At 42.4% G+C, this 71,470-nt stretch overlaps 4 protein-coding genes across 8 annotated transcripts in view; 1 reads left to right on the forward strand and 3 right to left on the reverse strand.

The window, feature by feature from the left end:
- Positions 1 to 8,516: 8,516 nt before the first annotated feature.
- On the reverse strand, positions 8,517 to 15,706 carry igf3 (insulin-like growth factor 3). The gene is made up of 4 exons (XM_039799312.1): positions 15,525 to 15,706; positions 14,575 to 14,719; positions 10,172 to 10,371; positions 8,517 to 8,791 (listed from the first exon to the last, which is right to left on the reverse strand). Exons 1-4 carry the CDS (start codon positions 15,567 to 15,569, stop codon positions 8,570 to 8,572), a joined length of 612 nt encoding a protein of 203 aa, XP_039655246.1. The 5' UTR covers positions 15,570 to 15,706; the 3' UTR covers positions 8,517 to 8,569.
- A 10,860-nt stretch (positions 15,707 to 26,566) lies between these two features.
- si:dkeyp-110g5.4 (uncharacterized protein LOC561637 homolog) lies at positions 26,567 to 33,762 on the reverse strand. Of its 3 annotated transcripts, none has more exons than XM_039799297.1 (4): positions 33,282 to 33,536; positions 29,668 to 30,209; positions 28,160 to 28,300; positions 26,567 to 27,370 (listed from the first exon to the last, which is right to left on the reverse strand). In XM_039799297.1, exons 2-4 carry the CDS (start codon positions 30,193 to 30,195, stop codon positions 26,837 to 26,839), a joined length of 1,203 nt encoding a protein of 400 aa, XP_039655231.1. In that variant the 5' UTR covers positions 30,196 to 30,209; positions 33,282 to 33,536; the 3' UTR covers positions 26,567 to 26,836. The 3 variants fall into 3 exon arrangements, with proteins under 3 accessions (XP_039655231.1, XP_039655232.1, XP_039655230.1); XM_039799298.1 differs by lacking the exon at positions 33,282 to 33,536 and adding an exon at positions 32,938 to 33,249; XM_039799296.1 differs by lacking the exon at positions 33,282 to 33,536 and adding an exon at positions 33,656 to 33,762 and having other exon boundaries at positions 26,568 to 27,370.
- A 3,368-nt stretch (positions 33,763 to 37,130) lies between these two features.
- On the reverse strand, positions 37,131 to 52,963 carry lrif1 (ligand dependent nuclear receptor interacting factor 1). The gene is made up of 3 exons (XM_039801622.1): positions 52,500 to 52,963; positions 43,943 to 46,931; positions 37,131 to 38,178 (listed from the first exon to the last, which is right to left on the reverse strand). Exons 1-3 carry the CDS (start codon positions 52,538 to 52,540, stop codon positions 37,309 to 37,311), a joined length of 3,900 nt encoding a protein of 1,299 aa, XP_039657556.1. The 5' UTR covers positions 52,541 to 52,963; the 3' UTR covers positions 37,131 to 37,308.
- A 2,844-nt stretch (positions 52,964 to 55,807) lies between these two features.
- dennd2da (DENN/MADD domain containing 2Da) overlaps positions 55,808 to 71,470 on the forward strand; it is a 56,327-nt gene continuing 40,664 nt past the window's right edge. The window contains exons 1-4 of one of the 3 annotated variants that reach the window (XM_039801015.1): positions 55,808 to 56,032; positions 68,143 to 68,209; positions 68,363 to 68,449; positions 70,984 to 71,049. In XM_039801015.1, coding sequence (XP_039656949.1) covers positions 56,003 to 56,032; positions 68,143 to 68,209; positions 68,363 to 68,449; positions 70,984 to 71,049 — 250 coding nt within the window. In that variant the 5' untranslated portion in view covers positions 55,808 to 56,002. The remainder of the gene's footprint in view (positions 56,033 to 68,142; positions 68,210 to 68,362; positions 68,450 to 70,983; positions 71,050 to 71,470) is intronic. The other 2 variants (XM_039801013.1, XM_039801014.1) reach the window with 2 other exon arrangements.

Consider the following 71,470-nt stretch of genomic DNA (forward strand, 5'->3'; position numbering starts at 1 on the left):
GGGTGTGTTGAACACCCTGTTGTGTGCGCAAAGGCTCTGCCTTTTTATTACCGCGGGATTACATACATATCTCTGCTGATTGGGTATCACCTGTGATACAGCCAATAAACGAGAGACACACCCACCAAACAACAGAAAACACAACTCCAAGCTCGTTGCACACCGTTTCACACCGTTCCGAACATGCCCTTGGACTACATTTAAAATAATAAAACTTAAATTTTTACTTCCACAGTGACTCTGCCACTCATTTTGATTGTCGTGTTATTTTCTCCGGTTTCACAGAAGGGAACGTAACAGTGTGTATGTTTGTTCAACAAAGTGTTTAAAGAGGTATATTTGTATATACAGTAAGACCTTCTGGAAACAATTGAAACAGAAAACCTCCAAAACTGCTGACATACTGTAAATTAACAGTTTCTGACTGAGGACTCTGCAGAAGAAAGTTGCATTACTCCTTCATCGCAGATTTCTTAAAGAATTTATGTAAATAATCTGTACAAACTGTTACCAGTCTAACACTTACCTGTTTGGGCCGACATAAACAGTCTACTCATGGCCATGAGAATTAAACGAGAGTGGGGGCTTTTTTAGAATGGCTCCGCATGGGAATGGATGGGAGTGAATAACACAATCTGGCCGTGACGCAAGCAGCTACAAGGAGAAAGCTCTCCCCTACTGCCTTATCACGCCGGTGGTGAACAGCTGTTACTATGTTGTGAAGTCAAAAGGCCAGAAACACCTTTCTGGCTGAGAAGAGACTTGTCAGGTTTGAACCGGATTATACCCAGAGGTGGAAGTTAGATTCAGTGAAGTGAATAGAAGAGTCTTTATTGTCATTGTCCATGTACAACAAAATCAAATACAGTACTTTCAGTGCCAAACATCAGCAAAAGTGCAAAGCAGGTGAATAAAAAAAATATAAGAGCCTCTAAAAGTCACTATCAAAGAAAGTAAAAACACAAACAGGCATATCACACAAACAAGACATTCACTGCACAATTTATCCTTTCAAGTAGCGTTATGTGCAGTTATGGCTTTTGTATAAAAACTGTTTCGGAGTCTGTTCTTGTTTTAATTGTCCTGAAACCTCTGTGGTAGTTCAAACAGAGAGTGTCCGGGATGAGATGGATTAGTTTGTGAAGTCAGGGGGTTTGGCTTGCAGCAAAAGATATTCTGCAGTCCTTTCTACCTATTTAATTTGTTATGAAGAAACACTATGATTTGTTTAGTCATCCTATAATTCAAATTATTAGAAATGCTGTATTCTTTTCTGAATTATCAATGGACGTCTACCTTTCTCTCCACGTTTAGCTCCTGAGCTGATGTTGGGCGTATTTTTTTAACTTTGGACAGAGCTAGGCAAGTTGTTGTGAGACTGTTTTCCCACTCCTTCCGGTCTTTATGCCAAGCAAGGCTAAGCACGCTCTGGTCTCTAGTTTTTTATAAGCTGCTGAACCGGAAAACTGAGCTTTCATGAAGACAAAAGTGGATACAGACGTAAGCAATCAGCAGGAAGAACGGGAAGACACTAAGCTAACGTTAGGCCCAACGTTACGTGTGCAGCAAGCATTTTGTTACCAAGTCAAATATCCAAATGTCAGTTTTAGGCTAACTGTAAGTTAAGCCAAAGCATTTTGACAGGATGCAACTTGTGTTATTGTGGAATGTGGATAAATCAGAAAGCTACAGTATTATGTTTGAAAATGCCTTAGCTTGCTAACACATAGCTAACATAAGCTAACTAACAGCTAACTTGTCCTCTCTGGTAGACAAAGGGTACTAAAATAATTGTCTGAGATGTTTAAATCTGATGTTTTTAGTAAGCTACAGACACTTTGTTAGCGTTTCAGCCCTTAGTTGCACGTTGTGGCGCCGATTGTTTTCCCTGTGGTGGGCGTGGCTTTCAGCGTATGACGCAGTGTGCGCCATTTCTTTAGAAAGTGACGGCATATATGCGTTTTTTTTTTCATATCTATGACTTTGAGAGCATTTATTTATTTATTTTAAATGTCACCTGCTCTGCATTCTGTCTTGTGAATAAAAGGTATTTGGAAGCACTCACTATCTGGGGCCTTTTATGGTACGGGCTGAAGTATCGGCTGTGCCCAGCAACCCAAGCCGTGTCTCCTAAAATCCATCCAATATCCTGTCCTAAACCACAGCTCTGGGCAGGCTTTAGGTCTGTTACATTCCAGCTAGAATATGATATAACTGCTCAAACAACAACACAAAGTAGCCTACCTCTGAACTCAGGCAACCTGACATTTTTCTGCCCAGAATGAGGTGCAACATAAGTACTGACACAGCATCTCTCCTCGAAAGTAGTGAACTTTCAATTTGAGATTTGGGTGCAAAGATGCTGACTGTAGGCAGTCTCTGGCCGTGGTGACACTTGTCTTTTCAATGTGTCTTTTGTGATCCAATACGCCAGATCGGAACTCAGCAGTATCCACATACAGTATGCGTCCACCCTTGACATTTCAATGCGACCTGCCTGTAGTGATAGAGATCGGAAATATTCCTGCACAATATGTGCATCCAAAATGCTACTTAATGACAATTTTGTTTATTTTATAATGGTGGGAGGGCACAACGCCCAGCTTAATAAAGTCAGGACACTGTGTTTTGGCTCTGTGCAAAGGTTAAAAAAAAAAACTACCTACCAAAACCAAGATGTAAAAAGGACACCGTGTTCGTGCTCCAGGGGGTTAAAGTTTTGGACTGGTTTATGGACTCTCTAAAGAATTTGTCAGTTGCGGCCAGGCAACTCCCGGCCAAGAAATAGAGCTCAAAAGTGACCGTTGAACTGCTCTGGTTCGTGAAGTGTTTTTCCCTGTTAAATATCCCCATTGACGATTCACTAAATGCTAATATATAGGGCCCTATCTCGCACCCGGCGCAGCGCAAAGCCTGGCGCAAGTGTCTTTGCTAGCTTGCGACCGACACAGTTGTCAATTTCCCGTCCAGCGCCCACGTCGTTTAAATAGCAAATGCACCTGCGCCCATCTGTGTGCCCATGGGCGGGAGGTGTGTTCAGGCAGCGGGAAGCGATCGCGCCATTGAGCAACAAAAACCTAGTCTAAAGTCAATAACGCAGCATTTTCTGCTTCACCTCGTGGAGTTTTCGAGGCATAGTGCTCGTGCCATATATAATCTGCTTGTGCGCTTTCACTTTCACTTTATTCTAACGGGAGAAGTGAATGTGAACGCAGATTATGAGCGATTCTTTCGCCCCATAGTCACCAAAGTAAATATTGGACCCATTTGCATTGCTTGAAATGCACTCTTTATGCATCTTTAATGTCGAGGATCTTTGACCATACTTATGCTGTGTGTCCATTGTTAGAGTCATTTCCCCGCTTGCCAAGCAATGCATTCTGGTAGCGTCCTGGGGATTTTGGAGAAGCGTGGCGTCGAGTCGCCCGCTCTTCATTTGCATAAAGTTGAATTCAGCCAACTTTACGCAAATGAGGAGTGGCCGGCTCAGCTCGTCGCCTCTCAAAATCTGACAAAAAGCTCTTAAACTGACCTTTGTCTATCTGTAACCAAACAGATTCAGCCACTGCTTAGCCTATTTCTCGCATGAAATCTTTTCAGAAACACGTTTCAGTGAATTATTGTAGTAAAATATGAGATCGTCTTCCAAACAAGCCGCCATTATGGTCGATTTTGAAATTCGGCAGCAGCCAGCCCCACGTGACGTGTTCGTCCGATCAGCTGCAGGTTGTAGGACGGTGTCGAATGTTTTCTTTGCTGGTCAGTGGTCAGTGAAGAGAAACTGGTGGCAAGCTCACTAGCGTGCAATGCTGGGAAGTGGGGCGATCCCATCAGTGAAAACAACGCGTATATGGACACCCACCATTAGGCCTTTTTTAGACGGAAACGATCTGAAGAGAAAGCGCAAAAGTGGCGTTGCGTTCTCACTTTTTATTCCGCGTGCATATGATGATGCAAAAGTGTGTGAAATTCGATGTAGTATGCACACCAGGCGGCTAGGTGGTATTGTGAAGCACCGCCACACAACACCACCAAGTCCGCGCGCCTGCGTAGAACCTTCCTTCTACTTCTCTCCCTAGTAGTGCCAAACCAAAACATGGCGAAGCGAGCAACAAAAGCTTTAAAGTTTTGTCTGGATAGATGAGGAGGTGGAGTTATTGCTCGAAACAACCTTAGATTACAAAGCCACAAAGGCACAACAGAGCATGGACTGGGAGTCCTGCCAGTCAAAATATACATATGGACCGAATTTCTGCAGCAGTATCCTGTACCTGGACCGATGTCATATCCACACGAGAAAGATGCTATCTGTAAAAGTCAGATATCATCAAAGCTGAAAGCCATCCAGACCAAGTATAAGCAGGCTGTGGATACCCAACAGCCAAGTGGCCATAGTAATCACTTTATATTTTGATTTATGTAACGAAATATGGGGTGGGTCGCCAGCCACCACAACAATAGAGGCTGGTGTTTTAGCCAGCGTGAGCAGATCGGAGCAGACTTTTGCGTTTTTTCCCTTTAGACGGGAACGCGACGGTGGAGCGTTTTTAAGATTTCCACTCTGGAGGGTGGTTTCACTTTTTTGCGTTTTCAAACCCCAAAAACGCCATCGCTGTCTAAACGAAAGGCACATCTGATAAAATATTTTGTCGTTTTCACCTGCGTCGAGCGTCGTGTAAACAGGGCCTTAGTCACCTTCTCCTCGTTGAAGCTCATGAGGGCAAGCCAGCCACGCCGCCTGCTACACACACACACACACACTCTCTCTCTCTCTCTCTCTCTCTGCAGGGAGAAACACAGAAGGGAAGGGGAGAAAGAGAGAGAGAAACAACACACAGGAAAACCAAAACATCATGAAACACAAAGAAAACACAAGGGTGGTTAAACATCCAGCACCTGGGTACACAGACTGGGCGGAGCATTATCTATGTAAGATCATTGTTGTAAATATTTTTCCGAAGGGGCGGAGCGATGGGGCTCCATCCGCGAATGTTTTCTCAAAAGCCCCGAATCGTTTAGGGTTTTAAATTAACTTCAACTTTGCGTCATTTCCACAAAGTCTCTCTGACTGGACTGGCTGATAATCTAAACCCTTCCAGAACCACACAGTTGAGCTCTATAGTAGTTGTGCCAAGAGAAATCTCAATCATTCCCAATCTTGCGGAGACGAAGAGCGTAGGTATATGTAAGGAGATAACATAGGCACAGGCTAATTATTGCTAACTAAAATGCTAGTTAACATTAGTAATTCAACTTAAACGGCTAATGTAAGTCGAAACTGCCTGCGAGCTTCTCCTGTACCATACGGGTCATTTCTCTACTATGTGATAGTAAGTTGCGTGGTGATGGCGCAGTGGATATGACACATGCCTTTGGTGTGGGAGTCCTGGGTTTGATTCCCACTGCAATACATCAACCAAAGTGTCCCTGAGCAAGACACTTAAAGGTGCTCTAAGTGATGTTGGGTGACGTTACTTCTGGTTGAGGTTCAAAGTATTTTCAAACAAAACGAAGACTAGCTCGCTCCTCCCTCCTCCTCATCCTGTTCCCTCCCTTCTTTTCTTCAGCGCACTAACCCCCCCAACCCCCACCACAAATCTTTCTTGTCCGTTATTGGCTGATCACTGGAACACGGTTTGTGTATGTTTGCATGGTCCAGGTTGGACCACTTTGTTTTTGTTGGCGTTAGTGGAGCCTGGGCTGTCTACAGAGACCGCGTTTTTTTACAGTGTGTTTAGGGGACAGGCAGCTAGCAGATAGTGAGGAGATGTTTGCTGTATGTGACAAAGATTTTGTAGCCTAAAAAACACGGGACATCGCTTAGAGTACCCTTAACCCATAGTTGCTCCAGAGGCGTGTGACCTCTGACATATGTAGCAATTGTAAGTCGCTTTGGATAAAAGCGTCAGCTAAATGACATGTAATGTAATGTAATGGTTATGACACAATCGTTAGCCTATTTTTACAAAAACGTCTGCTATGGAGCCATAATTTGAGCTACAAGGCAATGGAGCCTTTTACACATTATTGTGTTTCTTTAGAAATACACAATGGACAAATTATAGTCTTTAAACGCTTCAGATGTAAAGTTATTCGCTGTCAAAGTGACGTCAAAATGAATGGCAGTGAATGGAACGGCGGGTGATGACTTGTTAGCATCAAAATGGCACCACAGGAGCTACGCGTTGCGGGGAGAGGCTTACCCCCTTTGGTTTGTATACAAAGTTCACAGCATTGACTAGAAATAGGTCAAAGGTGACTGGACCGGCAAATCAATGCAGCAAAAGCTCTGTTACTGGGAAACTAAGCACACTCATTCTGGTTTTTCTCCTCTTCCTGTGAACTCTACTCCAGCAGATTGTAACTCTAAAAATAGATTTCAAGATTAGTAACGCTGGTAAAAATAGCAACATCAGGCAAAATTTGCCTCTCTTTAGGTGTCAGGGGTTAAAATCCTCAACATTTGTTGTGTTCTGGTTTTAGAATGATGAAGACAGATGGTGAATGATTTAGAAGCAGAATAAGATAAGTCGGCTCTGCAGCATGATTCTTTACCTTGGCAACCCTCATGTTTTTCCCAAATGATGTACAGATTTTTAGGCAATCTTTTATCAAAAGGCTTGAAATAGAGCATATAGGTTCTATAAAAAAAAATCTCTCTTGCTCTGGGCTGAGCCCCGAATGTTTACAATGTCTGGTCCAGCTTTTGACGAAGGTCCAGAGAGGCCAAAATGCTAGTTTCATCTAGGGTTTTATGATATTGACAAAATGTGATATTGCGATATCATTATTAATTTCAGGAAAATTAAAATGAGTCGGCTGTTTACGCACCAAATCTGAATGTCAAAACAATGTGTGTTATTTAGTTCTAAAATCTTACGAAGCATCACCAGAGGAAGAATGGTCGTGGTTAAACCTCAAATGATTGTCTCCATTTTTAAGTTTTCTACCTTTTGAATTAAGTCATAACATAAACATCACAAAGAATTACTGTTTTAATATTTATTAAAGACTTTTGTTGTCATAGTGAAATAAATAATGAATGCAGTTAGAAAGTCTTTTACACAATATACAAAATAATAAAACACCATACTTGATAATCTCAGACAGACACAAAATAAAAATCAGTTCAACTGACAAGTTAAATGACGCACACTTCTTTGTTACATGCTAATGTCGGGACCCAAAACACACGGCAGCACTTTCAAAACTCTCTCAAAACTTTGCAGTTTTGTCACATTAAACATCGTCTAGGGCTGCAAGCATCGATCATTTTTATTGTCAATCTATCTTCGTTTCTCGATGAATCGATTAGTTGTTTGGTCTATGTGACGCAATGACGCCGGTATTACCGGTATGTGCATGTAAACGTAGTCGTTAGCTCCATTCGCACGTGACTAGTATTACCTGGTGACCTCTAGTCATTTGTAATAATTACGGAAGTTGGCTGGGATCTCAATCCCGTGCGAATCGGCCACGTCTGAAATTTTGGCGGGGGTGGTATATCATTTTTTTCAAGTTTTATGTTTCCTGTGAGCCTTTTTATCCCTCTCGCGAAGAAGGATATGGGAGCGCAAGGGGCTGCAGACTTCACCTTTCGTGGCCAACATAGTCTGGACAACTGCTCGAGCGAAGACCTCCGTCCCCGACTCGACGCGCTCCCTGCAGCTTCGTCCGAGGGCTGACGGTGATGCTTGTGTGATAAACTCTACCGGGCCTGGCCCAAAAAAGATACGGAACCCAGACCCAAGTGCTGCGCGGCGGCCTCGCCCTGGCTGTCCTCCGCGCGCCTCCGGGTATACCCAACTGTCGTGGTACAGATAAGTCACTAAATTCGAGTAAAAGCAGGCTTCGCTTATCCCGTGCGAATGCGCCACGCGAAACTCAGATGTTGGGGGGGTACTTTCGAAATTACACACGAGGTCCCCGGATGATACTAATCCCGTGCAAAATAGGGCTCTGGTCTGCTATGTCTGTCATTGGTCAAGTAAAAATTCCACCGTAAATGACATGCCATATTCCGCCAAACACAGGGGTCGTGTGATAATATTAGTCCCGTTTGAATCGGCATCTCTGTGATTCGGGACTGTATTTAGCTGCATTGGAAATTCTAAATGAAAGTTTTGACAGAGCCTTGACATCATATGTTGGGAATCATGTCAATAAATTAGAGTAAAATACAGACCTGTGCTTATCCCGTGCGAATTCGCCGCGCGAAAAAACACAGACGTGAGGGGGGAATTTCTAAATCACATGAGGTCCCCTAGTAATACTAGTCCTGTGCGGATAGGGCTATAAGCATAAGAAAAGAGTGTATGATACACACATTGACACTTTGCTCCAGAAAGACAGATGAAAGAAATGCTTCAGTGAGAGATTCCATCGAGTCAAAGGCTAACGTAGCAGCAGCAGCTAGCCCAGAGTCGGTGTCAGGATTTCAGTTGTCTTCAGTTGCTTTTGTTTCTTTCCAAATCTGTTTGGCGATCCCTACTTAGTAGAGAATCCAAAGTTCACAGTCTGCATCAGTCTCAGGTTTTTTTTTTTTGTTTTTTTTTAATGAGGTCAAAGGTCATGATTCATGTGTCATCATTGTTTGAAGGGAACTCCCGGAGGTTAACGGTGGCATGTTGGTTGGGTTCCGTGATTTAATCCTCTTGCGTGACGGTGAAACTTTGCTTTGCTGTCGGAGGGAAGGCTCAGTCTTCTTTCTGTAAGCGTCCCTCTTTGGACTGTCGGGGGCCCCCATGTGCTCAGAAAGTCTTTTCTGAAACAGTGCTTGGAACTGCTGAGCCTGCAACACAAAGTTAAAATACGGAGTTGATTGGCGAACAGGCTCGGTTTAGATTGACCAACTGCATAGTGGTGTATTTTTGGTATTGCTACAGGCATTGAAGTCACAATTCTCACATTTGGATTTGTTTCCACCTTGTGTTTGTTTGTAAGTTGTTTGTATGTCTGTAAGGATATTAGTGGAATGACTTTCTAACACCAATGTGTCAATTAATATTATTATTAGGGATGGGTTAAAAGAATCGATTCTCCAATTAAAATCGATCTTTGTTTGAGTGATCTGATATCGACTTATAAAATACATAATATATGCCTTTTCACCATGGATGTATAATTAAAAAAGTACTTTAAACAAAGTTTTTGTGGCGTTTAATTCTTAATGTAAACATTATCCTGGTGCGTTATCATAATGTGTCATAATGTGACCAAAGTTCTTTACAGGTTTACAGGTTTACAGGTTTACAGGTTTACGTGATGACATAGCTGACTCTCCAGTCTTTGCTGAGGACCATAAGGTGCGTTTTACAGTCCTGGTGACAAGCTAGTGAACTTTGGGTTAAAAGGTAACTACTGTTTTTTTCAATCTTTGACATTGGTCCAGTATTAAGCGAGATCGCTGCAGCCGGCAGCGGCGAAACAAGCTACAATGTAAGTAACAGGGCAATTGTCCAGCTTGTATTTACCTTCACTAAAGTGCTTGTTTTGCCGCTGACAGACTCAGATTAATATTCTAAGTGTCTGACTTCATTATGGAAAGGACCCCTTCAGAGATAGACCTTTAAAACCTCTTTGAGACCTTTCTCTTTAACCAGAAACATCTCTGAAGTCGCTAGCGCTAAAACCCACCAAACTCCATTTAAAAAAGTAATAATTTCAGCGTGTATAGAGCCAACCTATTTTCACATGTAAATCGGTAAACTACGGTATGTGTTTATTTCAACCAAAACTAGAGATGTGATTGTTGGAAAAGTGGAAAGACGACCCAAAACGGCTTTGAATGAAGTGTATTTTTTACGATAAAAATTACTGTTTATTTACATGGAGTCTGGTAGGTTTAGCAAACACAATTTCGCGGATGTTTTTATGTTTAAAAAAAGGATCTTACTCTTTAACAGAAAGGTCGACCTCCTTAGAAGTCCTTTCCATAATGATGTCAGACACTTAGAATATTAATCTGAGCCTGTCAGTGGCAAAACAAGCACTTTTTTTTTAAGGTAAATACAAGCTGGACAATTGCCCTATTAACTTACATTGTAGCTTATTTCGCCGCTGCCAACTGCAGCGATCTTGCTTAATACTGGACCAATGTCAAAGATTGTTGTTCCCATCAGTCACTTAGACACAAAATCATAGGGTCCAGGTTGAAAAACTGAGGTCATACCGTGTCTAGCTGTGCTGTGGTCTGAGGTGCTGTGGTGGGGGTGGTTGTTGTTGTTGGGTAAGCTGTGGTTTGCTGCTGGCTCTTTGGTTTGGCACAGTACATCTCCAGATGCTGAAGTTCACAACCAGACGGCCGACAGCACTGGTCCACTATCCCTTTCCCTCTGGGCCGAGAACCGTAACCAGACCACGAACCTTTACCTGCAGAGAGAGAAATGTCTAACGTTAGATTCTTTGTCTTTCTTTTAAAGGGCAACTTAGGTTTTCTTCAACCTGGACCCTATTTTCCCACCGTTTTTGTGTCTAAGTGACCGATGGGCACAACAATCTTTTTAATTGGTCCAATATTAAAGGTCCCATGGCATGAAAATTTCACTTTATGAGGTTTTTTAACATTAATATGCGTTTCTCCAGCCTGCCTATGGTCCCCCAGTGGCTAGAAATGGTGACAGGTGTAAACCGAGCCCTGGGTATCCTGCTCTGCCTTTGAGAAAATGAAAGCTCAGATGGGCCAATCAGGAATCTTCTCCTTATAAGGTCATAAGGAGCAAGGTTACCTCCCCTTTCTCTGCTTTGCCCGCCCAGAGAATTTGGCCCACCCATGAGAGAGAGAGACATCATGGCTTTCAAACGAGCAAAGTGGACGTTGGTCAAGGCCACACCCCCCCCCCCCCCCCCCCCTCTCCTCTCCTCCTCAATAGCTACAGACACAGAAATGGCACATCCTAAGGAAAGCTCATTGTGGGACTGGCTCTAGTGGCTGTAATTCTGCACCAAGGCTGAATTTCGGGAAAGAGACTTCAGACAGTATTAAGGGACCACTAAGGTCTCTATTAAAGAGACTTCAGATACAGTATTAGGGGACCACTAAGGTCTATATAAAACAGACTTCAGATACAGTATTAGGGGACCACTAAGGTCTATATAAAACAGACTATTTTCATGCAGAACACTATCCTACGCAAAGTTTATATTGTGAAATTTCCGTTTTGCTGAGTGAGATTGAACTTCTAAATGATTTCTGTTTGAAAAGCTCTCTGCTCTGCTGTTTCTCCCTGACTGCACCTTTCTTTGTTATTAGTGTGAGAGCTGCTGTGCTCAGATAACAAGTGTTTTAACAATAACGCTATCACACACTGAGGCACAGTGTTCTGCTTAGTACATTGTCATTTTGGTGAGTTGCCATCACCCTGATAATGAGGAGAAAGTGGCCTTGGTCAGACAGAACAGGGTAAAGTTAATAATGTGAAAGGGCCTGTGTGCAGTGGAGAGAATATATTCTAATACAGGCTGTTTCTTATGAAACATTTGTACATATCGCTACGAAAAGTAATGCACTGTATGTATTGATTGCTGCATGCACAACATTAGGCAGTTAATGTGGTGTGTATGCTGTATAACAGTGCAAAGCGCGGCACAGGGAGGAGGTCGAGGTGCGCAATTATGAAACCCACTGCAGTTCTAGGCAAGACCCGCCCTACGAAGCAACCCGATTGGTTTTACTTTTAGCTAACTCTTTCTACCGTTTTATCATTACTTTTAGCTAACTCTTTCTACTGTTTTATCATTACTTTTAACTAACTCTTTCTACAGTTTAATATTTACTTTTAGCTAACTCTTTCTACCATTAAATTTTTACTTTTAGCCAACTCTTTCAGCAGTTTAGTCATTATTACTTATTTCTACGAATTATTCATTGGAATTCACAACCGGGGAGAGAATATATCAGCTGTAACACCTGAACATTACATGTTGCAGATATTTTTTTTTGAGCATCTTTAGGCCTTTCTTTGTATAGGACAGCTGTAGATGTGAAAGGAGTGAGAGAGGGGGAATGACATGCAGCAAAGGGCCGCAGGTCGCAGTCGAACCCGCAGCCGCTGTGTCGAGTAGAAAACCTCTACACATGGGTGCGTGCTCCACCAGGTGACCCACCCAGGCACCCAACATGTTGCCGTTATGTAAGAGTACTAGTTAGCAAGTTTAAACAGGTAATGAAAATGCAATGAATTGTAGGAATAAACCGCACAAAGTAATGACTGAAATACTTAGCTTAAAATAATGCTTAAAAGGTAGAAATAGTTAGCTTAAAGTAATGATTAAAAGGTAGAAATAGTTAGCTTAAAATAATGATTAAACAGTATAAATAGTTAGCTTAAAGTAATGAATCATTCCAGGATGGGAGAGAAACGTGCTCTGGTTTATTGGCATTTCTTTAAACCAATCACAATCTTGCTAAGCGCCAGAGAGAGCAATGGTGCCTCTGCAAAATAGCCTCGGGAAGGAACTTGTTTTGGTGGAACATGTGTACGTTCAAAAGTTGTTTTAGTCGTGCAACAGAAAAATCAGATTGGACAGATAGTCTAGATAGCTGTCTGGATTTACCCTGCAGAGATCTGAGGAGCAGTTAACCATAGTCCTCACAAATCCACAGGAGTTTAGATCGCCAACACAAAGAAAGAGAAAGGTGACGGACATCCGGCGAAATTTACGGCGGCAACGGAGCAATTTCAGAAGTGGAACGTCATACATATAGACTAACTTAAAGCAATGATTAAATGGCTGAAACTACAGTAGTACTTGCTGACCAAACCAACCTAAATACTGACAGTTTAATCATGATATGCATTTGGAACATAATTTGGGAGTTGATGAAGGGGTATGTAAGTTCATCTGACAGCGCAAAAAGGTTGGTAATAACTGATCTACAGGAGCGCTGTTGTGGCTAGGCTTCATGTAAATAAATGAGCAGGATGAGTTTAGTTGTTGTGGAGCTGATAACTTGCTCAGTGTTACTGACCATGACCATATCTGTGTTATACACCTCTGCCAGTGTAAGTGTTAACACGCAGGGTAGAATAACCTTGATAGCATTTGGTCGTATCGTACCTTTATTAATATCTAAAGTAGAAAAACAATAATCAATCTGCATGTCATAACCAGATAGAATCTACCAATTTATGCTTTCATTTAAAGCTACGTTTATTCCCTGCATCTGTCTGCATTTTGTCCATGCAATGGGAGGAGGTAAGGATAAAATAAAGTTGGTTTGAAACAGGGGTCTCCAACCTTTGTTCATCTAAGGGCTACTTTAAAAAAACGAAAGTGGCCAAGAGCTACTTGCATCACATCGCTTACATTTATTCACATAACACACATAAGCCTGTAAATGAAGCTACTGTTTGTACACGTATGAAATTGCAATACCCAAAGCTTATGAAAAATCTTCACTTCACGTCAAGGTTCATGACTATTTTACACTTCTTTTAGTCCACATAGTTAGCGACATCATTGAAAATATTCCCATCAGGGTCCAAGAAAACATTACCACTTTACACTTCTATGGCCCACGAAGTTAGCTACCTCACGTAATATCGTGGTCATTTTGTTTCTCAGTTTTTCAACCTATTGGCGAGCTACTGCAAACATCCTCACAAGCTACCGGTAGCTCGCAAGCTACTTGTTGGAGACCCCTGGTTTGAAGTGTGTATGACCAAACCTGAAAAAAATATCAACAAATATCTGATCTGGTCATTTTGTATGCAGTTTTAAGATGGTGCCAAGGTGTCCAATTATCTGTTTATACCTTAAGAATGTATTTTCACATTCTCAGTTTCCAGAGAGTTAAATCTGAAAAGGGTAAATACATTTTTTCAACCTGAACCCTATCTTCCCAAGTGACTGATGGGAACAATCTTTAAAATTGTTCCAGTATTAAGCAAGACTCCTGCAGTCAGCAGCGAGGAAACAAGCTACAATGTAAGTTATTGGGCATTTGTGCCGATGAAACACCTTCAGTTTACATCCACAAAAAGTGCAACTTTTGCTACTGACAGACTCAGATTACATCTCCAAAATCGCTATCGCCAAACCCACCAGACTCTATTTAAATAAACTGCAATTTTATCATCGTAAAACACACTCCATTCAAAGTCAAGACAGAAAACAAAATAAAACTCAAAAGCAGTCTTGTCTGTCTTTCCACTGTTCCATCAATCACCACTCTGGTTTGATTAAGATAAACTCTTAATTCACCCGTATACATGTGAAAATATGCTGGCTCTATAGACACTAAAAGTTATGTTTATGTTAATAGACTCTAGGGGTTTTGCGATGGTGATTTCGGGGCTGTTTCATGTCAAACAAAAAGGATCTTACCCTTTAACTAAAAGGTCTATCTCTGTAGGGATCCTTTCCGTAATGTTGTCAGACACTTAGAATAATAATCTGAGCCTGTCAGCAGCAAAAAACAGAACTTCTAGTGGACGGAAATTGGAGATAAACATTTGCCCCATAGGGTTACATTGCGGTCCGGTTTACGGCTGCCGGTTACAGCGTTCTCGTTCAATACTGGACCAATTTCAATCATATCCAAAGAAAAGGAGAAGGTGAGTATAGACTTACCTAAATAGATTCCACGATCCCCACACACAAATATGAGATCACTGAGGAGATCAGTCCCACAGCGGAGTCTGGCTGCCTCTGAGGACAGCGGCCAGCCTGCCAGACACATGGTGGAGTAGAACATACACATCCGAACACACAACACCTGAAGACCAGAGGAGGAACTTTTAATACACAACTCAAACACAAAGTGGTTGATGGTTGCACACATTTACATTCTGACGGAAGGTTAACACGGCAAAAAGATTAAGACAGCTCGGACTGACAGTGTTTTCCCTAGGTTTGTGGAAGGCATAGGCGCATTCATAGGCGTAATTTACATAAAGACATTTGCACCATAAATTGATGCAGGAAAGCAAATTCTTGCGTTGACGTTCAACATTTCAATTTTGCTCAAAAGTGTTTTATAAAGCATAAATTATAAATTTTCAAATTCTGTGTTACATCTTCTAAGCCGACTTCATTCCAACTTATCACTGCTAGTTTTACACTTATGTTTGGAATTCATGGTCAATAAGCCTCATTAATATTAAAATATGCCTAATTTTTAGTTAAAAAAAACAGAAATTATCAATTACTTTGGCTAATAATTAAGATCAGAGGAACGTATGTTGATGCATAATTACAGCCTGTTTCATGTATGGAACCATTCATGTTTTTGTTAGGCAATTTGGTTGAAATAAACCCATATTTTTTATATAGATCTTCGAATTTGACCCGAGGACCACACAAGCGTTAAGTGTTGATGCTCACATTGATTTTAAATTCATTCGGCTTAGGTGCTGCCCAAAACGGCTCGGTGCTGCACCTAAGCGTTAGAATGTAAAAACCCTGACTGACTGAAACGAAAAGGAGCTCGCCCCAACTCTAGAAAGACTTGTAAAAGAGATTCTGAATCCCAACGGGAACATTCCTGGTAGAATAAAGGTTAAATAAAAGAATACAATTACCTTCAGTGTGTGTGGCGTGGCAGAAGGGCAGCAAGAGGAGTGCATCTTGTCTGTGTGGAGTGGACCGACTCCAGGAGAACTTGAGTTTTATAGTCTGGCAGCAGGAGGGCAGGACCACAGCGCTGAGGTTTCCTCCCCGCACTGCTCCTCCGCACATTGTTTCACACTCCAATCTCATCTGGAACTCATATCAGATGATTTAACACGCTGTCTCTGGGGACAAACTTGTTCCGCTGTGTTCCAACTATGTATGTGACAGGATATTCATCATCGTCACAAACACGATATCCATTTTTATATCATCACGCCTGGACTCGAGGGCGTAGGTTTTGTTCAAACATTGGTGGGGAAACATTATAACCTGGTGGTCTGGTGGGGTGTCGGGGGGGATCCAACACTTCATTTCCATCATTAATTAATAAATTTTTCAACAATTTGTGCCTTTTCTGCATCAATTTATGCTGGAATTTATGAATTATTCTCCTGTATTGTTCAATACATTGTAGTATTGAACGGTTATTTTTCACCTCTTTTGGGGAAGTCTTCCATATTTGTTGAGGCGGACAAATCTACCTCTTGTAATTATTGGGGGGCGGGGGGTGGGACATAGCCCCTGCATACCCCCCAAAATCTACACCTATCGAAATCTACGCCTATGCCTGGACTACTGTAACTCTCTTTTTACCTGTCCCCACTTAGTCTCGCATTGCCAGACCTACCTCCACAGTGCTGCTGAGGAAGGTCTGGCTAGTCCACACAGCATTCTGGGATGGGACAAAAACCTGCTCTGATTTATTGGCATTTCTTTAAACTAATCGCAATGGTCATGGGTGATGCTAAGCTCCGGTCAGAGCCACGGTGCCGCTGCAAAATAGCCTCAGGAAGGAACTTGTTTTGGTGGAACATGTGTACGTTCCAAAGTTGTTTTAGTCGTGCAACAGAAAACTCAGATTGGACAGATAGTCTAGCTAGCTGTCTGGATTTACCCTAAAGAGATCAGAGGAGTAGGTAACCATAGTCCTCGTAAATCCATGAAGTTTAAAATGCCAACACAAAGAAGAGGAAAGTAACGGGACATCCGAAAAGAGTGACATCCGGCGGTATTTCCAGCAGAACGAGAGCAATCCCGGAAGTGGAACGTCGTGGATATAAATTAGACTGGTCCTCCACTCAGTCTCACAGTTGCAATTTATCCAGAACTCAGCAGCCAGATTATGAACTAAATCTCAGACGTTCTGTCATATCAATCCAATTAACGCCTCATTGCACTGGTGACCCATTAGGATAAGAATACATTTTAAATTTGTATTAATTACACACAAGGCCATCCATGGTCTGGCTCCAGATTATTTCAAAGAACGTTAACCCCTTACAGCCCAGCCAGGCCGCTACGATCAGCTGATCAAAACATTTTAGCTGTTCCACCAACCAAACTGAAAAATATTGACGACGTGCGTTTTCAGCTTTTGGAACAGCCTTTCCCCTCAGTGTGACATCGGCTGACTCCACACACTTTCAAAGGCAGGGTTGGTAACTATTTCAATATATGCTCTTTTTATATATTGTATATTGAAATGGTCTTTAAACACTGCCAGCAATAAATAACTTCTGGGCTCTAAAAAAGGAGCCAAAAAGATCCGTCGTCTGTAGCTGCTGTAATCCTGTAAAAACGCCCACCAATCACTGCCTCGCGCTCCGCTTGGAAAGAACCAATGAAATGCCTCCTTGCCCCACTGTGCGTACTCTATCAGAGTTCCTGCAAGACTACCGGAGAATGGAGGCAGAAAACTCAGCAAACGTTGCTGCAACCGCCCATCCTGCTAAAAAGGCAAAGAAATGAGACTGAAGCTGGAAAAGCGGCGACTAAAAAAAGGCTGCACATAAAACTAGAGGACAAACTTGATATATACTATATTGGCGTTTATAGTGGCCTAGAAATCATGAGCAAAGCAAGTAAGGTGACGAAGTATAAAAGCGCCAGAATTCCACATAAAGGGAGAGGTTGGGGTTGGGGGTGGGGGTAGGGGTAGGGGTAGGGTTGGGGGTTGGGGTTGTGGTGGAGGGGTCAAACAAACACAGGTTCATGTCCCGTTTGAAAATAAATGTAAACGAAGAATTCTTTTTATTTTTATTTATTTATTCGTAAAATACACTTCATTCAAAGTATAACCTGAATATTATGTGCATGTACGAGTTAGTGAAGTGTGTACGGCGGCCCTGAGAGCGCGACACGCACCGCAGCTGACGGAAACACGCAAATAGACACAACAAAAGCAAATGAAGAGAACATCTTCGTAGATTGGATAAGAAATGTGCAGCATGTAAAAAAATTAATAAAAATAAACACTGCACAGAGAGAAAACACAACAGATGCAGATAAAATATTGCACGTCACACAGAACCAGGGGTGGAATGTAACTAAGTACATTTACTCCAGTACTGTACTTAAGTACAAATGTTGAGGTACTTTTCATGCCACTTTCTACTTCTACTCCGCTAAATTTCAGAGAGAAATATTGTACTTTTTACTCCACTGCATTCATCTGACAGCTTTAGTTACTAGTTACTTTACACATTAAGCACACAAAACACATGGTTTATAAAGGATATAAAACATCATATGTATAGATAGTAAACAAATTAAATAAAACTGAAATAAAAATCCTTTAATATTAGTCTAAATAATTAATTTCTGTTTTTTAACTCAAGGATTAGGTTGGTGTTAGTGGCGTTTATAAGTGGTAGTGAAAAGAAAGTGTAAAACGGCAAAAAGCGCCAAAAGCATCGGAAAAAAAGGTCAGAAATAGGGCCCTATCTTGCACCCAGCGCTGGTCTTACAGGGAGGTGTGTTCAGGTGCATTCTGGGCGTATTGCTATCTTGAGGCAGCGGGAAGTGATCGCGCCATTGACCAACAAAAACCTGGTCTAAAGTCAGTAACGCAGCATTTCATTGTTATTTTAACGCCTGCTTCCCCTCGTGGAGTTTTGAGGGCATAGTGCTCGTATATGATCTCCCCGCGCACTTTCACTTCACGCGCGAGTAGATCTGTTTCTTCTCATGAAAAATCTCTCCTTCCTGCTCAGCAAATCCGCCATCATAACAGCAATGCTTCAAGGTCCAAACGCGCCCGGCTTTTAAAGGGAATGGGAGATGGCACTCTGGGCTAGATTTATCAAGCCGTTTGCGCCCTGTTTCCAGGCGCTAATTGGTCGCAAAGACGGACGTAACCGATGCGGGCTATTTACAAACACGGCGCACTTGGGTAAAATGGCAGATTGTCTGCCACATGAACGAGAAGAGACAAGTTGCGCTTTCAATATGCGTTCGTGGGAGGGTCGTGGGAAAGTGGGAGTCCCACCCAAAAAGGTGGGAGGATAAGCGCAAAGTGCACCTAATTATATATTCCGTGGTATTTACAAAGACTGTCAGTAAGAGGGCGCCTCTATTCTGCGGGGGAAATTCTCAGCCTCTTAAAAGCAGGTCTAAACCAGCCGCAGTCGAGTTTCCTCGTAGACCTTTATGCCGCTGGTGAAATGGCAACAGTAATTTGAGCAAGACAAAGACATAGGCGAGGCTGAAAATATTTTTAACACAAGAATCACACTTTGTCAGTGAACACAACATCATTTAGCGTTACAGATCAAGCAGCCATGCAATATTAGAGTTACTGGAAGAAATCAAAGATGAAATTGAATCTCCCACTCAGCGTTCACATCCCATTCCAGCAGTTGTTAACCCTTGTGTTGTCCTTCGGGTCCCAGTGACCCGAAGGACAACACAAGGATTATGTACTTCCGTTTACTTTGTTGAGAATTGCTCTCTAAACAAGGGTTAATACAGCACCTTAGTTCTTGTTTGTACAGCATTTTGGTCAGCTTAAACTGTGTTTAAATGTGTTCTAGAAATAAACTTTACTTACTTACTTTACAAGAAACAGGGTTTAGAGAGCAATTCTCAACAAAGTAAAGGGAAGTACATAATCCTTGTGTGGTCCTTCGGGTCACTGGGACCCGAAGGACCACACAAGGGTTAAACTCCTCCCTACATTACAGATAATGGCATCAGGATCATTTCAAACAGTCATAGCATCAGCAGTGGGAATATCGCAGTCTGCACTCAGCCATATCATAGCACAAGTACCGCTTTGCTACAGCGCAATCTACGGTATAGTGGGCGGAGAAAGACGCTGATTGCTTGATGGGTGTCAGGGTTGATAAATACTACGCAAAATGTGGAAGCGTAGCGTGCACTATTACCGAACTCGCATAAACAGACGCAGCGCAAACTGCGCTAGTGTTCGTAAATTAGGCCCTCTGATTGGTTGATTGCATGTTACGCCCCAAAACACACCTCTGATTAATGAAGACACTAAGTACAACCCTTTTGAACCATGCGCCAAGCGCACGGACCCTTTTTTTCCGCCATCAAACTAGCAAAAGTGGATTCGTACACGCCCTAAACGCACCTGCGCTAGGCGCTTTTCTCCGTGCGCTTAGATCGTTAAAATACAGCCTGTAGAGTTGATTTTCAGTTTTGACCTGGGAGGTCAGTGCATGGTCCAATGGACGACAACACAAGGGTTAATATATGCATATTACTGGCTTATAACACACTCTCACATACAAGGTTCAACACTAAGGATCGCCCGATGGCTCGGGCAAATAAATGCACGTCGGGGAAAGTACATTTAACGGGCGAACGGAGATGCTTGTTGAATGATACTTTTTCTGATCATCGTATTATGGATTACGTTATCGTTCTCCTGTTTTGCCGCCGTCGGAGAATGATTCGATTCGAAGGTGCCGTTGGCCAATTAAAAAGTGAGTGCGGGGCTTGTGACGCGTGACTGACGGCTGGCTTGTTAGAAGATGATGATGATGATGATGATGATGATGGCTGCATACGAGCTGAAGAGAAAGATTATTTCAATCGTCACGGAAGGAGTTTTTGACTAAATGTGATATTGCGACATTGAGCGTGAATATTGCAATAGATACTCATTCCGATGTTCTTTAACCTATCTGAAAACACATCAAAATGGATTAATAGAATATCAAAACAGCAGGTTTTCGTACAACACAAGGGTTTATTTAAACACACGCTTCGCAGTTCGCACTCTCTGTCTCTCTCTCTCTCTCTCTCTCTCTCTCTCGCTCTGTCCTCACGCTTCTCGTTTCTTTCGCTGTCTCTATGCACATTTCACAAAATATCCGGAATATTGCATATTACATTTTCGATATTGATATTGCACAACGTGATACTACAAAAGCGACATTGAGTCGATATATCGTGCACCCCTAGTAGAGGATGCCGATGGAAGTGTGATGTTTTGTGAAGTTTTCCGGCAGTTCAAGCCAAAGGCAGACACATCTGGATCATTTTTTCAAAAGGGACAGCATCCTTCCGAAAGCAAATGCTGGAGGGCCACGATAAAAACAAGAGGGCTGACTGACAACCCCTCCTCCGGTGCCTTGCCGGCTCTCTTTTCCGAAAATGTAACGCTGAGGCAAGTCAGGTAATCGCTAAACTGGTAAGCACAGCGTATCACGTGTCAAAGACGGCACAACCGTTGACGACTCACGCTACAGCCATCGATGGGACACGTATTTTATATTTCTTCAGTGTGAGTTGTATTTATGTGTTTATGTGTGTGAAACAAATGACCATAAACGACCAAAAAGTCACAGCTTTGTACTCGCACTTCTTTATTGAAAAACACAAATACTTGCAGCAACGGAAACATCTCCTATGAGACTTTATGTGAAAACGTCAGTAACAAACAGTTGGTCTAAAAGTGTCTATGTTAAATGTGATATAGGTTTGAAACTAAATAATATTTCAGAGGAACACGCACATTTTGAGCAGAATCGAAGCATTCTGGGACACAAACTCAATCGAACGCTTGGATAAATTAGAGAGACGGGAGCCCAACATCCGGCGGCCAGACTTCAGAAATCAAAAGTCCTTTCTTTAACAAAGAGGTGTCCCAAAACAAAAAAGGACAAATTGAGGGAAAGTCCCATTCATCTACATACAATGTCCACATAATGAGAAGCATTTTAAATCAATTAGTTAGTAATAATAATAAGTAATAAATTAGTCAACTATTGAATTAATCGGCAACTATTTTAATAAACAATTCATTGGTTAGTCTTTTTTTTGTCCGATTTCAGCTTCTTAAATATGAATATTTGTACAGCATTTTGGTCAGCTTAAACTGTGTTTAAATGTGTTCTAGAAATAAACTTTACTTACTTACTTTACAAGAAACAGGGTTTAGAGAGCAAAACTGCGCTAGTGTTAGTAAATTAGGCCCTCTGATTGGTTGATTGCATGTTACGCCCCAAAACACACCTCTGATTAATGAAGACACTAAGTACAACCCTTTTGAACCATGCGCCCGGCGCACGGACCCGTTTTTTTCCGCCATCAAACTAGCAAAAGTAGATTCGTACACGCCCTAAACGCACCTGCGCCAGGCGCTTTACTCCGTGCGCTTAGATCGTTAAAATACAGCCTGTAGAGTTGATTTTCAGTTTTGACCTGGGAGGTCAGTGCATGGTCCAACACAAGGGTTAATATATGCATATTACTGGCTTATAACACACTCTCACATGCAAGGTTCAACACTAAGGATCGCCCGATGGCTCGGGGCAAGTAAATGCCACGTCGGGGAAAGTACATTTAACCGCCGACGGAGAATGCTTGTTGAATGATACTTTTTCTGATCATCGTATTATGGATTACGTTATCGTTCTCCTGTTTTGCCGCCGTCGGAGAATGATTCGATTCGAAGGTGCCGTTGGCCAATTAAAAAGTGAGTGCGGGGCTTGTGACGCGTGACTGACGGCTGGCTTGTTAGAAGATGATGATGATGATGATGATGATGATGATGATGATGATGGCTGCATACGAGCTGAAGAGAAAGATTATTTCAATCGTCATGGAAGGAGTTTTTGACTAAATGTGATATTGCGAAATTGAGCGTGAATATTGCAATAGATACTCATTCCGATGTTCTTTAACCTATATGAAAACACATAAAAATGGATTAATAGAATATCAAAACAGCAGGTTTTCGTACAACACAAGGGTTTATTTAAACACACGCTTCGCAGTTCGCACTCTCTGTCTCTCTCTCTCTCTCTCTCTCTCTCTCTCGCTCTGTCCTCACGCTTCTCGTTTCTTTCGCTGTCTCTATGCACATTTCACAAAATATCCGGAATATTGCATATTACATTTTCGATATTGATATTGCACAACGTGATACTACAAAAGCGACATTGAGTCGATATATCGCGCACCCCTAGTAGAGGATGCCGATGGAAGTGTGATGTTTTGTGAAGTTTTTTTTCCGCCAGTTCAAGCCAAAGGCAGACACATCTGGATCATTTTTTCAAAAGGGACAGCATCCTTCCGAAAGCAAATGCTGGAGGGCCACGATTAAAACAATAGGGCTGACTGACAACCCCTCCCGGGTGCCTTGCCGCGCTGCCTTTTCCGAAAATGTAACGCTTGAGGCAAGTCAGGTAATCGCTAAACTGGTAAGCACAGCGTATCACGTTCAAAGACGGCACAACCCGTTGACGACTCACGCTACAGCCATCGATGGGACACGTATTTTATATTTCTTCAGTGTGAGTTGTATTTATGTGTTTATGTGTGTGAAACAAATGACCATAAACGACCAAAAGTCACAGCTGTACTTTCGCAGACTTTATTGAAAAACACAAATACTTGCAGCAACGGAAACATCTCCTATGAGACTTTATGTGAAAACGTCAGTAACAAACAGTTGGTCTAAAAGTGTCTATGTTAAATGTGATATAGGTTTGAAACTAAATAATATTTCAGAGGAACACGCACATTTTGAGCAGAATCGAAGCATTCTGGGACACAAACTCAATCGAACGCTTGGATAAATTAGAGAGACGGGAGCCCAACATCCGGCGGCCAGACTTCAGAAATCAAAAGTCCTTTCTTTAACAAAGAGGTGTCCCAAAACAAAAAAGGACAAATTGAGGGAAAGTCCCATTCATCTACATACAATGTCCACATAATGAGAAGCATTTTAAATCAATTAGTTAGTAATAATAATAAGTAATAAATTAGTCAACTATTGAATTAATCGGCAACTATTTTAATAAACAATTCATTGGTTAGTCTTTTTTTTGTCCGATTTCAGCTTCTTAAATATGAATATTGTTCTAGTTTCTTCTCTCCTCTGGGACAGTAAACTGAATATATTTGAGGTGTGGACAAAACGAGACATTTGAGGACGTCCTCTTGGGCTTTTTGGGAAACACTGATCCACATTATTCACCATTTTCTGACATTTTAAAGACCAAACATGTAACGTAACCGATTAATCAAGAACATAATCGACAGATTTAACGACAATGAAACTGTGTTTACGTGTGTGTGTGTGTACGTATGCAATCCTATGTATGTATGCTTGTATATATGTACTTTTTATATACACACACAAACGTATATCTGTACTCCGTAGTCAAATGTTTGTTAATCTTGTTCTTTTGTGTTGTCCTTTTTAGCTGTAACGTTATGTCTATTTCGGTTGTACTCTGACAGCAACAAAAATCCGAAGTTAAATACCCTGTGTGCGTTTACACTTAGTTGGCCATTAAAACGGATTCTTCTGATTATAAAATCATAAAAGCCCTCTTCTAACAGTAAGACCACAATAAGGGAAAGGCCAGGGGTCAGGAAACCATTCGCCTCCCAAGCAAATGTCAGAGAAATGCAACTACTAGTTTTCAAAAGAGTTTGTTGTCTAGTACGTTCACATGTAGACTAGTATTCTGGTTTTAACCCTTGTGTTGTCTTCCCGTCAACCATGGAAAAAAAACTCTCTTGTTGTCCCTATCTCAATGTTTCCGTCACTTTAGATTTACATTTTAGGGTTTTGTTTCGGTCACTTTTTTCCGCTTCTCCCCCAAATGTTTTTGTCACTTTTTCAATGTTTTGGGTGCTTAATTTTGACGTTTTCAGTGCTTTATCGACGTCTCATATTTTCTGATATTAAAAAAAAACTTTGAAAACAAATTTTACCCGAGGACAACATGAGGGTTAAGACTTTCCAGAAATTGTAATTATATTCTGGATGTATTGTAGTCCGGTTATCACCAGACCAAGCTCAATCTTTGAAGATTGAACATTAGTCTGGGGAGTCTGCTCTGTATTTTCTCCTGCACAAGAGGCGTGATCAACGGTCAAATGGCTGTGTATGCAATTGGATAGTCCTTCAACCAATCAGAGCAAAGACCTGGGTGACGTAGCAGCGACATCAACGGGTTGCTGCGCTTCGGTGGCCGCCATGTTGAATGTAAACAAAAAGCTGCTTGGTCGCTTATCTTTCGTCATCGTGTTAAACCAATAGCGCGCCAGCTGGATAAGTCAGTTTGTGATTGGTCCCCACAAAATTGTAACGGAAGCGGGACAGATAAACGTATAGGTTTCCAGCCTGAGCTGCAGGTCGGGCTGGGTTTACCCAGTCTAGATATATTGGGAAACAAAGCGTTCATAGTACAGCTGTAACGAGTAGTCGAATAAAAAAATAAAATAATCTCTAACATATTTCGAGAGTCGATAAAAGTAATTTTTCATGCAAAAATAACAAAAAGAAAAAGAAAATGCTGTTTTCGGCCTCTGAAACATGGAGACGTCCCGCTCTAAAACCATATTAAACTGAATGTCTTTGGGTCGTCAACATAAGACATTTGAAGACATCACCTTCGACAAACTGGGATGGAGATTTTTTTTTTTTCACCATTTTCGGACATTTTATGGATCAAACGATTAATTCGAATAAAAATTAAATCGGCAGATTAATCTGATAGGTACCGTTCAAAAAGTTCCCATACCGGTACGGGTACCATGACTACGATACCGGTTCCTGAACGATACCAAATTTATAAAAATGCATTTTAACAAAAAATAAATTACAACATTGCACGTGTAATGTTTGACAGCCAATCACAAACATGAAGAGCTCTTTGTAGAAGCATGCTGCGTGCTGATTGGCTCACTGACGCTGATGAGATTTGCTCCTTAGGTATTGGTATTATTTGTTACTGAATGACGAGGCATTTTTGGATATTCGATACTAAGGAGGCAATTTGGTCAGTGCCTAAAAAGTATCGAATTTGGTATCCAGCTCTATTAATCGATAATGAAATTAATTTAATTGTTCGTTGCGGCCGTAGTTCAAGAGTAAATATCTTAAAGGAGAAATCCGGCGCAAAATGAACCTAGGGGTTAATAACACGTGTACCGAGTCGACCGTTCTCTGGGATCTGTTTTCATGCTAATCGAATGTGACCAGTTTTAGCGCAAACCGCTAATTAGCTTATAAAGCTAGTCGTCGGGGCACGGCTAAAGTAAAAAGTAATCTCTATTTCTACACCACTAACAAGGCTCAAAATAGCACCACACTTCCACGGCAGCATAATGAGGGTCCCTACATGTAAACACAAGCATTGAGAACTTTGTAAGTGAACAAAAATTTTATTAAAAAGATAATTTAGAAAGACAGTAGCTCCAAGACGGCGGCCGCCTGTAAACGCTAACGATACTGTCTTTCGAATCTATCTTTTTAATAAATAAATAAAGGGATAGTAGTATACAGCTGTTAAATCATATCACATCCATACAGGGATAGTAGTATACAGCTGTTATACATCATATCACATCCATACAGGGATAGTAGTATACAGCTGTTAAATCATATCACATCCATACAGGGATAGTAGTATACAGCTGTTATACATCATATCACATCCATACAGGGATAGTAGTATACAGCTGTTATACATCATATCACATCCATACAGGGATAGTAGTATACAGCTGTTATACATCATATCACATCCATACAGGGATAGTAGTATACAGCTGTTATACATCATATCACATCCATACAGGGATAGTAGTATACAGCTGTTAAATCATATCCCATCCATACAGGGATAGTAATATACGTTAAAACATAATAAAATATATGACACACTGGTATCAGATCGGTACTCGGTATCGGCCGATACGCAAGTTCAGGTATTGGAATCGGTATCAGGAAGCAAAAAATGGTATCAGGCCATCTCTATTATTAACCCCTAGGTTCATTTTGCGCCGGATTTGTCCTTTACCGTGAGTTAGCTTTGATGTTAGTTATCGTAAGTTTAATGTTTAGGGATCTAAAGCATCATTGCTGGGGTTCTTTTCTCACTCTGGACTGAGCAGCCATAGTTCAAGGGTAAAAATCTTAACGTGAGTTGAATGTTTAGGGAACTGTTGCTCACTCGGACTGAGCTGTCATTATAAGGAGGGCAGCTTCGCTCTGTCTGAGTTTGGCCTTCATTCTAGCGATCTTCTCCTCCTCCGCCAGCTCCTTAAAGTCGTACTCCTCCTGCAGCGATGTGGAGGCGCGAGCCGCACCCCGAGACTCTCTCCCGATCCAGCTCTGGCTGCTACTCTGCTCCACAATATCACCAACGTTGTCAATTTGTAGATAGTCAGCTTTAGCTTCTTCGTCATTCTGGTCCCGTAGCTCACGTTCAGCCCCGTCGTCGTTGGACTCCTCCTCCTCCACCTCCTCCACCTCCTCCTGCTGCTGCTGCTGCTCCTCCTCCTCCTCCTCCTCCTGAGGCTGAAACCACACCGGCTCGGCTGCTTCCTCCGCCGCTGCCTGCTCTCCATCGGCATCCGAACGTGCAGCTGTGGATGACGACACGTCAACGGTCTTGTGCGTAAAAACATCCTTCTCGTGTTCACCGTGTGTTACTTTGCAAGCGGTGGGGTTTTTTTCGGGCATGTTGTCATGTAGCAGCTCCTGAAGGACACACAAAACACAAGTGGTAGCGGTACAGATCCATTTGTCCGACACGACTGAAGCGTGGTGTCGCGACGTCACAAATCCACGGTTGACGGTCCACTGATTGGATGAACGCCATGACGTGGGTGTGGCTACTCGAGAATTTCAACAGAGTGTCGTGGCGGCTCGTTGAGAATACGATCTCGTATTTTACAAAAATGGTTCACCGAAAACGTGTTTCTGAAAACATTTTAAGCGAGAAATAAGGCCGCGCAGTTGCTGAATCTGTCTTCGTTTCTGATCGACAAAGGTCAGTTTGAAAGATTTTCGTCTACTTCTACTGGATAGTCGCGTCGCGTTCAACGTATTCATTTGCATAAAGCTGGGCATCGGCCAGCTTTTTGACGCGCAGCACTTTTTTCCAATGCAGCGCCGCCTTCCCAGGATGCTTTGCAGGCACGTTGAAGTCGCTTGACGTCACCCATCGGAATAGACTGGAGCGCCGCGAGACAGAAGCGTCGCACGGTCAAATGGATCTGTACCGTAAGGCTCACGTTCACTTTTCAAGATTTAGATTCAGACACTTTATGAATCCCAACAGGCAATTAATTTGCAGCCATTCAGTCAGCTCCAACGAACACTCACCTAACAATAATAATAATAATAATAATAATAATAATAATAATAATAATTATTATTATTATTATTATTATTATACATTTATATAGCGCTTTACATGGTACTCAAAGTAACTTTACAGTAAAACAATACAGTTGTTTTACTTATTGCAGTTATTATTGAACTCACCTGGTCCGTGGTGGAGTTATTATCTGTTTTGGTGAGAAGATCCTGTAGCGGTTTTATGGAGGTTTGGGGCAAAGTGACACGCAATTTCTTCCTTCGTAGTTCTTTGTCTGCAGGATCATGGCGAGCCTGGGGAGACCGCCGCTGCGGGAGGAAAAACAACGTTACTGTGGTTACTCGCTTTACTGTCACAGAGGAGTGAAGGAACTAGGAAATATTTAACCCTGCTGTTGTCGTCGGGTCAAATTTGACCCATTTTCAAAAAGTTTCTACATCAGAAATTTGGGTTTTACTTTTTTTGTCCAAATTGTCCAAAAAAATAACGGGGATGGTTCCATGCAACGCTCTTCACAAGATAAATAAATTATCCGTTCACTAGTATTATTGAATTTGGGGTGTTTTATTTAATTTTATAGTATTCTAAGAAAAAACATTGATAGAAGAATGTTGAAAAAAATTACAAAAGTCAGCTTTTCTTAGACATGAGTAGGGGGGGCGCCAAGGAAAAGAGGTTGGAAACCACTGGTCTAGTTTGACAGTCAGTCGTAACGGAAAAAGAACACAAATAAACTACTTTAAAAGGTGCTCTAAGCGATGTTGGGTGATGTCACTTCTTGTTGACGTTTGAAATATTGTCAAACAAAACGAAGGCTATCTCGCTCCTCCTCATCCCGTCCTCTCCCTTCCGAGCACTAACCCCCCAACCCCCACCACCCAAATCCTTCTTGTCTTGTCTTGTAATTGGCTGGAACACTGTTTGTTATGTTTGGTGGTGCAGGTTGGCACAGTTTGTTTTTGTTGCCATTTGTGGAGCCTGGGCTGTCTACAGAGACCGCATTTTCTTTTTTACAGTGTGTTAAAAATAGTAGCATAGCAGATAGTGAGGAGATGTTTTTTACAGTGTGTTAGGGGACAGACAGCTAGCAGATAGTGAGGAGATGTTTTTTACAGTGTGTTAGGGGACAGGCAGCTAGCGGATAGTGAGGAGATGTTTTTTTACAGTGTGATCAGGGGACAGACAGCTAGCAGATAGTGAGGAGATGTTTTTTACAGTGTGTTAGGGGACAGGCAGCTAGCAGATAGTGAGGAGATGTTTTTTTACAGTGTGTTCAGGGGACAGGCAGCTAGCAGATAGTGAGGAGATGTTTTTTACAGTGTGTTAGGGGACAGGCAGCTAGCAGATAGTGAGGAGATGTTTTTTACAGTGTGTTAGGGGACAGGCAGCTAGCAGATAGTGAGGAGATGTTTTTTACAGTGTGTTCAGAGGACAGGCAGCTAGCAGATAGTGAGGAGATGTTTGCTGTATGTGAAAAAAAAAAGTTGGAGCCTAAAAAACACGTGACATCACTTAGAGCACCTTTAAAGAAGATTTTCTTCTGGGCTAAATTACGTGGTATCAGATCGGTGCGTAAACTCGGTATCTGAGTATATCTAGTTGCTTAAACTTGTGTAGTCGCCAATCTTTGGTCTGAACTGGGCTTTAGTAACCACCAACTGAAACGGCACAGTACCTTCTTTAAACTTTTAGGAATGGCGGAGTGGGAAGATGGCTTTGGTTGACGTGTCCCTCGTTGACTCCGGCTGTGATTGGACCTCCTGGTGGACAGGTAAACATGTCCATGGTAGATGACGACGGCATCTTTGTACTTATCCGGCGCAGAGCCCTGAGGTAACTGGGAGGTGTGAGATGTGTGCGCAGAGACCTTTTTCCCAGGCACGGTGTCCTTTAGCACCTTGTAAGCTGTGCGGTTGGGGCAGACAAAGGACATCTGTCCGGACCGAAACTCTGTGTGCAGCAGCGATGTGTTTTCTGTCCCACCGTTTCCTGTGTGGGAGACAAGTTTCTGGCCTTTCCTCCGTATGATTGCTGGACAAATACATATGCCTTCTGGAGAGTTTGCGAGCGTCCCGGAGCCCTCAGAGTCAGACAGGGGGAGGCCAATTCGTTTAAGCACCGATTTAGGTAAACTCCACATAGGGAATATTTTCACCTCAGCGTCCACTGGGATGTAGATTTCCACTTTTCCAAGGAGATCCATGCTCTGTGTATTTCCTGTGTACACATTAAGAGTTATATTAAGACATATAGATCCCCAATAACACCACCAGTTCCCAATTATTTCCTCCCAGCTAAATATTTATGGTTCGACTATAGCTGCAGAGATTAATCGATTCATCTTTGCTTTGATTAAACGGTAGAAATTGTTAGCTAGAAGAAGTACTGACTAAACCATTCAAATGATTTGCTAGAAGTAGCGGACACACCGGTTTTTAATAGTAAGTTAAAAGTATTGCATAAGAAGCTGAAATGGTTAGCTAAAAGGTCTGGGAACAGCTGTGAAAGGTCAAGGTCAAGGTCACTTTATTTATACCCGAAGGTAGATTTGGCTTAAAGTGGGAAGTTGGGTGGGTCAGCGTCCTTTTTACAGACACACATACACATGCATACATACACACAATCGGCAGCAGACTGTAGGACATAAACATAACAAAGGAGACATCATTGTTCATTGTTCAGTTGTGGGCTAATGTTCAAGATTAGAGGTGATTTGATGTCAATGTATTTAACAATGAGCAAACTATTGAAATAATAACCAAAAATGTGCATTTTTCTACACAATAGGTCACTGATGATAATGATGTATTTCTCCGTAGCCTACGTAAGTGCCCTGAAGTTTAGAATTGTGCGTTGGTGTGTGTGCATCGATCTCTTTAAGAGAATGGCAGGTTTATGGAGAAGGAGAACCAGGAAATGAGCCGGGCGGGAAACGCAACGCTACCAAGCCACGGCGGAGCGACGTGCGTCGCCACAACGTGTAGTTACATTCTTTGATGTGCACGTCAGGCTACGGCGTAGGGTCAGTGTCTCCACGTACCTACGTACATACCCACGGCGTCGATTTAACGCTAAAACATCAATCAGCCTTAACTGGAACATGAGAGGTGATTTTATGTCAATATATTAAGAAATGAGTAAGCTACTGAAATTACAATATTTACACGTGCATAAACCATGATTTACTAGACTGGGTAAACCCAGCCCGATCTGCCGGCGATTTGATTTGGCCCTGCAGCTCAGGCTGGAAACCTGTACGTTTATCTATCCTGCTTCCGTTACAAATCTGCGGGGACCAATCACAAACCGGCTTATCCACCTGGCGCGCTATTGGCGGGTTTAACACGATGGCGATAGAGAAGCGACCGAGCAGCTTCTTGTTTACATTCAACACGGCGGCCACTGAAGCGCAGCAACCCGTCACCTGGATCTTTGCTCTGATTGGTTGAAAGACTATCCAATTGTGTACAGAGTCATTTGAACTATGCCCGATGATCACGCCTCTTGTGCAGTAGAAAATACAGAGCAGACTCCCCAGACTAAGGCCGGTTACACACTGCCTGCGTGGCGTGCGCGTGGCGTTTCTGTTGTGTCAGCTGCGTGGATTTTTCTATGTCTTTACACACCAGAAATATGTCTGACGCGGCGCTGCTGCTGCTAGCCTTGTCTGGACACGTTTCCCATTGATAAAAACAAAATACCATGTTAAACATAAATATATACTGATCTGATTACAGCAAAGACACCTTCGGCAGTATTGACGGCAAAATAGGCTCCAGAATATTTTGTTCTGGATTGACAGGTGCATTATTACAAAAATCGATTTTTGTTTTTAAAATTACATTTATATCAAAACCTCGAGACTTTCAAACATCAACATGTCATTTATTAATATGTATTTGTGTCTAAATGACATGTAAACATCTTTTCCTATTCTATTTTGCCTGGAAACGCTTCCAACACGCTTGCGTATTGCGTGAAAAATAGGCGTTGGTTCTATTTCTAGCATGCACGCGTTTTCGGCGCGGCGCATGTTGTTACGCAGGCAGCGTGCACGCTCTAATCTGTTAACATGGGAGCCGAAATATAAACGGACACGCCATGCAGCGGACATGCTCATGCGACACATTCAGTGTGTAACCAGCCTAAGGGCCGTTACAGAGTCAACGCGAGCAACGCGGACAACGCGAACAACGCGAACAAGCAACGCGAGCGACGCGCTCCCTTTCATAGTCTAAACAGTGAACGCAAGTAGACGCAAGCGTCACGGACGATGCGTGAAATGCAATACACCGCCCACCCAACTGGGGGCAGCAGAGCGCTCCACGGTGTTCGGACGGCAGAGCCAGACCCTCCCGGAGAGTGGCTCTCGTCAGGGAGCAGCTGGCTGGCTGACTTCTGTTTATCAGATGCTTGTTTCCCCACCAGTACAGTGTGCTACGATTGGGTAGCACTGACCAATACATTAATAAAAGGTCGCTTAAACATGGTTTAGCAGGTTTTAAAAATATATAGATACATTTGGGTGTCTCTCTCTCTCCTGTTGTACGCTATTTCAGCCTCTTGAGGAGGGCACACAGCATAGACACACACACAGAACGTTGATACATACCGAAAAATGTGACTCAGTAGTCCTATGTTTGATGAATTTGCTCAGCTAAGTTGATTTAATATTTTTGGATAATGTACAATATAGTATCCTATATTTAAATATAGGGCACTACTACAATACATGCAGTGTCGCCCCCACCGACAACGCATAGTATTGTGCGCACCGGCGCATCTCGTATCAAAAACTGGGACGACACATTTAGCTACGCATCGACGCATAATGCGTACCGATGCGTTGACTCTGTAACGGCCCTAATGTTCAATCTTAAAAGATTGAGCTTGGTCTGCTGATAGCCAGACTAATGATTTACTATATTTACAAAAAGTTACTTACAAAAAAAGTTATTGAAGATTGAAATGGCTGAGGTTGCACTTTTACGACGGTCCCTAACTGGCACACGTTTGACAGATAGTTTCCGTTCTCCACGTCCTTTTTTGGTGTTTTTGAGCCGATCAACACTGTGAAACCTAAATCTCTCCAACATACCCTAAAACTGGGCGAAATCGAAACTTGAACACGGACGTATTAAAACCGAAGAAATGTCAAACATTAAACTAACTTCACCCCGGTAGACGGACACGGTGGAGCCGGGATTTAAAGATGTAGACACTAGCTAGCTAACGTTGAAGACTTCCTAATAGTTCGGTGTAATAAAATAGTTCAAGAGCATGACGAACCTGAGCGGAAAGAAATCTTAACGGACACTAAAGTTCGCCCCTCCTGGGTCCTGGTTTCAACGGCTTAACGGTTTAAATAAAGTCACATACAATGTTAATGTTTCTCTATCTAGAAGATAATGTAGCGGTGTCGTTCCTGACGTCCATTACGTTTTTAACAGACACCATTTGCTCAGACTTTCGATATTCATTAGTTACTAGGTAACGCTAACGTTTCCTAAAAAATTACGAACGAACTGAGATGGAGGTTGCGGTTTCCATATATAACATATATTTATATAACATCATCGATAGGGAACACACTTAGGTAAATAATGGCAAACAATATGCCAGCCGTACTTGCATAAAAAAGGACATGATATTATTGCCCATACCTTGATGAAACGTACGTATCCAGCTTTAAAGAATCCGACTTGTGTTGTGTTATCACTTCATCGCAAAAACAACAGGATTTCCGGGCCGCACCCTTCAAAATAAAAGCGTCAACTAAACGAATGTAAACCGGTTTTATATATGTCAATGCTTCATCCTCATGCTGTCATCGGGTCAAATCTGACCCGTTTTTCAAAGTTTTTTTTGTATCCGAAATATGGGACGTTGAAATGAGAGTCAGAAATTTTGGGAAAAAGCGACGAAAAACAAACTTCAAATACATCCAGTGGTGTAGTCTAATGCATTGTAGTGGATATATTGTACTTTATGTAAATATATATAGATATAATTAAATATATATATATATATATATTTATATATATGGAAGTACAGTATATATTGGCCAGAATCTGCCTTTGGGGGAGGAGGGGTGGCATATCATAGTGGGGGGGTCAAAGACTTAATTTCCTGTATTCGGATACACTTTTATGCACCAATTTACGGTGGAAATACTTGTATTTAGCCTGTGTGAAGCAGAAAAACACAGATGCAAAATATATCAAAAATATAATGGAAAGTATGTTGTTGCATGTCCTTGGGCATTTTTAACAGGGTATACTTAGTGGGTATACTGCGTATACCTGTGTATCCCGTAGACTACACCACCGAATACACCGGAAGAAAGCACCAAAAACATCGAAAAACAGACAAAACGTGGGGAAAGTGGCAAAAATGTTGGTGAAAACAACGAAAATAGCGCCATAAATTTCGACAAAACGTCAAAATAACGGATCGGAAGAAAAGGGGGAAATCTTGAAAATAGTGACCAAAAACCTAAAAATAAAACCACAAAACGTTGAGATAGGGACAACAAAAGTGTTTTTGTCATGGTCATAATGGGAAGACAACACAATATGTAATATATATTTGGAATACCCAGTATTTACTTAATCGGTTTATTTTTTTTTACTTGTACCATCATTTATTCTGGTCTGAAATGTTGAAATTATAAAACTTCATGTGTATTTATCTGGTTTTTGTGTTGAATTGTAAACTGTATATCTAGGAAAGTGTTTATTTAAATCCTAATATGATATACATGTAAGCAACCGGCCAGACACGAAAATAAACAATTCATTCATCCATTGTATGTAAATTGTATATGCTGTACTTTACAATACATTACATTACATGTCATTTAGCGGACGCTTTTATCCAAAGCGACTTACAATTACCCTTGTGTTGACTTCGGGTCACACTGACCCGTTTTCATTTTTTGTTTTATATCAGAAAATATGGGACGTAGAAATAAGCGCAGAAAATGTGTAGAAGAAAAATGTTACAATTTAAAACATTGGAAAAAACAAACTGTGAAAATAAGGCGTCAAAAACGTCGAAAAAAAGTGTTTTTTTTCTAGGTTGACGGGAAGACATCACAAGGGTTAAGTGCTTTCAACTGTGAAGGTTTAAAATCCAGACAACAAGTAGTAAGTGCAAGTACAGTAGCTTTAAATAAGCAAAGCTACAAAGAGACATATGAAAGTGCAGGTTCAAGAATTTCTTTTTTATCCGAGGTGTAGTTGGAAGAGTTGTGTTTTTAGCCTTAGGCGGAAGATGCTTTCGGCCATCCTGATGGCCGAAAGCTCGTTCCACCATTTGGGAGCCTGGACAGTGAACAGTCGGGATTTCGTTAATATAATTTAAAGTGACAGTGACACATGGAGACTTAATGTCTATTGCACAATTCCGCTTTTGTTCTTATTAATGTAGTAATCTTGGCCTGTTATTTAACTTTAAAGAATAATCTGTAGTCAGTGTGACCTTGTGCTACAAGGTGTCACTCTTAACTAACTTTATTAAGTTTAAAATTATTTTAAAGCCCAAATGATATGTTAATTAATATGTATGCTCGACAGTGTGGTTCCGAAGTCAAAATCCCATAATTTTCTCCATAAGGATTCAAATACAACAGCTCACTTGAACTAGTGAATTTATTTGCACAAGGGGCCCTAAATAACATAAATATTGCATTAGTATTTTCATAAATATGACAAGAACTTTTTTTTGTTAAACTGTATGAACAACATTTTCACAAAGAGAATAGAAAAGGCTTCTTAGTCGACTATAAATCCACACTGACCCATCAGTACATATACTTTTACAGTATTTCCACAAAGTCCCACTGCTCAATGACTACGACAGATGAGCATGTCACATGATAATGAAGCGCTCAGGCTACATTTGCATCGCTACGTTTTGGTTTTTAAGCGTTTGAGTTTTTAAGCCAAAAGCGATCTCCGTGCACACATGTGTTTTTAGCTCCAGTAGAAGAACTAATCTCAGTTTTAAACTAACACGCCCAAACCAAAATATCTCATCAACATCCTGGTATACTGGACATAAACAGGAGGCAACGTGGAGACTCCACCCACTGCTGGTAGTTGCCATGGTAACATTAGTAGCTTAGTCTCAGAGAACGAGACGTCGTGACCGATAAGACCCAATCAGGGCGGGGAAACATTGGCGTCAGTGTTGCCAAAGGTCAGAAGTGTTTCCAAATGTCTCCGGTTTAGAGGTTTGGAAACGCCAGAGCAGGGGGACAGGAGGAAACGTGGAAACGCCAGAGCAGGGGAACGAGGCTGGAAACGGCGCAGGGGGAATGAGAGGGGGAAACGCCAGAGCAGGGGAATGAGAGGGGGAACCGCGAGCAGGGGGAAGGAGGGAAAAACGCGAGAGCAGGGGGAACGAGAGGGGGAAACGCCAGAGCAGGGGGAACGAGAGAGGGAAACGCGAGAGCAGGGGGAAGGCGAGGGGAAACACCAGAACAGGGGGAATGAGGGGGGAAACGCCAGGAGCAGGGGGAATGAGAGGGGAAACACCAGAGCAGGGGGGATGAGGAGGGAAACGCCAGAGCTGGGGGAACGAGGGGAAACGCGCAGAGCAGGGGGGAAATGAGGCAGGGAAAACGCAGGGGCGGGGGGGAACGAGGAGGGGAAACGCCAGAGCAGGGGGAACGAGAGGGGAAAGGTAGAGCAGAGCAGGGGAACGAGAGGAGGGAAACGCCAGAGTAGGGTGAATGAGAGGGGGGAAATGCCAGAGCAGGGGGAACGAGAGGGGGAAACGCCACAGGAGCAGGGGAACGAGAGGGGAAACGTCGGAGCAGGGGAATGAAAGGGGAGAAACGCCAGAGCAAGGGAAGCCAGAGCAGGGGAAATGACAGGGTAACGCCAGCAGGGGGAATGAGGAGGGGAAATGCCAGAGCAGGGGGATGAGAGGGGAAACGGGGCAGAGCAGGGGGGAATGAGAGGGAGGCCAGAACAGGGGAAATGACAGGGGAAGCCAGAGCAGGGGGAATGAGAGGGGAAACGCTAGAGCAGGGGAATGAGAGGGGGAAACCCCGCAGGGGGAATGAGAGGGGAAACGCCAAGAGCAGGGGAAATGACAGGGGGAAGCCAGAGCAGGGGGAATGAGAGGGGGAAACGCCAGAGCAGGGGGAATGAGAGGGAGAAACGTAGCAGAAGATATTCGTTTTTCTTCTTTTTTAAGATTATTTTTTGGCAGCTTAGACATGAAAGGGGAGAGTTATGTTATATGCTAAAAATAAATCCATTAACTTTGTAAGAATATTAGAGTTTAAAATATCGGACTGCTCGTCTCAGTTCGCGCCGTTTCTCATCACTTCTAAAGCTGCTTCTTGCTCTTTCAGAAGCTCTTTGAGCTTCCTGATCCGTTCCTGTCGTTTCACTTCGTCAGAGTCCACGGACGCCGCGGACAAGCTCTCGCTGGCTGGAACCTCGGGGGCCTTACCGCCGCGCTTGTTCCTGGCGCTTAGACAGTAGGTCCTTCCAGATGTTTTTACAGCTTTCCTCACAGCCTTTGTTCTCCTCCCTTTTTTACTTGTCTGCTCGGTGGCCCACGCCCAGTCCTCTGGCTCCTCTGACTTTGGGTCTTGGGCACCGGGGATGCAGCACGGACACATCGTGCGCTTCCTGGTTCTTCCCATTCTCCTCGTGTTCGCGTTCAGATCCGCACACGTCTGAGTCTGCGGCCGGCCGGCTGCGTCCTGCGCGTTTGGGATGTCGTTTTCATCCGCGCTGAGGAAATCCTCATCTATGGGTTCCACGTAGCCAAACGCCGGCTCCGTTTCGACATCGCACGACGTTCCCTTGAGTGGAGTGTCACCCGCGTGGCGTTTGCTCTTCAACACAGAGAGAGGTTTCGTGTTCGGCTGGAAGTGTGAACATCTGAGAGGTTCGAGGTCTGTGCGAGCGCTCGGAGCGGCAGAGCCTTCTGCTTTCACGCCGCTGCAGCTGTCGCTTTCTTGGGGACGGTTAAGGTCCTTTAAAGAAAGTTCTTCCCCTGTCGACCCTGCGGGACGAGACCCGACTGAGGAACCGTCAATCCTCTGCAGGCAAACTTTCACATTGGCCGTTATCCCAAATGTCTGTCTCAGGAGATTGTCGGCCAGTCGACGGGATTCTGGTGCCGGCGAAGACGTCCAGCTGGTTGCGGGATTCACGGAGCTCTGCAAGTAGAAAACAAAACACTCTTGAAATCAGAGATCTTCAACAGGGGGTCCGGGACCCCTAGGGGGGGTCCTCAGAGTAGCCGCAGGGGGGCCGCCAAATTATTGTTCCATGGTTTAAAAAAGATAAATATTTAAATATAAAATATGTCTGTAAATATACATTAACATGACTCCAACATATTAGTAGTAAAGACATTTTTTTTAATGTACACAACATTGATGATGGGCTCACTGACCTACAGCTGTTAGGTCTGTTTTAGGCTGTATTCACACTTGGCCTCTTTTTTGATAAGAAAAAGTTGACTAGATTATTTTTTGGGGCATTTTAGGCCTTTAATTCCACAGGACAGATGAAGACATGAAAGGGAGAGAGAAGGGGAATGACATGCAGCAAAGGGCCGCAGGTTGGAGTCGAACCTGCAGCTGCTGCGTCAAGGAGTAAACCGCTATATATGTTCGCCTGCTCTACCAACTCAGCTAACCCGGCCATGACTAGAGCGCTTTTATAATAAAAAAATAAATAAAAGATGGCAGCGTTTTCATTCAAAAAAGCAGCCGAGAGCGTCTTTTGTTACTATAACAACAGCTACAGTATCCTAGAGCTCTATGTGGAGCAGTGCTAACGTTAGATAAAACAAAGTGGTGGAGCAAGCTAGAGAAAGAACAGAGAGAGAGACAGAGAGAGAGAGAGAGAGAGAGAGAGATGCTAACGTTAGATAAAACAAAGTGGTGGAGCGAGCTAGAGAAAGAACAGAGAGAGAGAGAGAGAGAGAGAGAGAGAGAGAGAGATGCTAACATTAGATAAAACAAAGTGGTGGAGCGAGAGAGAGAGAGAGAGAGAGAGAGAGATGCTAATGTTAGATAAAACAAAAGTGGTGGAGCGAGCTAGAGAAAGAACAGGGGAGAGAGAGAGAGAGAGAGAGAGAGATGCTAACGTTAGATAACAAAAAGTGGTGGAGCAAGCTAGAGAAAGAACACAGAGAGAGAGAGAGAGAGATGCTAACGTTAGATAAAACAAAGTGGTGGAGCGAGAGAGAGAGAGAGATGCTAACGTTAGATAAAACAAAGTGGTGGAGCGAGCTAGAGAAAGAACAGAGAGAGAGAGAGAGAGAGAGAGAGAGAGATGCTAACATTAGATAAAACAAAGTGGTGGAGCGAGAGAGAGAGAGAGAGAGATGCTAACGTTAGATAAAACAAAGTGGTGGAGCGAGCTAGAGAAAGAACAGAGAGAGAGAGAGAGAGAGAGATGCTAACATTAGATAAAACAAAGTGGTGGAGCGAGAGAGAGAGAGAGAGAGAGAGAGAGAGATGCTAATGTTAGATAAAACAAAAGTGGTGGAGCGAGCTAGAGAAAGAACAGAGGGAGAGAAAGATGATACGTTAGATACACGCGCTAACAAAAGTGGTGGAGCAAGCTAGAGAAAGAACACAGAGAGAGAGAGAGAGAGATGCTAACGTTAGATAAAACAAAGTGGTGGAGCGAGAGAGAGAGAGAGAGATGCTAACGTTAGATAAAACAAAGTGGTGGAGCGAGCTAGAGAAAGAACAGAGAGACAGAGAGAGAGAGAAGTGCTAACGTTACATAAAACAAAGTGAGTTCCCTGTGCAGGGAGCAACCGGTCATACCGTATAACTCGCTGTGCTCCGACTACATTTTTTGTTGTTGTTATGGAAACGACAGGCCTGGCTACTGCGCTTGTCATTGGTCGGCTATCAAAAAAGGGCGTAGGGCGTTTTTTGTTGTTGAAAAGTTCTACTTTTTTCATTTCATTTATTTCTTCATATGCATTGTGCATGTGTGTGTGAAGCACTTTGTAACTGCGTGTTTTTAAAAGTGCTATATTAATAAAGTACTTACTGGCCTACAGCTAAGGTTGACATTAGGTAGCCATCCATAGATACTGTGCCACATTTTAACATTAAATGATGTATAAATATATGAATATGCCAAAAAATTATATTTTAAAAGCTTAGTATTGTATGCACCATATAAAGGTATTTGTAAATGCTTGAGGCCGCCCTACACGTTATTGTAGGTCCAGTTTAATAGAGAGCCAAAGTCACGCCCTTCTACTTCCGGTCCATGGGACATATCTTTAAAAAATATGAATGGGAGTCAATGGGGAAAGACAAATTATTTTTTGATCCCGTTTGAATTGAGCCATGGATTACACATATGATGTTCATGAGTTTAATAGATAATTTCCCAGGTCAAAAAATTCTCAGTTTATTGTTAAACTGTTGCAGTAAAAGACTGTTAAATTATGTAATTAGAAAGACTACACACTACAAAGTCGCATGGATGACATCTCTCTGAAGCCACGATGTCTGTGTATCATACCTGTGTGTGTGTGTGTGTGTGTGTGTGTGTGTGTGTGTGTGTGTGTGTGTGTGTGTGTGTGTGTGTGTGTGTGTGTGTGTGTGTGTGTGTATCGTACCGGGGATGGAACGTTACTCTAATGAGCAGAGGATCTCGCTCGTTCTTTTTCTTCTCTGCTGATAAAACTTTACTGGATAAAACACATCAGGTAAGATAACATTACATGTGTTGTGGAACAGAGCTAAGCTAGCTAGCTAGCTAGAGAGCAAGTTGAGCATCAAGCTAGGTGAGGTAGATTGTGTGAGACGGGAGATGTAATTCACTGAGCGGTTTCACACAAAACTAAGGTCATATGACAAACCTACGGCTAACTGAGACGTTATTCGGTTGAAAAATTATCTTTTAAACTGACAAACATCATATGTGTAATCCATGGCTCAATTCAACAGAGTTTTTTGTGTTACTTGAAAGAAAATTGCACATTAAAATGTAACTGTCACTTTTTATTTTTTAGTGGAGCCTTTTTATATTCAATTAAATGTTCAATGTAAAAGAATGTTAGAAATGATTTCCTTTCATTTGTTTTAAATTCAACAAGCAATTTGTTGTATTTTAGCAGAATACTGAAAGCAGCAGAAATGCAGAACTGAGAACACTTTAAATCATGTTTATTTATCGCAGGTAATATCGTTATTGCGATATTCAACAACGTTATCACATATTGGTTATTTTCTTCATATCGTGCAGCCTTAATATTCAGTCACATTCAACGAGGCAAGAAAAAAAAGGATTTCCAATTGCCTATTTGCCATACAACAAGACATCTATTTTTTTAATCAGATAAAGAGGTCCACTGTTGTGAAATGAATTGAATGGATCACTAAAAACGTGAACTTCATTGGCAGCCTTTAGGTCAGTTAAAGAAGTTTCTAATTTCATCTTAAAGGACAATTCCGGCACAAAATGAATCTGGAGATTCAGAAAAGATCTACCTTTTATTAAGGAAATATTTATTGCTGTCTACAGAAATGGGAAATGTTTTTCCAGACATGAATTGCAGACAAGTTCTCCCAGATACATTTCACAGTTTTTGGTTTTCTTTGTCTAAGGATATTCACTCACATTCAACTAGTTAAACAAATGATTTGAAGACTTGGATATCAATAGGGCTGGGCGATATGGACCAAAAGTCATATCCCGATATATTTTGGCTGAATATCGATATACGATATATATCCCGATATTTTTTTCCGCGAAGTGAGAGCAAATGTTCAGTCAAAGCCCAAATCAAATATGACATGTCACAAGTAGTTTCATAGAAACAGTTGCAAAATCAAATAAATAATAAACCGGTTTCTTCACCTGGTTCATGATTAAATGCTCAGCTGTTCAAATAACAATAAAATGTAAACCTAAATACTGTATAACAGGAGTAACTTTTTTGAAATCAAAGCTCCATAGGCTATTTGTGATTCGTTCCAAAGGTCAATTAAGCTTTAGATATTAATATAATCTACTTTGTTCAAAATGTAATGGTGAAGGTGAAGTTTAAACAGACTGAAATGTCCAGGCTCATTCCTCCACTATTTATTTCTGTATGTATTTAAGCGTTCTCCCCCCCCCCCCCCCCCCCGGGGGGGCCCCCCCCCCCCCTTTTTTTTTTTTTTTTTCCCCCCCCCCCCACCTTGTCTTTCTTTCGCCTCATATACGGTCTAGTTTCGCCCTGGACTACGTATAAGATCCTCCCGACACCGCTTTGTCTTTGGCTGGTCCGATCTGGATCAGCGGGGACCGACGCAGCAGCGAGGCGAAGCTGTGTTTTTGCCCGGGGAAGAGACGCGGCGCGGCCACGGGCTCTCCCCGCTTCCCGCTGCCCGGAGCTCGATTGCTGGTCGAGGCCATAATATATATCATAAAACACATTGTCACCTGTTAAATGTTATCCATTGCTGTTTGTTCTTTTCATTTCCTCTATCGAACATAATTAAGCAGTACAAAAGTCCGGCATCTTTAGCGTTGATCTGAATGCTTCGGCCCCCTGTTCCAAGATGGCGGCGGGTTTTGACGTATGTTTAGAACCTCACGGCGACATATCTATGGGAGCAAGGATCACATTTGAACTATATCGATATATGCGATATGGTCTAATTCCATATCTCATTTAAAAATATATCGATATATTTGTTTATATCGATATATCGCCCAGCCCTAGATATCAACAGGTTTTTGAATATGCACAAAAGAAGGTGGTTGAAGGACTGAAAGAGGGAGGCTGGCTGTGTTCACACCGTCAAACAAGTCCGCCGGAAAACTTTGAAAAAAAATCATATTTTTGCACGGCTGCATGTAAACGGGAATATAAGTGGAATATTTACTTTCATTAGCCATGTAAACAACTTAAATATAGTCAGAATATTGTCTTTTTCTGAATAAGCGCAAAAATTGGAATAATAATGTGCATGTTAAAGGTCCCATGGCATGGTGCTCTTTGGATGCTTTTATATAGACCTTAGTGGTCCCCTAATACTGTATCTGAAGTCTCTTTTATATAGACCTTAGTGGTCCCCTAATACTGTATCTGAAGTATCTTTTATATAGACCTTAGTGGTCCCCTAATACTGTATCTGAAGTCTCTTTTATATAGACCTTAGTGGTCCCCTAATACTGTATCTGAAGTATCTTTTATATAGACCTTAGTGGTCCCCTAATACTGTATCTGAAGTCTCTTTTATATAGACCTTAGTGGTCCCCTAATACTGTATCTGAAGTCTCTTTTATATAGACCTTAGTGGTCCCCTAATACTGGATCTGAAGTCTCTTTTATATAGACCTTAGTGGTCCCCTAATACTGTATCTGAAGTCTCTTTTATATAGACCTTAGTGGTCCCCTAATACTGTATCTGAAGTCTCTTTTATATAGACCTTAGTGGTCCCCTAATACTGTATCTGAAGTCTCTTTCCCGAAATTCAGCCTTGGTGCAGAATTACAGCCATTAGAGCCAGTCCCACAATGAGCTTTCCTTAGGATGTGCCATTTCTGTGTCTGTAGCTATTGAGGAGGAGAGAGGGGGGGGCAAGGTGGAGGGTGGGAGTGTGGCCTTGACCAACTGCCACTTTGCTCGTTTGAAAGCCATGATGTCTCTCTCTCATGGGTGGGCCAAATTCTCTGGGCAGGCAAAGCAGAGAAAGGGGGGGTAACCTTGCTCCTTATGACCTCATAAGGAGAAGATTCCAGATCGGCCCATCTGAGCTTTCATTTTCTCAAAGGCAGAGCAGGATAACCAGGGCTCGGTTTACACCTGTCACCATTTCTAGCCACTGGGGGACCATAGGCAGGCTGGGGGAACTCATATTAATGTTAAAAAACCTCTTAAAGTGAATTTTTCATGCCATGGGACCTTTAACGTCAATGTGGAGTATATACAATAGAAGTGCCCTCACCTTCATTTTGTGGGTGTCAATCGCTATTTTGCTGCTGTCAGAGTTGCTGGGATTTGCTGGACTCTTTGTTTCTACATCAACTTCCATGCTCTCCGACTGTTGGGTGACGGTGCTCCGCTGACTGCTAAAGTTCGGACCGTCATTATTCTGCATGTTCATCGCTGCTGAGCCACAAACACGCGTAAAGTTTTTCACTGTGTTGACGGACACACTCCGGCCAGCGTCCGTTGTTCCATCCAGGCTCTTCTGTTCTGTCCCGGAGACCGGATTTGTATGGGCGTCGCAGTGCTTGGCAGCACTTTCTCTCTCTGCAACAACTCGAAGAATCTCTGAACTGACGGAAGAATTAGCAGGATCAAGAGCCGGAGCCGTGAAGCTGTCCTCTTCTTCAACTACCCACTTAATGGGGCTGTTGGGCCTTTGTGAAGCCTTTGGAATTAATTTTAAATGTGGTTTTGGTCCTTTTGATGGCGATCCGCATGAAGTAGCATTCGACGTGTCGCAGAGAAACTTGAGCGGGTCGAGTGCAGAAACATTTTGTGGACTGACAGTTGTGACAGCTGGTGACGTGTAGACCACACCGGCTGAGCCTGAACTCGGAGAGGAGTTGGCTGGCGAAGGAAGAAGCGGTCTCTTGACATGAGGTAGTTCAGATGCTGGGACTGTTGGGACTGTTGGGACTGTCGGGACTGCTTGGACTCTCGGTACTGTCGGGACTACTGGGACTGTTTGGACTGTCGGGACTGCTGAGACTCTCGGTACTGTCGGGACTACTGGGACTGTTGGGACTGTCGGGACTGCTTGGACTCTCGGTACTGTCGGGACTACTGGGACTGTTTGGACTGCTGGGACTCTCGGTACTGTCGGGACTACTGGGACTGTTTGGACTGTCGGGACTGCTGAGACTCTCGGTACTGTCGGGACTACTGGGACTGTTTGGACTGTCGGGACTGCTGGGACTCTCGGTACTGTCGGGACTGTTGGGACTCTCTGGACTGTTGGGACTGTTGCATTAGGGGTAATCTGAAGGTACTGCCCTCTGGGGATGACTGGAGCTTTCACGGTGACTGGGAGCGGACCTGGAGGTCTCCCTGACTTCGCACTGTTTGCTGCAGGTGTTTCCATCTGAGGTACAACGGCTATTACATTCACGTTCTGTTGCTGCAGTGGAAGATCCAAACACCCTTGATTAGGGAAGACATTCATGAGGGAAACCTGCTTCCGGACAACTTGCTGAGTGGCAGAAGGACTCAACGCTGCCTTGTTCACCATCTGAACAGCTGCTGAGGCAATATTTACACGATCTGCTGGACTTTGTCTTTCTACATCAACTTCCACGCCCTTCGACTGTTGGGTGGCGGTGCTCCGCCGACTGCTGATGTTCGGACCCTCATTATTCTGCATGTTCATCGCTGCTGAACCGAAAACACGCGGAACGTTTTTAGCTGCGTTGACGGACATGCTGTGGACAGGTTTTCTTCTTGTGAGAGTGCCCGTTGTACAATCCGGGCTCTTCTGTTCTGTCACATTGTTCGAGCTGCTTGTACCCGTCTTGTCCGTTTCCTTCCCAGGTGCCATTTGTGTTTTTAGTCTCAAATCTTGTGTGGACTCCGAGTCAGTCTTGGGGGGGATATACGACACAAATATTACATTGTCTTCGTCCGGACGAGTGGCCGCTGACATGTGGACGGATGCCGCTGGTGGGGACGAATCAATGTGAGCGTCGTCGTCACAGAGATCAATCACTTCGTGCGACCCTTTTGGGATGATTATTCTGATGCCCTGCCTTTTCGGAGGTGAAACTGATCCAAGTGAATGTTGGGATGAAGGCACGGTGGTTTTGTTGTATTCATGACTTTTTCCCGCTGCTGCGGGTGAGTCGCTTTTTCCCATTTTATATGGTACGCTGCCGTTTTTGGCCGCCAAAACCACCTTCCTGTTGCAGGTGACCGAGGGGCTTTCCTGTCCTTGTCCACTTTTGCCCAGACTCGACCCGGAGACCGGATTTGTAAAAGCGTCGCAGTGCTTGGGAGCACTTTCTCTCTCTGCGAAGGCTCGAAGAATCTCTGAACTGACGGAAAAATTAGCAGGATCAAGAGTCGGAGCCGCGAAGCTGTCCTCTTCTTCGATTACCCACTTAATGGGGCTGTTGGGCCTCTGTGAAACCTTTGGAATTAATTTTAAATGTGGTTGTGGTCCTTTTGATGGCGATCCACATGAAGTAGCATTTGACATGTTGCAGAGAAACTTGAGCGTGTCGAGTGCAGAAACACTGACAGTTGTGACAGCTGGTGACGTGTCGACGACACCGGCTGAGCCTGAACTTGGAGTGGAGTTGGCTGGCGAAGGAAAAATCGGTCTCTTGACACGAGGAGGTAGTTCAGATGCTGGGACTGTAGGGACTGCTGGGGATCTCGGGACTGTTGGGACTGTTTGGACTGCTGGGGATCTCGGGACTGTTGGGACTGTTGGGACTGTTGGGACTGCTGGGACTGTCGGGACTGCTGGTACTCTCGGGACTGTTGGGACTGTTGCATTAGGGGTAATCTGAAGGTACCGTCCTCTGGGGATGGCTGGAGCTCTCACGGTGACTGGGAGCGGACCTGGAGGTCTTCCTGACTTCGCACTGTTTGCTGCAGGTGTCTCCATCTGAGGTATGGCTATTAAATTCACCCTCTGTTGCTGCAGTGGATGCTTGTTTAGTGAACTACTGCGATCCAAACCCACTTGATTAGGGAAGACATTAATGATGGAAACCTGCTTCCTGACATCTTGCTGAGTGGCAGAAGGATTCAACGCTGCCTTTTGCACCGTCTGAACAGGTGCTGAGGCGATGTTCACGCCGACAGCTTTCTGTTGTGTCGAATCCGTTTTGCTTATTGGAGACTGGAAAAACTGCCCGTTGACCATTTGTACAGGAATCAGTTTCATGATGTTCTTTCCGTCGGCTCCGACAGCAGGTATGGCCTGGTAGAAGACACCGGTCCCACTGACGGGAAAAAAAAAACACAGAAACATGTCAGTAAAACAACAGTAAACAGTATAGATTGAAAGGGAAACACATATTTAGTGTTTCCCTTCCAATCTTTAGTTAGAAAAGTCTGTAGATATTCGGGCTAATATACTGTGTTAATATGAAGGACTTTTCTGTAATAAATTGCCACACGTGTTTTTCCGTATTTTGATTTTCTGGATTAACAGAAATATCCGTTAAAAAGATAAAAAGATACAGAGGATTTTTTTTTAAGATTATTTTTTGGGCCTTTCCGCCTCTATTTGACAGGACAGCTAAGTGAGAAAGGGGAGAGAGAGAGAGGGGGAAGACATGCAGGAAATCGGCACAGGTCGGACCCGAACACCGGACCTCCGCGTCGAGGCACAAACCCCCAAGCACATGCGCACCTGCTCTACCCACCGAGCCAACCCGGCCACGAAATGTCTGTAACTTAACGTAAAAATGTAGTGGTAATTTTCTACCAGGACATTATCGGTTTTTTCTACGTATACATGAATGTATTCAACACGTTTTTTGCACCTCACGGATGCACCCAATGTGTTTTTCTCTGAATGTAAACATTACTAACTACATAACTTCTTACACAATAAAATTCATGTATACATACATTTATTTGGGGCTTTTGCGCAGAGCGACAACATTTTAAATGTGAATTTAGCGAAAGTCTACCCCTTTGAGATGTAGCATCTCATTTTCGAAGGGGTCTTATGAACACAAATAATTACAAAACAAATACTAACAGAGCAGCGTTACATAACAAACATATACGACGAATAAATAGCCTAGATTCAGACAGCTTGCTCACCCTCTCTCACCCATACCCCCAGCTGTTATATAAAATAAATAAAAGTACCTGCCTAAAAAAAAGGGTCCGTGCGCCGGGCGCATGGTTGGGTTGTATCATAATCATAATCATAGGTGTGTTTTTGGGCGTAACATGCAATCAACCAATCAGTGTCATCTCCCATTCCCTTTAAAAGCCAGGCACGTTTGGACCTCGGCGCATTGCAATTATGATGGTGGATTTGCTAAGCAGGAAGGAGAGATTTTCAGGAGAAGAAACTGATCTGCTCGTGCGTGAAGTGAAAGCGCGTGGGCAGATCATATATGTCACGATAACTAAGCCCCGAAAACTAGACCAGGTTTTTCTTGGTTTCTTTGGATCACTTTCCGCTGCCTCAAGATAGCAATACGCCCAGAATGCACCTGAACACACCTCCCTGTAAGACCAGCACGCCCATGGGCACACAGATGCATTTGCTGTTTAACCCTCATGTTGTCTTTGGGTCAAATTTGACCCTTTTTCAAAGTTTCTATATTAGAAATTTGGGTTTCTTTCAACCTCATTGCCCAAAAGTATCACCGATGGTTCCATGAAACGCTCTTCACAAGTCAAAAGAAGGATCAGTTCACAACTATCATTGACTTTTGGGTGTTTTATTCAATTTTATAGCATTATTCTGGCTAAACGTTCTGTGATTATCCATCAACATCCTCTGATCTGCAATATTTGTCAAAATAATTCATACTTTTTATAACTCAAAAATTAGATATGATGACACTGTTTTAACTATGCTTTGTTCGCCTTGACCTATGTTGTATGTCAGTTATTGTTAAAATTTTAATAAAAAAAGTTGAAAAAAAATATATTAGATATGATTTCATATAGGCTAGATGAGGTTTATTGACCATAAATTCCACAAAACAAAAATAGTGGTAATAAGTTGCTGTTAGTGTATAGGCCTACTGGTGGTAGTGGGGGGAACATACTAAAAAAAACTTTGGGAAAAAAACATTGAAAAGAGACAAAAACGTTTTTTAAAAAGCAGCAAAATAAGTGACAAAAATAAAATAAAAATAATGTGTTCATTTCCAATTTGGACCGAGAAGGTCAACACAAGGGTCAAACGGCGCGGGCGCTGGACGGGAAATTGACAACTGCGTCGGCCTTAAACTAGTAAAGACTAGTAAAGAGAGCACTTCGCTCCGAGTCATTAAATCTCTTGGTAGTCCCGCGGACGTACAGGAAAATGAGAGGGATCGCTCTTTGCGGCGCGTTGCTCCCAGGCTGTGGTGTATTTATATATATATATATATATATATATATATATATATATATATATATATATATATATATATATATATATCATTATATCAGGGAATGTTCCTCTCTTATAGAGTTTAAACGACATTTGAAAGCTTACTTTTTCACTCTGGCTTTTGATCATTTATGAGTGCTGTGTTAATGGTGTGATAGGATTTAGTAGTATTTAGTAGTCCAGAATTTAAATGTCTTGATGATTGTGTTATTTTATCTCTTGTACAGCACTGTGGTCAACTTCTGTTGTATTAATATGTGCTTTATAAATAAATTGAACATTGAACATTGAACTTGCGTCGGGCTTTACACTGCGCTGCACCGGGTGCAACATAGGGTCCTAAAACATGATTTATAAAATCATGCCAACAATTATTTTAATAGCTTAGCATTCTATGCACTAAAAAAGGTATGTTTAAAGGCTTTAGGCCACCTTACACGTTGTTGTAGGCCTAGATTAATATGCAACTTAATTTTCTACAATATAAGTAGTAGGGGGTCCCTGCTCCGTCTCACTCTCAGTTAAGGGGTCCTTGGCTTAAAGAAACATTGAAGACCCCTGTTTTAGTCTCCGTATTCTTGTGTACGTCTGTATGATTGTTTTCCTTTGCACTGCAAGTGGCTGATGGAATACATTGTTTTCATTTTCTTCATGTATGTAAGTACACAAAGAATTATAAATACCACACTGTGAAAATAATCCACTGAAAATACAAAAAAATATAATACAAGTAAAAACCTTACTGAAGTATTAAACTACTACTGCCATAGATGTTTAAGGTTGTGCTCAAATTAACTCCTTTATATACTTTCGGGTAGTTTAGTCTACAGCAATGCATCACGGTGTATAAGATCATCACACGTTTGTAGCTGTGTCGCTGTCCTGTGAGAACCACTTATCTCTAAAAAGTTTTAAAACGTTTCATAGCGTCAGAAACAACAGCCGTTTTCAGCTTCTTTGACGATGGACGAGGCGGTCACTTCCCGACGTGAGACGAGTGCAGATGTGAGTTGCGCATGCGTCACTTTGCGACAGACGCAGATCTGTTTTGCTGTTAGCCACAGAATAATGAGATAGGTACATTACATAGTAGTAATTTATTATCTAGCGTAAGGCATCACATTTTCACGGGATGATCCCTGATGTCCGTTCTAGATTAGAGGCTGAAGTAGCCGACAAGAACCGACAAGAACCTGCTAACGAGAGACTTCTGTAAGGTCAGTACTATAAAAATGGACCTACATAACTATAGGCCGGGTTCGGACAGATATTTAGAAATGATGTTCGGGTTTGGGTCGGGCTCGGTCAAATCAACGCGATAAGGCATTTAACATTTTAAATTTAAAACAGCTTATTATGTAGGTGCGCGCCTGTGTTAACGTGCGCTCGTTGCCCCGTGTGCGCTGATGCGCTCATCTGTGTTGACATTTCCGAATGCCTTCCTACAGTTGCTTAATAAAAGCTTTCCACACAAACAAACGTACATGTGTCGTTAGTATGAGGAAAAAAATTAGATTTTAACTGCGTCGGGCTCGGACATACAGTATCTCACAAAAGGGAGTACACCTCTCACATTTTAGTAACACTGAAGAAATTACACTCTGCTACAATGTAAAGTATTAAGTGTACAGCTTGTATAACTGTGTAAATGTGCTGTCCCCTCAAAATAACTCAACACACAGCCATTAATGTCTAAACAGCTGGCAACAAAAGTGAGTCCACCCCTATGTTAAATTCCCATAGAGGCAGGCTGATGTTTATTTTTAAAGGCCAGTTATTTCATGGATCCAGGATACTATGCATCCTGATAAAGTTCCCTTGGCCTTTGGAATTAAAATACCCCCCCACATCATCACATACTATACACATAATATTTACTAAAATGTGAGGGGTGTACTCACTTTTGTGAGATACTGTAAATATCTTAATGCCTGTCGGACACGGGCCGGGCTCAGACAATAAAATGCGGCCCGATCCGCACTCTATACATAACGAAGTTTGTTCACTGGTTAGCAATCAAACACAACAAAGGCTGTCACTTGAATGGCATTTTGAGCTAACATTAACAATCAAACAATCATAGATAGCTACAACGTTTTTGAAATGATTTCCATCTTCTGTTATTGTTTGTAATGAGAAAAGTTTATTATTTTATGGATTTCACAATGCAGCCGGATCCGGATCCCTTGGCCATATGCCGGAAACCGTTTAAATCTGAGCATGCACAACTCACATCTGCACTCGACTCACATCGGGTAGCGACAGGGCTTTTTAAAGACTTTATTTACCTTAAGATGGAGGACAATTTTCTCAACACTTTTTATCAACACTAGTTTATCACAGACATTCATCGGGGAAGAGGATAAAAAACTGTCATCTGAAAAGTAACTAAAGTTGTTGATAATGAGAGGAAGGAGTGAACATCTTAAGATGTATACACCGTTGAATTAAAAAATAAAGTACACTAATAATAATATAACCACCATGTTATAAGCAAGATGAAAGTACATTTCATGGGTTGTATTGCCCCCCAATAAAGGTATTTTAACCGGTAAAAGTAATGGATGGATTATAATCTGTCAGATATAACCATTATTAATGAAATCCAGTAATTGTAAGGCAAAAACAACCTTTCAGTGACAAGGTAAGGGGCTGGGATCACTTTTTGGCAGCTGGAAAAGTGCATTTCATGGGTTGTATTGCCCCCCAATAAAGGTATTTTAACCGGTAAAAGTAATGGATGGATTATAATCTGTCAGATATAACCATTAGTAATGAAAGCAAGTAATTTTTTTGGCAAAAACAACCTTTCAGTGACAAGGTAAGGCGCTGGGATCACCTTTTGGCAAGTGGAAAAGTGCATTTCATGGGTTGTATTGCCCCCCAATAAAGGTATTTTAACCGGTAAAAGTAATGGATGGATTATAATCTGTCAGATATAACCATTAGTAATGAAAGCCAGTAATTTTTGGCAAAAACAACCTTTCAGTGACAAGGTAAGGGGCTGGGATCACCTTTTGGCAAGTGGAAAAGTGCATTTCATGGGTTGTATTGCCCCCCAAAAAAGGTATTTTAACTGGTAAAAAGTAATGGATGGGTTATTGTCTGTCAGATATAACCATTAGTAATGAAAGCAAGTAATTTTGAGGCAAAAACAACCTTTCAGTGACAAGGTAGGGGCTGGAATCCCCTTTTGACAGGTGGAAAAGGATGGATTGTTTATAATCTAGGTCACGGGACGCTCGCTCATACGTCAATCACGTTTTGACACGACACTAGTCTACTCCTCAGTACTGGTCTAAACATTGTCTGCGTCAATGTAAATGAAAAAAAAATTGGGGTTCAAATCGTACTTTTGTTCGTGGGGGACGCCCCCCTAGCCCCCCCCTCCAGCCCCCGCTTCTCAAACCAAAGTAACAACGTTGACTGTAACCATAGTTACCTGTGAATAGAATCCATGTTTTTCGTAGCGGGAAACATCATGAAACCAGTTGGACCTGGCTTGTAATGTTCCCATCCAAAAGCAGCTTTAAATGAGTCTCGAGACAAAATAATTCACGGCACAACGTGCGTGTTAAGTTCCGTCCCTAACGTAGATAAACGGAGAGGTTGTCTATAACAACGCCGGGGGTCAACCGTCGACTAAATAAACCCCCGTTTAACATTTTTCACTCGACATTTTTCTTCTGGGGCTTCCGTTTCTATATCGCGTCCGTTACATCAACCTTCCGGTCTGTTACAGCAATGTAGTTCCGGGTGGTTGGTTGCATAGCTCCGGAAGTAAAAAAAATCCCCATTACGTTCCATCACCAATGATTTAGATTATTAGCCATAATGTCTAAAAAAAACATCCGAGGTAGACTGAACACGAGCAGTGAGATTGTGAAACGAAGGTTTCTGCTCCTGTAGAAGCCATAAGTCCGTATGAAATCAAGCTTTGTTTTTAGGAACAACTCATGGACACTCCTTCAGTGACAGGTTGCCGCACCCGCGCTGACCGGTCTTTCCTGCTGTCGGGTTGCCAGGTCGCGATATTACCGCCCTTCAATAGCATTCACACAGTACCAGGCGTCCATGCTTACATGTACACAGGTGCGGATCTAGAAAGATATTTATGGGGTGGCGAGAGGGGGGGGGGCAGGAATTTTTGAGGGGTGGCAACATATGGCAGACGTATATATACTGAATTTAATCACAGTTTGATGAGAAATAGTATGTACACACTACAAAAGGGCACAGGCTGCCATTTGCAAACTCATCCAGACAAACTTAATCTCATGCAATCAGTGTCCTGCATTTGAGGTTTCATGTGAAACAGTTCATATTAGGAATAAGTGACCGTACAATGTGATCTCACTTAACAGGAGATAGATGTATGATAGAAGTAAGGGGCTTTATCACAGGAAAGGCATTAAGGTAAGACACAGGTGATGAGTGGCAGATGTGTGAGAGGGGAAGCAAACAATTTTTGACTGACTGCAGTTGGACTTTGGAGATTCAAGCTCGTAAATGGTCAAATTGGCCGTAACTTTTAATTCGTTGCTGCCAACTGGGGTGGCAGCAGGGGTGGCAAGGCTTTCTTTTAGGGTGGCATTTGCCACCCTATGCCACCCCAGTAGATCCGCCCCTGCATGTACAGGTCCTATCCCCTGACCAATCCCCTAACCCAAACCTTAACCACTCAAGGTCTTAATGCCTAACCCCAACCAATCGAGCTGCTTTGTATGGCGGGTCCTGGCGTGGGATTCATAATTTTGCTGCCAGGTCCACGGTTTTCCCGCGGAATTGGACTGCTTTTTAAAGTGTTGCCACGGGTCGAATTATTTGGTCCGCTGGTTGGGTAGACCCGATCCACACAGACCACACACGACCTGCACCGCAGCCCACTGATGAAGGGTGTTTTGCAGTATTTCACTGTTACAAACGTGTTGAATTTAATACAGTTAAATAAATGGACCAACAGATCCCGTTGCTCTGGACGGAGACCAGTTAAGGATATTAGAAGTCACTTTTCCGGTGCTGGCTGAGCGTTACTGAGCAGCCTCCAACTGAGCTCGAAGACGTAGATGTGACGTGAGCAAGAAAGTTGGAAGTCTTCTGGTAGCTGTGCCAAGAGAAATCTCAATCATTCCCAATCTTACAGAGACGGAGAGCGTAGGTATGTAAGGAGATAACATAGGCACAGGCTAATTATTGATCACTAACATGCTAGTTAACATCAGTAATTAAACCTAAACAGCTAATGTGAGTCGAAACTGCCTGCGAGCTTCTCCTGTACTATACGGTAATTCCTCTACTATGCGACAGAAAGTGGCGTGGTTATGACACAATCGTTAGCCTAATTTAAAAAAACGTCTGCTACCAGAGCCATAACGTGAGGTACAAGGTAATGGAGCCTTTTATACATTGTCATGTTTCTTTAGAAATGAACAATGGACAAATAGAGTCTTTTAACGCTTCAGATGTGAAGTTATTCGCTGTCAAAGTGACGTCTAAATGAATGGCAGTCAATGGGATGCTAACAGCGGGTGAGTGCTTGTTAGCATCAAAATGGCGCCATAAGAGGTACGGGTTGTGGAGAGAGGCTTACCCCCTTGGTGTGTATGTCGCCATTTCGTTTCTCTCGAATGCCCAAGATGAATTTCTCCTATAGGAGACAATAAAGGCTTATCTTATGTTATCTTTATGACTGTCAATATAGCCAGCATCTAACATTAGCTACTCCGCTGCGCTGTGGAGTAATGTCTGGCTATGTGAGACTAGCTTCTAGCAACACTGTGGTGGATGCTGCAGTCTCAACCTGGCAACCTCCGTGAACTTTGAGTCTGGTGAGGAGGGTGCGGGGGAGACGACTCTCTCCAGTATTTTATATTTTGGACTGCAGTAACTTTTTTAAACACTAGCTGTCAGTATTACATATTGGACCTTTAAGTTTAGCAGTAGTGCTGATATTGATGTTTGTCATGTGTGCGTTATTAAACCAGTAGCTCCAGGCTGAACTTTAGGTCCTCTACTAACCAAAATACTTTGTCGAGTTAGAAAGAAAATTCTTCCTGTTTGTATTAAGAAAATGAAATGAAGAGAAGGAAATAATAATTTAAGAGGGTTGTGTGAAACCAATGTAAAAAAAATTCAGGGCTGTTTCTGGTTAAACAAAAAGGATCTTACTCTTTAACAAAAAGTTCTATCTCTCGGGGCAGCCTCTAGCTCACCCAGTAAGAGTGTGCGCCCCGTGTAGGCTGAGTCCTTTGCAGCGGGTGCGGGTTCGAATCCGGCCTGCTGCGTGTCATCCCCCTTTCCTGTCTATCCACTGTCACTATCTAATAAAATTAGAAATTATCTTAGTAGGGATCTTTTCCATAATGTTGTCAGACACTTAGAATAATAATCTGAGCCAGTCAGTCAGTGGCAAAAACAGCACTTTCAGTGGACGTAAATTGACAGTGAACATTTGCTCTATAGGGTTACATTGCAGCCCAATATAAAAAAAAAACATTTGTTCAAATAAGTCACTTATACACCAATGCGTGGGAAAATGGGGTCCCGCTTGAAAAACAAAATTACCCTTTAATCGCTATCCAACTCCAAGTAGTACATAAACTAAAAGCTGACAAACAGGTTTCACTGCACACTGCCACGCACACACATACACACCCAATTGTGTCACCTTTGGTCTAACATTGAAAGAGGAAATCCCAGCCTGAGACTGAAGTCCGTCAACCAACCGCATGTTTCAACAAGTGCACTTCCTCATCCGCTTGCTGCTTCATCGTCGCTAGCAACAGTTGTTTACACTGCCTACATACGCTGTGGAAGATGACATTTTAAGCCGGTACTTATTGACGGAGGAATAAAGTTATGACATAGCATTTAACAAGTCGTAACGTTAGAGGAACTGGATTCGGTGAATAAAAAGATTTCATTCATCTGCTCCAGCCAAGACAAATGGACAAGACGTCAAGGCAAGCACAGGTGGTAAGCGTGCTTTGTGTTTTGATTTCAAGGCTGCTTCACTTGTTTAGACAGGCTCAACTGTGATTAACTTGTCTTTTGTCTTTTTTTTCTTTTTTAAATGCTCACTTTTGGCACAATTCATTGACATCAGCTTCTGACAGGTATCATAAACCAAGGCGTGATGCTCTGAACTAGTCGGCTGCAATTTGAAAATCAGAACAATACGTTAAAGAGTGAAATTTGAAGACGGTTGACATCTGAGACGCTGACAGTTTCTGGAAATATCACATGACAGGAGGAATAGAAACTTTTTTATCATAACAACCTAACTTTTACTTCCTGTGGTTGGGACCACATTACGAGTGCACACAATTTTGATGTTGAGTTTCGGGGGAAGGTGTGTGTGTGTGTGCGTGTGTCTCTGCATTTTGTGGGTAATCATGTGTAAAGACATGAAATTTCCCCACCCCCCCCCAATATATTGGTAACGTATTATCTGCAATTGCAACTTCCTGCCCACCTGTCTCAACTCGCAAAGCTTACCAGTTCAATGCCAGATTTTAGTGACACACTTAAAGCTTTAGTTCGTAACTTGCAGCAAAGGGCCGCAGGTTGGGATCGAACCCAGGCCACTGTGGTAAGGACTGATCCTTAGTACAGTACATGGGGCATTTGGGCCTTTAATGGCTAGGACAGTTGCAGACAGGAAAGTGGGGAGAGAGATGGCGGGGGAAGACATGCAGCAAAGGGCCGCAGGCTGGATTCGAACCCTGGGCCGCTGCGGTAAGCATAGATGTAATTTACAGGGGGGGGTGGGGGGCTACAGACCCCCAATAATCAAAACTGGCCAGTGCAATTTTCTCTCTCGCTCTCCTATGTCCTAATTTGTGGAATCTTGAGTAGTTGGATTAGATTATGAGTCCTTGTGTCAGTTTTTGCTGTTTTTTGTGTGTCATGATGGATGTCATACTCTTGCTGTACAACAAATCTACTTACGGGTACAAATAAAGTAACCTGAACCTGAACCTGAACCTACTTACCGAGGTCTAGTCCATCCACTGTTTACATCATACCAGTGGTGGAATGGAAAGGATCTGAATACTTCTTCCACCACTGTTTAGCTTATCTTTATCTTTACCTTTTTCATACCATCACTAAGCAAAATAAAAACAGAGTACTTAATAATTTTATCAGGGTGTTTATGTTTCCACCAGAGATAGGGACTGGAGTTTGAGACTTGGACTCGAGTCACACTTAATGGTCCTATGACATGCTGCTTTTTGGATGCTTTTATATAGGCCAACTGCCACTTTGCTTGTTTGAAAGCCATGATGTCTCTCTCTCATGGGTGGGCCAAATTCTCTGGGTGGGCAAAGCAGAGAAAGGGGAGGTAACCTTGCTCCTTATGACCTCATAAGGAGAAGAGTCCAGATCGGCCCATCTGAGCTTTCATTTTCTCAAAGGCAGAGCAGGATACCCAGGGCTTGGTTTACACCTATCACCATTTCTAGCCACTGGGGGACCATAGGCAGGCTGGGGGAACTCATATTAATGTTAAAAAAAAAACTCATAAAGTGAAATGTTCATGCCATGGGACCTTTAAGTCGAACACACAATGGCCCAATCCCAAAGTGAGCCCTGAGGACTAAGGACTAAAGACTCACAGACTTAATTGATCTCAGGTGCTAAGTGAGTGAGTGTGTGAGGCCACATGGGCTCAGATAGGTAGAAATGGGATCGGGACAGCACTTCACGAGATCACGTTACCTTGGCAACGTTTAACAACAAAGATGTTGCTGACACTTGCAGGTTTGGGAATTTTCATTTTAAGTTTGTTGCTTTCCACACGGCCAAGGCCCAGGAGACGGCTACGTGACTCCACATTATTTCAAGTTCTTTTGTTTACAAGCTGGAAAACAGGTCGGTCTGTTCCGTGGCCGTGAGGCGTGCTGTTGTTTACCTTCATAATTTCCGGATTTCCCTATGGTCTCCGCGGTAAACGTCACTGTGGGTAATTCCCTTTGGTGAAGTCTGCATCGATGCAGACTCACGGAAAGGGCTCGGTAAGTGTGTACTCAAACCCTCACGCCCTTTGAAATTCGACATTGGGACAACCCTAAGCCCTTACGAATTTCGCGAGAACGCGCACCAAAGTCTGTGAGTCTGTGAGTCCATACTTTGGGATTGGGCCAGTGAGTTCAGACTTGATGCAGGACTCGTCCTCAAAAGACTTCAGACCCGACTCGGACACGAGATGCTGGACTCGTGAACAATCTTTATTTTTTTAAGATAATTTTTGGGGCATTTGGGCCTTTAATGGCTAGGACAGTTGCAGACAGGAAAGTGGGGAGAGAGATGGCGTGGGAAGACATGCAGCAAAGGGCCGCAAGCTGGATTCAAACCCTGGGCCGCTGCGGTAAGCATAGATGTAATTTACAGGGGGGGTTACAGCCCCCAATAATCAAAACTGGCCAGTACAATTCCAACGGAGCAACGGTTGCTGATACGAAAAACAATTCACGGAGCTCTGTAGCCGGCGTCACGTGACCAGCCAGCGGTTGCCTAATTTCGTAGAATTTCATACTTCATGAGAATGCGTTGCAGGAATGCAGAATAGAAAATGGGACACTCACGAGCTTCAAACTCCACAATTAAGAGTTTAGTTAAACATTACATTTCTGCCATCAGAAGGTATAACAGAGGTGGTTATATAGCAGAGAACACAACTTCATTTATTGAAGTTGAAGAGATAAGCTAAAGATACGCTGCAGTTATTTGTGCACTGGTGTATAGACCCCCCAAAGTACAATAAGGACTTTATCAGTGAATTTTCAAAGTTTCTATCCTTAATTGTGCCCAACTCGGATAAGATTATAATCCTTGGTGATTTTAATATCCATCAAAGCCTTTAGTTAGCCAGTTTCTACAACTTGTGGACTCATTCAATCTAAATCAGTCTGTAACTGAGTTTTAAATATTGAGCTGGCTGTTGCTAGTCTATCTGTGCTAGGGTGAGGTCTGGACCCAAGAGTGAACACAGACTAGATGGTTGGAATTTGAAAACAGTTCTTTAATGTAAGTTCAGCCAAACAGAAATCATGCAATTCAACTAAGGAGGGTGGTGATGCAAATGGAGTGGAGGAGTGGAGGTAGGCAAGGCAGGCTCGAAAACACACAGGGCTGGTGGCGTGGCTGGAAGCGAAGGTGAGGTAGACCTCCAGCATCTGCACACAGATAGACGACACAGTGTTAATACAAAGAAAAACTTTGATAGCACAAGGTTCACTAGAGAACTAGAGTGTTTGGCCGAGAGTAGTTACCACTTGGTAGACTGAAACGAACTGGCGCTGGCTGCCTGGATCACAGGAGTACTAGTGCTGGAGCTTGATTAGTACATCACCTGCAGCTGCGCTGGAGAGCCAGGTGCCCTGAAGAAAACCCTGCCTGCCCACACACACCACACACACACACGCAGAAGACCAAAAAGGGAAACTCAACAGTCTGAGTCACGGACAGGCCGTGACAATCTGACCATAAACCTGTGGTTTTTAATGCAACGCTTTCTAATCCATTATCGAAACCTTGCTTGCCCGATCGCCACATCCAAGCACTGAACCCGTCCACTGCTGGGCAATTTTCTGATGCTTTCATAGCTCGTCCTTTTGCTAGCCCTACACAGATAACCTCTGCCTCTCTGTCTACAGATCAGCTAGTAACTCAGTTTAATACCACGGTCACAGATTCTGTTCTGTACTGTTCTTGATATTGTTGCCCCTTTTAAACTGAAGCAACCCAAAGTCAAAGCCCAACCTTGGCTTAACAGTGAGACTCATGCCCTTAGACAAAAGTGTAGAAAAGCAGAGAGGAAATGGATAAAAAGATCAACTGCAATTGCCCTATGAAAACAAAAAGAAAACAAAGGGTGATCTTCTCCGTTGTGGCCCCCGAGACTCTGGAACAAACTTCGCATTCATATTAGGTCCTCCTCTACAGGCAGAGATCCTTAAGTCTCGTCTTAAAACCCATTTTTATTCTTTGGCGCATGATTTAGTTTAGGGACATTTGTATAGAAGTGTGTTGTTTGTATGATGTTCATTGTGTCTATATTTTTATTGTCTTCCTTTGCTTTTATAACTTTGTACAGCACTTTGTTCAGCCTAGGTTGGTTTTAAATGTGCTCTATAAATACATTGACTTGACTTGAATTATGTCATAAACGTGTGTGTTTGTGATAAATCCCATCCTGTGCTGTGTACTTACAGGCGTGGTCACTATAGCCACTGAAGCCATCAGTTCTTTGAAGTGAATGATAAGCCAGAGCAAGGACAAGTGTGCACAGGTCTGAAAGTACTCCAACGGTCACTAGCCAGAGGCCTAAAATAACATTTGCATTTCGGTGGCCTGGTGTGCTTTTTCAGGGCCGGAGCGAGCTGTTCAGAGGCAGCAGCAGGATTTGATTTCAATTAAAGCCTCTATGTATGGCATGGGTCGGCAACCTTTTGATATAAAGTCTTTTTAATCAGTGTGCCATGTCAACATTAGGTTTTAATTATGACATCACATCAAAATGGAATATCCAAACACAGCATGATGTTTATTTTGTAAATTATTGTCCCATTTATTTTACAACAGACAATAAAGCAGGGGATGCTTTAGGACCTGTCAATCAGGACAGAAGCTTAGCGATGCTAACCATGCTAACACTGTGGACATTAAAAAAGACCTCAACTTGTTTTTGGGTGTTGTCTGTGTTTTCATCTTAATCTTGACTCTCTTCCTGTGTGTTTTCACTTCACCAAAGTTAATTGGAACATTTTGGTCGCCTAAAAATATCTTGTTCAGGGTTCTGCCAACCAAGCTAGCTAGCTACCGCTAGCGTTAGCTGGTAACTTAAGGGGAAAGTTTGCAGATTTCCTGTTCTGCCGTACATGCAGATGAACGGCTCCAGTACCAGAGGTCCATGTTTAACCCTCTGAGGTCAAAGGGCATTTTCACATATGTTCTTAAGTTTACCTTTTTTAAGGTATTTGCATGTAACTGATCCCTGTGTGTTTCATATCAAAGATAGAACGTAAGAAAACCTTTTTGCACACCTCTTTTGTCCGGCAGGTGCGTAGGATATGATCAAAGGTAGCAGATCAAAAATTTGTTTAGAGAAAAATCCCGCACACTGACCATTACGCAAGCAATAATTTATTTAGAAAAATACAATGTTTGGGTCTCAGACCTTTTGGTGTTAAAGCTGAAACGTTGATGTTGGCTTTTTTTTTTATTCCTCAAATCTCTTTTGAAAACAAACCATAACTTCTGACGTGTTGTACGAATTGTTTCGGTGCTTGAAATGAGTTTACCAAAGTCTTAGGTTATATGTGATTAAAATAGTAAATAAATGTCAGAAGTGAAATTTTGTAATATGGCCTTTTGAGTAGAAGTTTTGTCAAAACATCGTTTGGATGCTGTCGGTGCGTCTTTCGTCCTCAGAGGGTTAAATATCCCCGGTAAATCTCTGCTGATTGACTCGCTTCAGAAGGGTTCAAAATCAGCAACTCTCCCTCTTTAGCGTTTTAGCTTAGCGCAGAGCCATTGCAACCATAAACACTCGTTTGGCCGCCTCATCTTCACCAGATCAACCCTCTCGTCAAAAACATTTACATTACATTACATGTCATTTAGCTGACACTTTTATCCAAAGCGACTTACAATTAAGTGCTTTCAACTGTGAAGGTTCAAACTCCAGACAACAAGTAGTAAGTGCAAGTACATTAGCTTTAAATAAGCAAAGCTACAAAGAGACATATGATTTTATTTTTTTTTTATCCAAAGTGTAGTCGGAAGAGATGGGTTTTTAGCCTTCGGCGGAAGATGCGTAGGATTTCGGCCATCCTGATGTCGATGGAGAGCACGTTCCACCATTTGGGAGCCAGGACAGTGAACAGTCGGGCTTTTGTCGAGTGATTAGTTCTCCCTCGCTGTGAGGGGGCAGCAAGCAGGTTGGCTGATGCAGAGCGAAGTGGGCAGGTTGGGGTATAGGGTTTGACCGTGTCCTGGATGTAAGCTGGGGCTGATCCGTTCGTGGCCCTGTATGCAAGTACTATTGTCTTGAAGCGGATGCGGGCAGCAATTGGTAGCCAGTGAAGAGAGCGGAGGAGAGGTGTAGTGTGAGAGAACTTGGGGAGGTTGAAGACAAGTCGAGCTGCTGCGTTCTGAATGAGGTGCAGGGGTCGGATGGCACATGCAGGCAGGCCAATCAGGAGGGAGTTGCAGTAGTCTAGACGTGAGACGACTAGAGCCTGAACCAGAACCTGAGCCGCCTTCTGCAGTTGCAGATGCTACTTCCACAAATTTTTATGCCTCGGGCAGCCATGCAAACACAGCTAGCGGTACTGCTGAGTCTAACAGTCTGCTGAGGCAGAAACAGCATGGGGAATGTGAGCTTATATGGTGTGGGATAATTAGCAGAATGACTAACAGCTGTGCAGGTAGCAGAAGGGGCTCATGTGGCAAAGCTGTGAAGAGTCAGATACAGATGGGAAGTTTAGGATTTGAAAAAGAAAAGAATAAAAGCCACTTGAGATGTGAGCTGAAATACAGCAACAACAGGCTCCGGCTTTACCTAAAAAAGGAACTTAAAAGTTCGGATAAGGGTTGAGGGCTCTTTTCTCACACCACATAGACGTATTCACACACATCAACTGGGTGTGACAGAAGTGTCATCCAAATGCTTCTGCTTTAGTTGCAAAGAAAGCAAGCAAACCATCGCCATCAGCAATAGGGCTGGGTATCCTCAGTTATTTTTCGATTCCAATTCACAGGGTCCCGATTCGATTACATTTCCGATTTAATTCATGATTCAATGTCGATTGGGGATATTTCAGTTGCAAAACCAATTTTGTTTGGATGTGAAAGCGATTCGACAATTGTACAAGGTTCTCTCTAACCTTCTGCATTATTTAAAAAATTGTTAGAGGAGGAAAGTCTTGTGTTGTTTGTCATCCAAATGCTTCTGCTTTAGTTGCATAAAGCAAGCAAACCATCGCCAGCAATGTGAACCCAGACCCTTCTCAGTGCTCATCACTGAGCTGTCGTGCAGCCCACTTCAAAACCAATACAGAAAAGATTTGAAAAGCCAACCTCTCGTCAAAACTCATCACAGTTGGTTGCAAAAAAAAAAACAAGATGGCGACGCAAGTATCTCGTGGCTAGAAAGGATACAGCTACGGCCAGTTTATCTAATCTCGCAAAAACTAATCTAATCTAATAATATAATTTAAATATTTCCGCCCGGTAACACATGTTTGTTCCTCAGGAGTGTTGTAATCTTCTTCCTAAACTTAACTGTCGTCGCAGTAGCTGTATCCCTTCTAGCCTTGACCACATAGCGCCAAACTCGCCTCTTTATTCAGTCCTTCCAGAAAAATGCGGAGTTTTTTTGTGGTTGTTGCGGGCAGAAATCCTTGATTATGCGGCACGTTTTCTTAAAAAATGCGATGGAATATGCGGGATATTTATGCAATTTTATGCGATGAAATTGCGGGAACTTGCAAAAACTGCAGTTTGATGAAAAAGAGAAAAAAAAGTGATTTGATGACATAATTGCGTCACTTCATAACATTCCCATGGCAACAGGGGAAAATGGCTGCTTTTGTGTGAAGTAAACGCAACATTTTTCAACTTTCTGCTAAGATATATTATGTGACTTTTTTGCAACGAAAATGCGGGGATTATGAAATCATGCAAGCCCCGCATATTTTCCGCGGAAATCGGCAATTTATGCGGCTCCTGCATAAATATGCGGATTTTGGCTGATTATGCGTTGATTTATGCGATCGCATAATCACGTTTTTCTGGAGGGACTGTATAAAACGGCAGTTCACAAACCAGTGGGTAACGCCACGGATGCTATGTCGACTAATCTTACAGTCTATGATACACATGCACACACAAGTGTTTGTTTCCATTTTTTTATCACTCATTGCTTTGCTGTTTTTCAATCATATCTGATAAGTGGTTTTTTTCCTGCATATAGGAGGTTTTAGCCAGCCCCAAAGGACCATCAGTGCTAAAATAATAAGAACTGAGAAAAAAATTGCAATTAAAATTTTCTCTAAGTGTGTTTATCAGCAATTTACCCAACAACTTTTGAACATGCAGAACATAGACTTGAATAGGAACGATATCTCCGGTTTACCGTCCTGTACTGGACTCTCGATGATTTTAACGGTAGTATTTAAATATGAATATTATTATTTTTTGTTAATTGGGGTTTCATTTACTCAAGCATAATAGGCATTTTTGTTCAAATTGTCCAAAAAAAACAGGCAAATGCATATAGATTTCTGTCAAATAAGGTAACACTGTATGCAAACCGATCATGCTTATTGTTGTGCGTAGTCGCCCTTGGCTGACTGTGAGTCAGGAAAAACCCTGATAAGCAGTGATTGCGTTGCTGCTTCTCACTGCCCTCCCCATGTCTACTGATGTTTTTAAATCAACACACACAACCAGCTCATGGAAATGGAAATGAGGGAACGTGTTTATTTGCATACAGAGCGGGGAAGTGAGACCCGATCACAAGTGGTCACTCAGGACGAATTTGGAGACACGTTCTACTGCCAGGTGGAAACCCACGTACCCACGTACCTAGATCTGTCGGCTTCTGATCCGATCTCTCGGATCGGATTTTTAAACCAGGTGGGAACGGGGCCTCAGTCTCATTCAGTGTACGGTGGTAGTTCTTCTCTCTTGGACTTTCTGGTAAAGTGTTGCTTTCCTTCCTGCTCATGCTCACTAACCGGTTTATTCAAAACAAACAAGAAACATAAAACTCATCACTTCCTGTGGCAGGCGACTTTTCCCACAAAGCTCAACGACTGACTTGAAAAGCAAATGCTAAAGCTTTCAGAAACCAAAAAGAAATGGGAAAGCAAGAATGGCAATGTTTTACAACGATAAACAAACTCATATTACAAATACCTAACTTCATGTCGCGCTCCACTAACCCTGCCTTGACGCATTCCTCTTGTACACTGGTGGTTTATATTGCTGGGGAGTTTTCCCATAGGGCATCACCATGTCCTGTCATTTCGGTCGGCTATAAATAGTGGCCGGGTCTTCCCATGCAGAGCAACCAATAATACTCATACACAGTTCATGCAGTATGAGATTCCAGTTGAGTGTTCAAACGAGTCATTAGCACAGCTAACGTTAACAGCTGCAGCAACAAACCAAAGCAACAACAGTAAAGGAGTAGTATTAGTTAGTGTTAGTGACTTGGGCTACACACTGACTTCAGTTTCCAAGGCAGGAGGGTCAAACTCAGGGCAAACAAGGGCCGCACTGGCAAATGAGAATCACACCAAGGGCCGGACGTACAGTTTATTGACATGCTTTCATTTATTTAGAGAAAAGTCAAATATCTTTGACTGTATTATTGCATGTCTCGTATAGTCTTCTCACTTACGACATAAAGCTCTGAAAAAAAGTCAGTAGAAAAGTTCCTTAGGCATCATTGGAAGAAAGCAACAAAAACATTGAAAAAACGCTGGAAAAGCGCCAAAAAAACGTCAAAAAAAGTGTCCGAAAAAGTGGGAAAAACACAGAAAAGAAGTGCAAAAAAACGTCAAAAAAGCAAAAAAATAAATAAAAAATGCAGGCCAAAATGTATTGTGAACCTAAATTGATATGCGGGCTGGATCAAAATCTGCGAGGGACCAGATTGGGCCTAGAGTTTGACACGTGTTCACAGGTCACAGCAGAACAACAACAACAACAACCCGATTAAAGCCACGTATAAACTGGACAGCGCGAGCCTGTACACCAAGGTTATTTTTATGGGCTTTTTGGCCTTTATTTGATAAGACAGATGAAGACAGGAAAGTGGGTAGAGAGAGGGGGGGGCGCTTGCATGATTTTATAATCCCTGCATTTTCGTTGCAAAAAAGTCAAATATATCTTAGCAGAAAGTTGAAAAAATGTTGCGTTTACTTCACACAAGAGCAGCCATTTTCCCCTGTTGCCATGGGAACGTGACGTAATTACGCGACGTGAACATCATCGAAAAGCAGGGTGTTGGAGGTTGAATTTGACATGTACTCTGAGTCTCTTTAGTTGGTATCCAATAAGAAAGCTCTCTTAATATCTGATCAATAATATCTAATCTAATATCAAATTTCTTTGTTTAAGTGCTCCTGCTGTCTATATTATTATATTATTATTATTATTATTATTATTATTATATATATATATTATATATTATTAACAATTTTTGAAAGTCTGTCTCTTTTGTATCTTTTATTTCTCTCTGTTTAGACTATTTTATTTTTACTTTAATATTATATTATTTGTATATATTTTTGTATCTTATTTGTTTACTTATTGCAATGACTGAATATCTGTAAACTATTTTAGGAAATTAAGTTTAAAAAAGCAGGGTGTTGGGGGAATCACTTTTTTTTCTCTTTTTCATCAAACCGCATTTTTTGCAAGTTCCCGCATATTCCATCGCATTTTTTAAGAACACGTGCCGCATAATCAAGGATTTTTGCCCGCAACAATCACAAAAAAACTCAGCGTTTTTCTGGAAGGACTGTTTAATGCGTAAGCTTTTGATATTATTGAACGTCTGTTACATTCAAGCCATCGCCACATGAGTTGCTACAAAGCTAATTAAGACTATCGGCTCCACACAACTCTCTCTGGATTTCTCAGTATGGCTATGTTCAGAAGATTGTGGCGTCCGGCAACTTTCACCTGCAGTGAAGATAACGACTTCTTCTGAAGAGTCCATTATTTTTTAATCCTCCGTGTCCTCCTTGGTTACTAGGAGGAGGGGGGGGCTTGTATCATGTGGACACACAGTTTTGTTGTCATGTAATTTCCCCTTGTGGGATTAATAAAGTATAAATTATCATTATAAATTATTATTATTATTATTATTGCTTAGAATGCCTCATGGGGGAGACAGAAAGTATGCACTATAGCTTCAAGTAAATACAATAAAAAATTGATGTGAAAACACTTTAATTCAATTCAATTTTATTTATAGTATCAAATCATAACACGAGTTATCTCGAGACACTTTACAGATAGAGTAGGTCTAGACCACACTCTATAATTTACAAAGACCCAACAATTCTAATAATTCCCCAAAGAGCAAGCAGTGGTGAGGAAAAACTCCCTTTTAGGAAGAAACCTGGGACAGACCCAGGCTCTTGGTAGGCGGTGTCTGACGGTGCCGGTTGGGGATGTGATGAACAGTGGCAATAATAGTCACTTTAAAGAACGTGACTTTAAAGCTGCACTTATTATTTTTGCGACTTTTTGAGACTTTGAGTCACTACAATACAGTTTGTATTCCTTGGACCATGCTTATCCACAGCAAACGTCCTGTTAATCTGGTCCCTAGGTATCTACTGTACAAGGTAAATCATTTGACCTGAGCATTGTGAGACAATCGGGAGTACATTTCCAGAATAATTGCCTGGCGCAATGTCACTCACTTTTGCATATCACGCTTGCATTAGTCTGGATCAACAGAAGCACATATGCAGTGTGGCCGGGTTGGCTCGGTGGGTAGAGCGGGCGCACATGAATATAGAGGTTTATGCCTCGATGCAGAGGTCCAGGGTCCAAGTACATATGCAGGATATAGCCCCCTCGTCTACCGCTCTCAAGAAAATGGCAAGTTTCAAAAACATTTTGGACTGTGCAACAAGCCAGGCCTGCTTGGTTCTTTCTGGGAATGATTGTAAAGATTTAAAAAGAATATCTTTGGCGCTCTTATATTTCCTCAGCTTACTTCCTTCTTTGCTCCCGCCATAATTACGACAACCACTAGAGGGCAGCGTCAATAGAAACGTAAATATAGGTCGTAAATATGACTTCTGGGAGTGTTTTTCGTGGGAGGACAGTCTCCCAAAATCATTAGGAATCATCCTCTGAATATTCATGCCGCATGACCAGTAGGCTACTGTAGCTGTTGAGATACTGACCAACACACTAACATGCTTTTTTATTTACCCAGCAACGGAAAATTGTACTAATCCTTTATTTTGGGTCCACTAATTGGTTGTATAATTCACGTCTTAGTTTTATATTTAATTGAAATGTGTCTTTATTCCCCTTTCTCTCAGATGTCGGAGCAGCAGCTGTCTCCAAACACAAGAAGGAGTTTCAGCTTCTCATCTCTCCGTATAAAAAGTAAGATCATAGACATACATATATACAGTATATATCATACATCATATACAATACACAATCACAGTGATGTAAAATGTCAGGATTTAATTGAAGACCAATCAGTCTTTGATTCATTGATAACTCATCATTATGTCATAATGTGAATTTCCCCAGAAAGGCACAACAGTAATGAAGAGGGCGGATTTACACGGCGGAGAGGGTTGTTTTCTTTTTCATCAGTACGGGAGACATCGACAAAGGGTAAACAATTTATACTTTTATAATTCCCCAAAAAAGTCAACCTCTCTTACAATCTTGAATCTACCAAGGTAACCATAATCAATCACATGACATATTAGTTTGTTCCCTTATGAAGATATAGGGCTGTCAATCGATAACATCTTTTAATCGCGAGTAATCGCATGATTGTCCACAGTTAACTCACGATTAATCGCAAATCATACGCATATCTTTATCTGTTCTAAATGTACTTTAAAAGGGATATTTTTCCAAGTTTTTAAAGCTCAAGTGGTAATTGAGACAGGACGTACCCCAGTGGTAACTCAGGGGACTTTCACACCTGAAAGTCCAAACGAAAGTCCGGACCAGGGTTCATGTTTTTGATGAAAGGTCTATAAGCAGAGCCAGCCCGACCCATAAGCGAATTAAGCGTCTGCTTAGGGCCCCGTGGCTACCAGAGGGCCCCCGAGAGCGCTTGAAATGTCCCACAATAGAGCTCATAACAGAGCCGGTCTATTTAAAGATAGTGTTGCTGCTAATAGGTCTCACATTAGTCTTTTAATGTGTATTTGTACATTATGAGTGCTTAAACTAATATTTACAATAAACAAGTTGGTTTAGTGCCAGGTGCAGTGGCAACATGTTATAATGTGGAGAGTCCCCAAACCAAATCCTGCTTATGGCCCCCAAAAGTCTAGGGCCGGCCATGTCTATACGTGACAAAACTACGTCCTGCCGTCATCACATGCGTGAGCGGCATCTCCCGATACTTATGGTGCGTTCATGCCACCTGGGAATACCAGGGACCGCCCCCGTGATTACGTTGTTTTCCCAACTGCCAGCGTTCATGTGCTTCACTGTCTGCTGTGTTCTTCTTCGGTTATATTGGCGTTTGGCATAACAACTTGTTGCATGACTGCCACCAACTGTTGGGCGTAGCCTAGAGCAGTCATTCCCAAACTGTGGTCCGCGGACCACTAGTGGTCCGTGAGGGTACTGCAGGTGGTCCGTGGAAAAGCAAAATAAAATATAAAATAATAGTTTTTTAACCTTCATTATACCAGGAAATTCCCATAAAAAATAAGAATATGTATATTGATATAAAATTTAAATTCAAATTAAATTGTCAAGTTATTGTGTGATTACTAGTGGCGCACGGCCCTAACAATAAACCTAAAATCGACAAAGGTTTTGAAATTTGGACTATATTATTGTATAGATTTAATACTCCATTGCTATGGAAATAAGCGTGTTGTTCAAATGAACCTGATTATGCCCTTGGGGCGCTTGAGTAAATAAATAAATTAAATATGTGGCAGCCGTTGTGTGCAGTAAACTGTCTTTTAACGAGCCTGTTGTACTGATGCGATGACCAGTTCTAGTTTTAGTGCTAGTAGGCCTATTAAGAGGTGCGGATTAATTCAGGTAGGACTGTGCGTAGACATATTTTGTTATGTGTATTATGAGGTGGTCCACACACACAAAACGTTTGAAAACCCTGGCCTAGAGCAAATGGGGTGTGAAAACATGGAGGCCACAATAACAACCTAAATCGATAGCACGTTGTGGACGTTGGCAAAATATATTACATGCATGTCCGGTTTTCATTTTTTGGGCGACAATACAGATTAGCGCCGCCTGCTGTTATGGAGACGTATTACATCTCGCGCACGCGCAGAACGTACGCTCAAGTCGGCGTCTCTTCGGTGTGTTCCAAGGCACTTTCTGGACCACCTCGAGGAGGCTGATCAGTCCGACTGCCTTTTCTGCCGAAGGTCGGCCGTCGGGTTGGTGTGTCAGAGCCTTTAGTTCACATCGACAGTACACGCAAATAACTTAAGTCTTGTGGAGAGAACCATCTGGAAGGGCCTTGGAACTCAACTTGCCATTCAAAAGACCCTTTTCTTTATCCATTTCTGCTTTTGGGGTATTAAGCTACTTTTTAATGATCTTTGATTTAGTTAAACATGTAAGTAATAAAGCCCATTAACTAGAATGGGAAGTCTCTATTTAGATTAAGTGTGCTTTTATTCTTAATTCAGGATCAGGTTAAAGGAATACTCCACCGTTTGTTGAAATAGGGCTTATCACGGTCTCGCCTGGCTGTAGATAGGTGGGCCAACGCATTTTTTGTCTCAGTGCAAGTAATTAGGTTGTTTTTTTGTCTTTTGTTGGGTCACTTTTACTCACAACATGCTAACCGGCAACATAGGATTCCATTCACTACGCTAAGCTAACTAGCGGTGGCGCTGCCGGTGTTGCACCGGACTAAAACAATGCGTGCACAAAAAATGCGTTGGCCCACCTATCTACAGCTAGAGGAGACCGTGATGAGCCCTATTTCAACAAACGGTGGCATATCCCTTTAAACCTCTGAAGCCGCACAGGGTAGCCTACATGCGTTACTCACTCGTCCAAAAAAATTAGCAGCGTTAAAAGGAATTTTCATTAACTCGTTATTATCGCGTTCATGTTGACAGCCCTAGACGAACACCAACTGGTCAAAGCTTTTAATGAGACCTTGTAGACATCAGTTTTCTTGTTTCTAATCCTAGAGTCAGTCCCAGATGAAGATGGTGCCTCACAGCATTACTGTCCTCAGGACCTGGTGAAGAACACAGGTATGTGAAGGTAACCGGAGCATTAAGTGGACACACGGCAGAGTGTGTGGCATACTACATGAAGCCAAGGATTCTTTGAGGCAGAGCATTGTCAAGTCATGCTTGCATTAGTCTGCCTTCCGCTCTCTGTGTGTTGCCGTTCTCAAACTCTGTTTTGCTTCGGGAAACAACAACAAACTTCTAACTAGCTGAAAATGGCAAATTCGAAAGAAATGTTGGACAAGGCAGGCCTGCTTGGTCCTTTCGGGGAATGATTGTAAAGATTTATTAAGAATATGTTTAGGGTGTTTCCTCTCTAACTGGGAGGTTTTGGGACTGATTGGTGGGATTGCTGTGGACGAAGTACACACGGAGATACACTGGTAAGAGCCAATGAGGTTTAACCATGTATCAGCTCATTTAAATAGCTCACGTTACTGGA

The sequence above is a fragment of the Perca fluviatilis genome, chromosome 5 (genome assembly GCF_010015445.1).
Source record: "Perca fluviatilis chromosome 5, GENO_Pfluv_1.0, whole genome shotgun sequence".
Classification (NCBI taxonomy): Eukaryota; Metazoa; Chordata; class Actinopteri; order Perciformes; family Percidae; genus Perca; species Perca fluviatilis.

Bases quoted from the DNA above. Each gene is read 5' to 3' on its own strand.
- igf3 (XM_039799312.1), bottom strand. From the start codon at position 15,569: ATGCACTCCTCTTGCTGCCCTTCTGCCACGCCACACACACTGAAG. The intron at 14,720-15,524 runs GTAATTGTATTC...TCTGGTCTTCAG, and splicing joins CCACGCCACACACACTGAAG to GTGTTGTGTGTTCGGATGTG. The intron at 8,792-10,171 runs GTATGACCTCAG...TTTGTGTTGCAG, and splicing joins CCACAGCACAGCTAGACACG to GCTCAGCAGTTCCAAGCACT.
- si:dkeyp-110g5.4 (XM_039799297.1), bottom strand. From the start codon at position 30,195: ATGGATCTCCTTGGAAAAGTGGAAATCTACATCCCAGTGGACGCTGAG. The intron at 28,301-29,667 runs GTACTGTGCCGT...TTCCTCCCGCAG, and splicing joins TTCCTAAAAGTTTAAAGAAG to CGGCGGTCTCCCCAGGCTCG. The intron at 27,371-28,159 runs GTGAGTTCAATA...TGTGTCCTTCAG, and splicing joins ATAACTCCACCACGGACCAG to GAGCTGCTACATGACAACAT.
- lrif1 (XM_039801622.1), bottom strand. From the start codon at position 52,540: ATGATGTTTCCCGCTACGAAAAACATGGATTCTATTCACAG. The intron at 46,932-52,499 runs GTAACTATGGTT...TTTTCCCGTCAG, and splicing joins AACATGGATTCTATTCACAG to TGGGACCGGTGTCTTCTACC. The intron at 38,179-43,942 runs GTGAGGGCACTT...TTCTACTTGCAG, and splicing joins TTGACACCCACAAAATGAAG to AGCTCCGTGAATCCCGCAAC.